The sequence below is a fragment of the Pseudophryne corroboree genome, chromosome 9 (assembly GCF_028390025.1).
Source record: "Pseudophryne corroboree isolate aPseCor3 chromosome 9, aPseCor3.hap2, whole genome shotgun sequence".
Classification (NCBI taxonomy): domain Eukaryota; kingdom Metazoa; phylum Chordata; class Amphibia; order Anura; family Myobatrachidae; genus Pseudophryne; species Pseudophryne corroboree.
Window position 1 is genome coordinate 146,496,316 of NC_086452.1, and position 72,089 is coordinate 146,568,404.

The window sequence follows — 72,089 nt, forward strand, 5'->3', positions numbered from 1 at the left end:
GGATTCTGATGGTGAGGTGGTTTGTTTAAGTCAGGCACCCGGGGAGACACCTGTTGTCCGTGGGAGGAATATGGCCGTTGACATGCCTGGTGAAAATACCAAAAAAATCAGCTCTTCGGTGTGGAAGTATTTCACCAGAAATGCGGACAACATTTGTCAAGCCGTGTGTTCCCTTTGTCAAGCTGTAATAAGTAGGGGTAAGGACGTTAACCACCTCGGAACATCCTCCCTTATACGTCACCTGCAGCGCATTCATAATAAGTCAGTGACAAGTTCAAAAACTTTGGCCGACAGCGGAAGCAGTCCACTGACCAGTAAATCCCTTCCTCTTGTAACCAAGCTCACGCAAACCACCCCACCAACTCCCTCAGTGTCAATTTCCTCCTTCCCCAGGAATGCCAATAGTCCTGCAGGCCATGTCACTGGCAATTCTGATGATTCCTCTCCTGCCTGGGATTCCTCCGATGCATCCTTGCGTGTAACGCCTACTGCTGCTGGCGCTGCTGTTGTTGCTGCTGGGAGTCGATGGTCATCCCAGAGGGGAAGTCGTAAGACCACTTTTACTACTTCCACCAAGCAATTGACTGTCCAACAGTCCTTTGCGAGGAAGATGAAATATCACAGCAGTCATCCTACTGCAAAGCGGATAACTGAGGCCTTGGCATCCTGGGTGGTGAGAAACGTGGTTCCGGTATCCATCATTACTGCAGAGCCAACTAGAGACTTGTTGGAGGTACTGTGTCCCCGGTACCAAATACCATCTAGGTTCCATTTCTCTAGGCAGGCGATACCGAAAATGTACACAGACCTCAGAAAAAGAGTCACCAGTGTCCTAAAAAATGCAGCTGTACCCAATGTCCACTTAACCACGGACATGTGGACAAGTGGAGCAGGGCAGGGTCAGGACTATATGACTGTGACAGCCCACTGGGTAGATGTATGGACTCCCGCCGCAAGAACAGCAGCGGCGGCACCAGTAGCAGCATCTCGCAAACGCCAACTCTTTCCTAGGCAGGCTACGCTTTGTATCACCGGTTTCCAGAATACGCACACAGCTGAAAACCTCTTACGGCAACTGAGGAAGATCATCGCGGAATGGCTTACCCCAATTGGACTCTCCTGTGGATTTGTGGCATCGGACAACGCCAGCAATATTGTGTGTGCATTAAATATGGGCAAATTCCAGCACGTCCCATGTTTTGCACATACCTTGAATTTGGTGGTGCAGAATTTTTTAAAAAACGACAGGGGCGTGCAAGAGATGCTGTCGGTGGCCAGAAGAATTGCGGGACACTTTCGGCATACAGGCACCACGTACAGAAGACTGGAGCACCACCAAAAACTACTGAACCTGCCCTGCCATCATCTGAAGCAAGAAGTGGTAACGAGGTGGAATTCAACCCTCTATATGCTTCAGAGGTTGGAGGAGCAGCAAAAGGCCATTCAAGCCTATACAATTGAGCACGATATAGGAGGTGGAATGCACCTGTCTCAAGCGCAGTGGAGAATGATTTCAACGTTGTGCAAGGTTCTGATGCCCTTTGAACTTGCCACACGTGAAGTCAGTTCAGACACTGCCAGCCTGAGTCAGGTCATTCCCCTCATCAGGCTTTTGCAGAAGAAGCTGGAGACATTGAAGGAGGAGCTAACACGGAGCGATTCCGCTAGGCATGTGGGACTTGTGGATGGAGCCCTTAATTCGCTTAACAAGGATTCACGGGTGGTCAATCTGTTGAAATCAGAGCACTACATTTTGGCCACCATGCTCGATCCTAGATTTAAAGCCTACCTTGGATCTCTCTTTCCGGCAGACACAAGTCTGCTGGGGTTGAAAGACCTGCTGGTGAGAAAATCGTCAAGTCAAGCGGAACGCGACCTGTCAACATCTCCTCCTTCACATTCTCCCGCAACTGGGGGTGCGAGGAAAAGGCTCAGAATTCCGAGCCCACCCGCTGGCGGTGATGCAGGGCAGTCTGGAGCGACTGCTGATGCTGACATCTGGTCCGGACTGAAGGACCTGACAACGATTACGGACATGTCGTCTACTGTCACTGCATATGATTCTCTCAACATTGAAAGAATGGTGGAGGATTATATGAGTGACCGCATCCAAGTAGGCACGTCACACAGTCCGTACTTATACTGGCAGGAAAAAGAGGCAATTTGGAGGCCCTTGCACAAACTGGCTTTATTCTACCTAAGTTGCCCTCCCACAAGTGTGTACTCCGAAAGAGTGTTTAGTGCCGCCGCTCACCTTGTCAGCAATCGGCGTACGAGGTTACATCCAGAAAATGTGGAGAAGATGATGTTCATTAAAATGAATTATAATCAATTCCTCCGCGGAGACATTGACCAGCAGCAATTGCCTCCACAAAGTACACAGGGAGCTGAGATGGTGGATTCCAGTGGGGACGAATTGATAATCTGTGAGGAGGGGGATGTACACGGTGATATATCGGAGGATGATGATGAGGTGGACATCTTGCCTCTGTAGAGCCAGTTTGTGCAAGGAGAGATTAATTGCTTCTTTTTTGGGGGGGGTCCAAACCAACCCGTCATATCAGTCACAGTCGTGTGGCAGACCCTGTCACTGAAATGATGGGTTGGTTAAAGTGTGCATGTCCTGTTTTGTTTATACAACATAAGGGTGGGTGGGAGGGCCCAAGGACAATTCCATCTTGCACCTCTTTTTTCTTTTATTTTTCTTTGCGTCATGTGCTGTTTGGGGAGGGTTTTTTGGAAGGGCCATCCTGCGTGACACTGCAGTGCCACTCCTAGATGGGCCCGGTGTTTGTGTCGGCCACTAGGGTCGCTTATCTTACTCACACAGTCAGCTACCTCATTGCGCCTCTTTTTTTCTTTGCGTCATGTGCTGTTTGGGGAGGGTTTTTTGGAAGGGACATCCTGCGTGACACTGCAGTGCCACTCCTAGATGGGCCCGGTGTTTGTGCCGGCCACTAGGGTCGCTTATCTTACTCACACAGTCAGCTACCTCATTGCGCCTCTTTTTTTCTTTGCGTCATGTGCTGTTTGGGGAGGGTTTTTTGGAAGGGACATCCTGCGTGACACTGGAGTGCCACTCCTAGATGGGCCCGGTGTTTGTGTCGGCCACTAGGGTCGCTTATCTTACTCACACAGCTACCTCATTGCGCCTCTTTTTTTCTTTGCGTCATGTGCTGTTTGGGGAGGGTTTTTTGGAAGGGACATCCTGCGTGACACTGCAGTGCCACTCCTAGATGGTCCCGGTGTTTGTGTCGGCCACTAGGGTCGCTTATCTTACTCACACAGCGACCTCGGTGCAAATTTTAGGACTAAAAATAATATTGTGAGGTGTGAGGTATTCAGAATAGACTGAAAATGAGTGGAAATTATGGTTTTTGAGGTTAATAATACTTTGGGATCAAAATGACCCCCAAATTCTATGATTTAAGCTGTTTTTTAGGGTTTTTTGAAAAAAACACCCGAATCCAAAACACACCCGAATCCGACAAAAAAAATTCGGTGAGGTTTTGCCAAAACGCGGTCGAACCCAAAACACGGCCGCGGAACCGAACCCAAAACCAAAACACAAAACCCGAAAAATTTCCGGTGCTCATCTCTAATTTATATCTGGTTACGGTTATCATTCAGGGTGCTGGGGGAAACAAATGCCTTTTTTTCTTGCTTAGAAATACCCCTCCCTTTCGAGCACCTGAATGATATCACTAAGCTAATTGAGCATCTACCAATATATATGTTTGTTGTGAGAGGCAGAGAGGTTCCTGCAATAGGAGGAGGTGCAGGCCCTGGCATGCCACATGGAGCATTATGGGGTTGCTCCAAGGTAGGTAGCTCTTAGCTTAGACATATTGTAGTAAGGAGCCATTATCATGTGGCTCCTTGCTGGTTACTCTTAGACCCAGATTGGGGTAATGGAGGTGTGAGGTGTGGTGCCTCTGTACTGGCTGAGCTGGATGGCCTTAGTGTGGCATACCTTTACATTCTATTAACACTTTTCACTTATTCATTTTTTAACACTATTTCTCTATTTTAATTGCATTTCATTTTTGTATCACTTTCTCTATAGCTTCGGCTTCCTAAATACTAATTTATTAACACTATAGTTTTTTCACTGGTATGCTACGCTAGGCTTTCTGGCTTATGCTGGTGTTTTGGGGTGCCACACCCTGCACCTAGATATAGCGCTAGGGACCCCAAATATACAGAGACGCCTTGATGTGGCTTTGGGGCTTATTTACACATTTGCGCAAATATGTGTAACGAAGATCTCTGAATTCTATTATTATGTGGAATTTATATCTGGTTACGGTTATCATTCAGGGTGCTGGGGGAACCAAATGCCTTTTTTTCTTGCTTAGAAATACCCCTCCCTTTTGAGCACCTGAATGATATTACTAAGCTAATTGAGCATCTACCAATATATATACACATATTAGCATACAACTCTTGCTGCAAATTGAAAAAAAATGCGGGATTGGGGGAAATCCTAGTGCAGTGATGGCTAACCTTGACACTCCAGCTGTTGTTGAACTACACATCCCAGCATGCCCTGCTACATTTTTGCTATTTGGCCATGCTAAAACTGATGCAGGGCATGCTGGGATGTGTAGTTCAACAACAGCTGGAGTGTCAAGGTTAGCCATCACTGTCCTAGTGGTTGGGGATTCTAGTTATCCTGATATAAATTGGATTAAGGATTCATGTGTTAAGGCTGGGGCAACGGGTTCTTAAATATGTTAAATGATCACTACTTGTCTCAATCAGTCGAGGACCCAACTAGAGGTAAAACTACTCTGGATCTAGTAATTACTAATAATGTGGACATTATATCAAACACTAAAGTTGGGGAGACTTTGGGTAACAGTGATCACTATATGATCACATGCGACATCAGTTTCAAGAAACATACTGTAGCTATAAGGGATCAACCAAAACATTTAACTGTAGGAAGGCTAACTTCAGTATGCTGAGATGTGCACTAAATGACATTGACTGGGAAGTTTTGTTTTATAGCAATTATACTTCAGAAATGTGGGATGCTTTAAAAGGGTTGCTAGATAGCAATATTCACAAATTTATTCCCATGGGCAGTAAATGCAGGAGTACCAAACTCAAATCGGTGTGGGTTAATAAGAAGGCCAAGGAAGAAATAGTTAAAAAGAAGCGTGCTTTCAAAGCATGTAAATCTAATGGAAAGGAGGAGCCTTTCTAGTACTACAAGGAAAGCAATAAAAGATGCAAAAAAGCAACAAGAGCAGCTAAAATTGAAAACGAAAAGCAAATCGCTATATAGAGTAAAATCAATCCTAAAAGTTTTTTAAATACATAAACAGTAAAAGGTTAAAAAAGGAGAACATAGGTCCAATAAAAGATGAATTTGGAGTATTGACAAATGATGATGAAATAAAGGCGGAAATACTGAACAAAGTTTTTTCATCAGTGTTCACCAGAAAACAACTGATAGTGGGAGTAGTGCATAATAATAGTGACAGCAATGATTTGTGGCTAGATACTTGTTTAAGTGATGAAGCAGTCTGGGAGAGACTAAGCAAAATTAAGATTGATAAATCACCTGGCCCTGATTGTTAGGTTCCTGGTGCTCAGAACAAAGGAGATGTTGCGTAGTGAGTCCAGAGCACCAGAACGTGACACTGAAATAAGATGTGGTGTGGAAATAGCCCCTAGCACCCTACCTCCATTGTTTCACCCGTGTGGTCAGTTCACGCCTAAGTGACTATGGTTTCTTGGGCCCACGGCAGCCGCGTTTGAAGGGCGGATTAGGTCTGCCCAACTCTGATGCCCCCAGGTCTTAGAGTGAGACAAGGAATGAACCGAGACAGGATAATAACAAGGGGACCTCTAACTAACAGAAGGCTAGGGGCTACTAACAACCCTAAAACTAAATATATGTGCGGCACGCCGCCAAAGGAAAAGAACAACAAAGGAAATGCTGTCCACACGCCGACACAATACTCTTGTGTACCGGCGGTGACAGCATAAGCAGAACCCTCTGCAAAACACCAGTAACAAAATATAACCAAAGAATACTGCGGCCTAGGCCGACGGACGCGGCAAAGCCGCTACTCACGGAACCGGTACAAATACTGGCAAACGGACAGGAACCCCCAATGCAGCTGACACAGACTCTCAGAACCGGAGGACAGGCAGAATCCCAAACGACAGACCGGTGGACACCAAGAAGCCAGACACTCGACCAGGCACAGACAAAGCCACAGGACTTCTGGACAGGGACGCTTCACGGCAGGACACGGGATCAGACACTGGAACCGACACTGGAACCGACACTGGAAGCAGCTAGACAGACACTGCTAGACAGGAGCTCAGGAACTGTCAGGGACTAGCTCAGAACTCAAGAACTCTGGAACTATCACCAGCGTCTGTGAATTGCACTGAGCCAGAATATAACAGAGAGTCCTAATTAATTATGTCGTGCAGCTGCCCTGCTGCACAACTGAGAGGTGCAATTAACAGACAGGTGAGGCTGAACACATGGGAACAAGTTGCAATTACACAGACTCACCACCGGCAGCAAACAAGAGTCTTCTTAAACCAGAGCAACGAGAAATCCTGGCCTGCAAGACAACTTTAAGCATAAAATACGGAAAACAGGAATGAACCACTACCTGTGGTTCATAACACTGATGGACTTCACCCAAGGGTTCTTATGGAGCTTAGGTCACAACTAGCAAGATCCCTATACTTGATTTTCAATAGTCAATTAGAGCATGGGGGGTCATTCTGAGTTGTTCACTCGCTAGCTGCTTTTATCACCATTGCACACGCTAGGCCGCCGCCCTCTGGGAGTGTATCTTAGCTTAGCAGAATTGCGAATGAAAGATTAGCAGAACTGCTACTAAATAATTATTTGTAGTTTCTGAGTAGCTCCAGACCTACTCACAGATTGCGATAAGCTCAGTCCATTTAGTTCCTGGTTTGACGTCACAAAAACGCCCTACGTTTGGCCAGCCACTCCCCCATTTCTCCATACACTCCTGCGTTTTTCCCTGACATGCTTGTGTTTTTTAGCATACTCCTGGAAAACGCTCAGTTATGTCAAAGTCGAAAAATATTACAGTACATATATTACGTACGAACTACGCACAGATGGCCTCCGTGCGCGTACTTGCTCCGCCATGCGTGCGCATATTCGCAATTTGCGTATGGTTGCTCCCGCGGACCTGCATATTAGCGCGTGGTATGAGTATTGACGGTAGAGTTTGTGAACGCATGGAAAAGCCATCAAAACACATTACATATTTAATCCAAATAGTGCACATTTTACACATAGCCTCCCTGCACTACAGCAGCAAGTTACAGCAGTTTAAATGGTAACAGAACAAAGGGATTCACCTTTACAGGATAGGAGGGGACAGAACAAGGCTATAAGGTGGTGTTTGTTATCCAGCTGTAGGGTATTTCAAGGGTAACATTCCGGTGTTGGTTTGAGGAAGATCGCATGTTCCTGCGGATAGTTATGTGCAGGAGCAGAATATAGATATAAACTGTATTTACTGTACATTATGTATGTGGCGGGAATCCAGAGGAGACCACCCACAAGAGCAGTTGGAACAGACATCGCCTACCTATTCAAACCGACCTATGAACTCTCCTGTACTGTAAATGACCATCCCTGTGTCCAATGGACAAAGAGATTACAGTATCCATTGTGTTATGTTTTGGATGACTTGTATAAAGAGAGCCTGCAGCAGGCCTGGTCAGACACAAGACTCACAAAGTTATCTATTAGATGACCGAGGACCGGACCGGGTAGCGCGGCGAATCCACTCACGTATGTACCATTAAATGTAGCCATTATTCTGTTGTATTGTATTGTTTATATTGTAACCCCCTTTCAGCAATAATACGCTGTGGTGTCGGAACCCAGTGGTTTAACTACAGACTGGTGTCGTGTCTTTCTTTCCCTGCTAAGGTTTAAAGTGTAATTTCATCGCACTGCATTGCTGCATAAGGTTTAAAGTGTATTCATTGGGTGTGTACGTGCTGTGTGTACTTTGTACCATCAGCGCGGCGTTTGTACGCAAAGTCCATACACGGTACGGGACTCTGTACGCTAACAGCGTAAAAGGTGCGTAGAGTGTGTATTAAGTTTAGCGGCTGCAGCGTCTCCATGGTAAAGTGTATTTAAAGTGTGTATAAGGTATAGCTTTTCATTCCTGTATATTTATCAGCATTATCAATACGGGGCTCCATCCGGTTTTCCACATACTCACAGCCTAACAGGTCACAGCAGACTTAATCTATCAGCAAAAGGGTGGACAGAAAGTATCCTACATATCCTTTTCCTGGTTGATGGATACACTGAAAACCCTACTTATTTGCTGATTAGATGGCGTCTGCTCTGTGTGGTTTGTAGAGATGCTGGTAGAATCCGTAAGGTAAACAGAAAAAAAACTATTTGAAAATCTGTGAATTTTTTTTGGCGCCAAAAGCGTTCACAGCACCCATACTCTTTGTATACCCTCACATTGTTGCCATAACATTCAGATTGCTAGATTCATTTAGACCTGTGTGAAACTGGAGATATTTGTTGCTATATAGTTAAAACTAAAATAAATATTTAAGGAAGTAAGCGTAAAGCACAAATGCAGTCTGGCCTAGTTGTAAAGGTTTATACAGAAAGAAACTGTGTTGTGTTTAGTGGGCAATAGTAGTTTTATTGCTCACATTTATAGAGTTGTATGATTTGTGCTATTGCGGACGTACGGTTTTGTACACGTGTCTCGGACAAAGTACGGAACTGCACACGCGGCGTAAGAGACACGCACGGTCGCGTGTTTACACAAATTGCATAAGAGTACGGGCGCTAAGTACAAATTACACAATAGTTCGTTTAGTTTAAAGGTGGGACAGTAGCCACGCTACAATAGCACAAAACTACCCGGTTTCTAAAAAAAGCTGCCAACCTGAATGAATCCAAATTTTCTGTACAGAAAAACAAAGTATATTTGAGTGAGCGAATGTAAGAGTGAACGTATTGAACTCCAAAATCGGGTCCCGTGGTACATCAAGTAAGAGGAGGCTTGGTGGCGTGAAGTGGCTGACTCACGTTAATATAGATTGAAATACGCAAATCGTGAGGTGATTTGCAAAGGAGCGTGATAGTGCATAAGTATTGCGAAGTATTGAAGTAAAAAGGTTTTTGTATTACGCTCTGGGCTGAGGGTCGCAGTTTGTACATCGACCCCTGGTTGTACGGCAGATAGGTAACAAGTACCTATACGCTGTGCGACTGGACCGCGCATTTGTGGGTGCGATAAATATAGCGCAACTGGATACCCCTTTTACGAGCTTTTGCGTAAAATCACGGTACCATTAGCGCTGTATAGAGCATACGCAAGTGTGATTTGTGTATAAGGTTACAGGGAGTTTTTGCTGGTCTCTCTCAGGAAAATCTCCAGCGGTGTATATTTACTGGAATAGGTAAGTCACTCCTAAACACTTCCAGTAAATAGAAACCAGATAGGGCCTCGCTGGGTACGCGGTGTTCACTATTGGAGTGAGTCGTGGTACTCAGTGGAGAAGGAGCGAGTGAAAGTGCTAGGTGTCTTTCACCATTTATCTGCAGTGTGCATTGGGGATTGCATTTATTGGCAAAAAGTCCGCGATGGGATCCAATTGCACAAGCAGTGGGCATTCAGTAGCCAGGGTTCAGGCTGAAGAAATGGGACCGAAAAGGTCAGATTTGCGACCGAGAGGGTTAGCAAGGTTTATTATGTGTGAAAAGTATGGTTCACACACGGAGGCTTTTTGCAATGAATGGGTATGTATGACTAACAAAGATAGGGAACCATTCCCTAGGGTGGGCAGCTTTGAACCAGAGGTATTACAGAACTTAAGGATAAGTATATGTCTGATAAAATCCAAGAAACAAAGGATTAGACATACAGATTGCTTAAATTTATGGTAACAGGAGGGGGATATGCAAAGGGAATTAGCTCGTGCAGCACGTTCCAAACCTAGCGGGAAAACAATGGCGACCGCACCACCACCACCATATATTGTGGGGGAGAAAGTGGCTACAGACAATGGTACATTGGTACAGGATAGGAGAGTAATTGATAAATGTACTAACGCTAACCCTTGCCAGTTGTATCCCATTTTAAGTTTTCCCCAGGACTGCGAGCAGGAAGATGAGCCCAGCATATATCGGCACTCTCTCTAGCAGCCACCATACAAGACACTCAGGTGGGCACGGCCCAACCATCAAGAGAAGTAGTCAGGCCCCCTAGCGGAGGGATAAGTGAGGTCGTGTCCACAGGTAAGTACGGTACCGTACATTATGCAGAAACAACAGCACCTCACATTGTAGAATCAAACAAGAATGATGTAATTGAATTAAATCCTGTCAGGGTGAATGCAGTCCCCAATGGGAAGACTGAAGCACAGGGAGTCACTCCCATCAGGAACATTGCCATGCATTGTTCTTGGTCCCGGGCAGAGTAAAGGTCAATTATGTCAGAATTTCCCAATCCCAGAAAAGATCTAGTCGCATGCCAAAGGTTCATTAAAGAGTTAGGTAATGCCAACGAACCCACGAACAAAGATTGGTGAATAGTGCTACGGGTATGTTTACCCTCAAATATTGACTCCGCAAAATTCATAACCGATTGTAAGTTAGATGCAGAAGTACCTCTCACTGATGAATACAATCAGGAGAATGTACGGCAAATCAATCTGCAATTAGGAGTATATTTCCCTACTGTTGTCAAATGGAATAAAATCTTTTCAATAAGACAAAAGGAAGGTGAAACGGGATCTGAATATTTCCATCGAGCACTGCAGGAAATGTCAAGATACACTGGGATCGAGGACATAATAGATAATGTGCATCACAGGGAGGTAGCTGTTACTGTATTAATGGACGGGTTAAAGGAGGCATTAAGAACAAGGGTACAGACCTCTCTACAAAACTGGAGAGGTATCTCGGTGGCTGCATTGAGAGAGTCCGCTGTCGAGCATGATAGGAACATCATTAAGCACAGGGAGTTACAGGGGGAAAGGCTGATGACAGTAAGTTTAGACGCACTTACAAAAAAGCCATATCAGCCGAAACCCCAGACCCCTGATGGTAAGTCACGTGTAGTAACATGCTATACTTGTCACAAGGTAGGACATTTTGCAAGGGACTGTAGGAATAAAGGTACACATAATGTATACTGACCCCCTAGACCAGGATATGAACCACACTACAATGCACATAATTGGGATCAGGGACCACCTAGGAGAAATTATGAGCCACATACAGGGGAAACAAGTAGGTACCCACCAAGGAGAGACTGGCAGGCCTCCGGAAATTCTCAGCTACCCCCCTCACATATTGTAGCTGCCAATGCGCTGCGGGAGGGTCTCACCACACAATAGGGGTTGGGCCACACCTGTAGTCTGCAGCCAGTGAAGTTGAATGCTAGCCTTGGTAGTGAACCTGAGGTCACGGTTGATGTAGCTGGTGTACCATTACCTTTTCTTGTAGATACAGGGGTGGCCAGGTCAGTGTTAAATTCGACAGTAGGCATAAAAACCACAGGTAAAACAATTTCGCCAATGGGAGTAACAGGAACTATGCAACAATACCCTTTGAGTAGACCTGCAGAGATTACGATAGGGCCCTTGCAAACCAAACATTCTTTCCTGTTGGCTGCATCGGCTCCAACTAATCTACTCGGGAGAGATTTATTATGTAAAATGTGGTGTGTCATATACTGTACTCCTGAGGGTGTCTTCTTGGATATACCTGGGAACCACGCTCAAGAAGTACAAGATATATTAGACACCCATCAAAGGCTAATGTCGCATTCTACTGTTATAGACAAGTGTCCATCAAAGGTAGAGGAAATGATCTCACAAATACTGGGTTCCCTTTGGACCAAAGATGGACAAGACACTGGATTGATGGCGAATGTAGCTCCAGTAGTAGTGCAAGTAAAAGATGGTAGGATAGCTCCAAAAATCCCTTAGTATCCTCTGAAGCCAGAGGTAGAATTAGGAGTGTACCCCGTCATAGAGCGTTTGCTACAACAGGGCATCCTAGTCAGGACGTCCAGCACTGCCAATAGTCCCATCTTCCCTGTGAAAAAGAGTGGGGGTAGGGGTTACAGGCTAGTGCAGGATCTAAGGGGGATAAACAAGATAGTTGAGAGCCAATTCCCCGTAGTGCCCAATCCAGCTGTCATCCTCATACAAATTCCCTCTACTGCAAAATTCTTCACTGTCATCGACCTCTGTTCTGCCTTCTTTTCTGTCCCTCTGCACCCTGACAGCCAATATCTTTTTGCTTTTACATACAGGGGAGTACAGTACACCTGGACTCACCTTCCCCAAGGTTTCATTGACAGCCCGAGTATTTTCTCCCAGGCCTTGCATGACTGTTTACAATCCTTTCAACCTGAGAGTGGATCAGTGCTAATACAGTATGTCGATGACTTATTGTTGTGTTCTGACTCACTCGAATTGTCCTTGAAAGACACGAAACAGCTTCCGTTTAACCTTTCCCAAACTGGACACAAGGTTTCAAAGGATAAGTTGCAGTTGTGCCAGACCAGGGTAAAATATTTGGGACATTGCTTGACTCAAGGACTTAGACACCTCACCGCTGATAGAATACAGGCGATTCGTGACATGACTCTGCCACAAACGCAGCAACAGATCCGCATTTTCCTTGGAATGTGTGGGTACTGTCGAAACTGGAATCCAGGGTTCTCTATACTGGCTTTACCTTTGCAAGAAATGGTCTCTTCGAACAAACCAGAACGGGTCTCACACACAGATAAGTCCAAACTGGCATTTGAGAGACTCAAACAGTGCCTATCACAGACACCTGCATTAGGTATGCCAGATTATGGGAAGCCCTTTGAATTATACGGTACAGAAAGTGCAGGGTGCATGGCAGGAGTGTTAACCCAGAGACACGGTGATGCCAGCAGGCCGGTAGCTTACTACAGTGCACAGTTGGACACCGTAGCGTGGTCTCTCCCCACATGCTTGCGAAGTGTTTCAGCAATAGCTTTGCTAGTAAGTAAAAGCGAGGACGTAGTGTTAGGACACAACCTGACCATCCATACACCTCATGCAGTATCAGCCTTACTGAACTCCGCCCAAACCAGACATGTCTCATCTGTTCGGTTTACAAAGTGGTAATTATCACTGATGGCCCCTGTAAACATCACCATTAAGAGATGCAGCTCACTAAATCCTGCAACTTACTTGCCAAGTGTGCCTGGACTGGCACAAAGGGTGAAGGATGAGAATGATGGTGAAGGAGGATTTAGTGCAGACACTGATAAGCATGATTGTATGGAATACCTGAATCAGACTTTCACTGCAAGGCCTGACATCAGTGACAACCCACTGGAAGGAGTCGACTTTACCTTCTACACTGACGGTAGTTGCCACAGACAGACGGACACAGGAGACCTGTGTACTGGATATGTAGTTGTAGACGACAGAGGTATAATAGAAGCTGAACCCCTGGGCCCACCGCACTCAGCACAAGTTGCTGAGTTGGTCGCCCTAACCAGAGCATGTGAATTGGCCAAGGGTAAGTCAGCTAATATATACACAGATTCTAGGTATGCCTTTGGAGTGGTGCATGATTTCGGGGCCCTATGGCGCCTCAGAAATTTCATGATGGCAGCTGGCACACCGGTAGTGCATGCATCCCACATAAAAAGACTTTTAACAGCGATACAGGAACCAGACAGAGTGGCTGTTATCAAGCGCAAAGCGCATACTTACAACCAAGACCCAATTTCACTTGGTAACAGCCGGGCAGACGAAGCTGCTAAATCAGCAGCCAGCACACCCATACAAACGAACATCACACCACTGATGACATTTAACACGATCAACACACAACAATTAATTGAAATGCAAGATTTGTGTTCTTTACAGGAAAAGGCAGTCTGGAGGTCAAAGGGATATGGCCAGGAATCCTCAGGACTGTGGACAGGTGGACAAGGTAAGCCGGTGGCCCCCAGAGCATGTCTTCCAAGCCTAGCTGAGGCTGCACACAGTCTGATTCATCTGGGTAAAGAGGGTATGTGTAAGCTGGTGAGAGCCTACTGGTGTGCGCCAGGATTCTCTTCTCATGCAGGTAAGAGAGCAATGACATGTTTTACTTGCTTGAGGAAGAATATTGGAAAGTCAATACCAACAGAGCCATCCCATATCCCTCCAACAGACGGACCTTTTCAGGTAATACAAATCGATTTCATACAGTTACCACCCTGTAGGAATTTAAAATATGTGTTAGTTTGTATCGATGTATTTTCCAACTGGGTAGAAGCGTTCTCTGCTGCCACAAATACTGCTACGTTCACTGCAAAGAAAATTGTGCAGAAATTTGTGTGTAGATATGGTTTCCCTAGAATAATTGAAAGTGATAGGGGTACCCATTTTACAGGTGAAGTCTTTCAGGTCATGTGCAAGCTGATTGGAATTAATAGCAAGCTGCATACTCCGTACCGTCCACAGGCGAGTGCAAAGGTGGAGAGAGTGAATAGCACTATTAAGAACAAGCTGAGCAAATGAATGGCTGAAACTGGATTGTCTTGGCCAGAAGCTTTGCCACTAGTATTGTACAGCATCAGAACTACTCCCAGGTCTCCCCTTAACCTATCACCCTTTGAAATCCTTTTTGGTCGACAACCTCATGTAATGATAGACCCCAAGGAAGATTTGAAATGTAATAATGAAGTGACTGTGAAATATTTGGTTGGGATGAGCCAGCAGCTGAGAAATCAACAAAGAAATTTAAAGCTGGTGATTCCTGACCTACCGAACAGTAATTGTCATGACATTGAACCTGGGGATTATGTGATGATTCAAAATTTCTTACGCTCAGGTTGCCTCATAGACAGGTGGGAAGGACCATATCTAGTCTTGTTAACCAGCACAACAGCATTGAAGGTCGCCGAAAGAGAGACTTGGATCCACTCGTCCCACTGCAAGAAGGTCGCTGACCCGGAGAGAACTCGTGACAAAGAGCAGAGTGAAGAGAATCTCGTATCACTGGAGTGTCTGTTCCGGGAAAGTTGAGAGGCAGGACTGTTGAAAGGCATCTGAGCACAGAGAGTAACAAGGGCTAGAACGGTTGTCGTACCACTTTTTTTCACCTCCCCCTGCATTTTTCCTTTCTTTTCTCTTTCTTATTTTCCTCCTTTCCCCTAACGAAATGGATCGATCACAAGAGACTGCGTTTCGGGTTCTGTTAGTAATTCTGGTTTTGATAAGGACAGTTTGTTTTGGTGAGGGTCCCAGAGAGGTCGAGCAGGGATCTGGAATGGGTTCTGATGGCAAGTATGAATTTGTAGGATCTCAGGATCAGCGCATCACTTTAGTAAAGGCTGGCATCAGTAAGCGCTCTGGTAGTCATGGAGCTCGGAGGCACTGTGAGGGGTTATTGTCTGATGAATATTGTATTTGTAGGAATTGTGAGAATATAGTTGAGGATAGGTGCATCCAGAGATGTCAGTCCAACCTTAATATCAACATGGACCATCATCCGTTGAGTGATTACCACTCACTAGTGGGTAAAGTCTTAAACCAGACCGAATGCTGGGTGTGCTCACAGTTACCTCAAGGTCAGAGCAAGTTAGGATTAGTACCGTACCCTTTAGCAATAGATGAGGTACTCGAATTACGGGGTGGGAGACCGGTGGACAAGAAATTCAATATTTCTAGGCCCCCTAGTTTGAAGCTCCACCAGTATTATGTAGACAGGTCCTTATTGTGTTTTAATATTTCCAATTACCGAAAACCGGGAAATTGGGAAGTGACGTGGAATAACCAGACAATGAACTTTTCACACAGAGCTGATAGGATACCCATAGACTAGACAAAGGGCGATCGGGCACTGGTAAAATTAGTACTGTGTTAATACTGTAGAACCAAAATTTGGACAATTAAACACTCCAAAATATGAAAAAAGAAGAAAAAACTGTGTTTTTTACTTCGATAAATAGCGTTGTCCTGCTTGGTGGTGCGCCCAGAGCCAGAGAGTACATATACTAAAGAAAAGGAGAGAAAGAAGGCTCTTGTGTGGGCGCACTCTTGAAAGGAAAGGAAAATTCCTATAACATGTAGAGAGAGATACTTAAAACATAACTTTTAATGTTGACATTTGTAATAAAAATACTCATATAAATGATCCATATCAAAGAAAGAAATGTGATAATTAGAATTATTAAAAATGTTCTGGTCTGTTTAATCACACTTGGTGATTGGAATGGTTGTAGACATTGATTCGTCTTACCCCCAATTCCCCTGACCAGCACAGAATATCTGTGTTGATGGAACCAAGGAGTGATCATAAGAGTTATTTGATAAGTAAGTCCCACTTGGGCTACTTTATTCAAAGTTGGTTGGTCTCCTGCATTCAAATGAGCTTGACTTTCTGACGTAAGCCACAAAAAATAGTAGTAAGCCTCAAAAGAAGAAAAAAAGGAAAAAGAAAGGGGAAAAGAGAATTAGTGGTGATACTGCTGTTGGCGTCGCAAACACATATGAAGGGAAATGGTCCCAAATCTACAACACCGGGTATTCGCAGGAAGTCTCCTCTCCTGGTACTGACCCGGCCCAACGCTGTTTGGCTTCCAAGATCAGACGAGATCGGGCATTGGCAGCGTGGTATGATAGTAGAGAATTTTTAAGATAGTACACCAATGAGAGTGCACCTATGTAGGAAACGGAAGAAAGAGGAAGAAAAGGAGAGACAGAAAAAAGGAGGAGAAAAAAGGAAATGAAAATAGTATATGGGAGAAAAAAGGAATGAATCAGTATAGCGTAATTGATGGATCTGCTTTCTGCGTTAGACACAGCTCAACAAATCCCACGTCTGTGGTATTGTGCTCCGTGATTGTGCTCCGTGAATCGCAGATGAGAGTCCATGAAACAATAGTGAAGTATGAGCAAGAGGTATGAGAGATATGCTGGGTTAAACTGTCAAAAAAATGTATATATCATCACGAAAGACTAGTGAGAAATTGAAGTGAAATGAAATTACTAATAATTAAACATTGATTTAGAAAATCACATCGGTATTCATCGTGCATACTAGGCTAAAAATAGAAATTCAAAAGAACATGCTGAGGCTCACGATGAGTAAGATAATTATCGGACAATATACTGGCCTCTGCTGGAAAAAAAAAAAAAAACTTAGCATACCAGTATGAATACTTTAACAGATATTGGTTTTGGAAAAATCAGGGAAGAAGAAAAGAGATGAAAAGAAGATTTGGGCTATATATGTTAAGTTATTAGACAGTAGTGCTGTAGCAAAGAGCTGTGTGTGTGCTACACAGGTCCAATGACATAGAATAACATACAACAAATTACTAAAAAGCGCATCAAGGATTGCGGTCTGTGCAGAATATACAAAGAACAGCAGTGGACTTCCAGTCACCAGCACTCTGATAAGAATATATATGTGTGCTACACAGATCTAAACATTTACTGTATAATCAAGCATATTCATAAATGCACATAATGTGTTGTTGTCTGTGCACGCTGTATACAGAGCAGCAGTGGGTCCAATCAGATGTGATGGAAATTAATGCGCATCAAGGGTTGCCGTCTGTGCCAAATATACACAGGACAGCAGCAGACTTGTGGTCATCAGCACTATCTGCCAAAAAATATCTATGTGTGCTACAGGACTATTCACATGCTGTCTAGTAAAACATATGTGATAAATACACAGAGTGTGTTGCTGTCTGTGCAGGATGTGCACAGAGCAGCAGTTGGCTTACGGTCACCAAAATTGGAGAAAGAAGGCAGGTTAGGGCATTGTCATGTGCCCAGGCAGGAGCTGAGAAATCACTCCGTGTGTGGTCCCCCTCTCGGAAAACGCGTTTCGCCCTGACGGGCTTGTTCTCTTCCGGGTTTAGGAGGGTGTGTGCAGCATGAGGTTTTATAGCAGCTAATGAATGTGTGCTGACCATTGGTTGGATGATATCCTGAACGCTGGGCTGAGGATAGCGGCCGCCGCTGTGGAGCGTCTGTCCGTTGCGATGGCGACGGGACGTGACGTGCATTGGGGGGTGGGGATTGTGCAATCACGAGATGCCATTCAATGACTGGCCGTGTGTGCACATGTGATGGCCCTGAAATATCGCGAGATCCCGGGCGCCATCTTTGTGGATGGCAGTTGCCTATTATGAGAGCAGGTAAACCCTTGGCGCCATCTTAGATAATGGCAAGACAGCAGCGCAGGGAAGGGAAAGCTGATTGGAACATAAATGAGAAACAGAATTAGGGGAGCATTATGATGAGTAGGAACCCTGGGTAGAAAGAAGGGTGACTGAAAATTAAAATGGCATAAAATGAAAATTAAAAAAATAAAAATACATTAAGGATTAAAGCAAATTGGCAGATCAGTAATGCAAAAATTATATATTGATACATAGGGAAATGATATGGGAGTAAATGGGGTAAATAAATAATACTATTAAACCTAAAGGGTAATTGGAGGATTAAAATATTATTAGTGAAAAAAGGTAAGAGGTGAGGGGAGGGGGGAAGAAAGGACTGGTACGCACTAAAAGTGTGTGCCAGTGAGGTGAAAAATAGATGACTCGGAAACAGTGTAGATATGAAATGTGAAAGGAGAGAGGGAGGTTGATTGAGGAAAGGGGGGTGCATACTGGTGAGAATGACCACCCATTGAAGGCCTGTGAGTGGGGTGTGGGTAAGGGGATAGACGGGTGAGGAAATGAGGTGGGGAAAAGAGAGGGAAGGTGAGAGTATTTGAAGAAGGAAAGAGTGGCAGGAGAAGGAAGGTCAATTGTGGAAAAATGATGAGAGTTGGAATTGTTTCTAATACTGGGAGGATTATTCACAAGAACACTGCATAATTGATGTTTTCATTCAGGCCAAAAGGCCTGAGACTGTTGTGCCGAAAGATCCATTCACTTTCCTTCTTGTACAGTTCCTTAGTAATGTCTCCACCCCGTATGCCCAAATGGACACGATCTAGACCGAAGACTTTAAGTTCATTGATGGATCCCTTGTGGTGATGGTGAAAATGCCTGGCAACAGAAGTAAGTTGTTTCATTCGGGCAAGGTCTTTCGCTGCGTTGCGTATATTGCCCATATGTTCCAGGACTCTTTCTTTGAGTTTTCGTGTAGTCATACCAACATATTTCAGATTACATCCGCAGGTTATACAGTAAATGACTGCTTGTGTATCACAATTAAAGAAGTGTTGTAATTTCACTGTTTGGCCATATCTGTCCTTAACCGTACTGCTTTTCAATATCTGAGGGCATGATTTACATTTGCCACAGGGAAAAGAGCCTGTGACCGAGGGTTTCTTGAGTGTAGTTGTTACGAAGTGGCTCCGAACTAGCTGATCTTTAATGTTTTTGGATCTACGCCAACTCATCTGTAGAGGTGAATTCAGAAAAGGGGATAAATCTGGATCCAACTGTAGTATGGAGAGATGTTTTGTTACCGCATTCTTGAGCATTCTCCACTCGGGGCAGAAAGTTCCTATAAATCTAATAACATCATCCTGTTCGGGGACCTCTTTCTTCTTCTTGAAAATCAGACTCTCTCTCTTTACCATTGTTGTAGCTGAGTATGCGCGTTTAAGTGATCGTCTACTATAGCCCCTAGTCAGGAGGCGATTAGTGAGTTCTCTGCTCTTGTTTTTGAAGGTGTGTTCTTCTGAGCAATTGCGCCGCAGCCTAATATACTCTACTTTGGGGATGTTTTCCACCGTAGGGGGAAAATGAGAGCTGGTCTGGAAAAGGAGACTGTTGGTTGCAGTCTCCTTCCGATATAGCTCAGTTTCAAGAAAACCTGTGGTGGATTTATAGATGTTCAGGTCCAGGAATGGGACTTTTTCAGCACTGATGGTGTAGGTCAGAGTGATGTTGAGGTCATTGGTATTAAGGATGGTTATGAAATCCATCAGAAGGTCCCTCTCTCCGTCCCAGATGATAAATATATCGTCGATATATCTTAGCCATAATATCACATGAATGGTGTATTTCTCATTGATGGTTTTAAAGACATAAAAGTGCTCCCACCATCCCAAAAACAGATTCGCATACGTAGGTGCACAGGCTGTGCCCATTGCTGTACCTCTCACTTGTAAGAAATTTTTTTCCTGAAAGACAAAATAATTCTTAGAGAGGACAAAGTCGAGTAATCTCAAAAGGAAATTTGAAAAATCTTTCTCGCCTCCTTGATCCAGATAATATTTGACAGCTATAAGGCCTTGATGATGGTTAATGCTAGTGTAGAGTGCCTCTACATCTAGAGTCACCAGAAGAAAATTAGTTTCAAAATGTATGTCATGGATCTTTCGTAATAGATCAGATGTATCTTGTAGATAGGAAGGCAAAGAAAGAACAAAATCCCGAAGATGCAGGTCCAAAAACCTACTTGGTTGTTCCAAAAGTCCGCCGTTGCCAGACATAATAGGTCTCCCTGGTGGGTTGAGGGCATTTTTATGTATCTTAGGCAAAAGATAGAATGTAGGTGTCTTTGGGTTCTGGACTGTGAGATATTGTGATTCCTGCTTTGTGATTGTACATTGGGCTGCGGCTTCTTGTATTAGGTTATTGTAGGCGTTCAAGAATCTGGCGGTGGGATTGCTAAGAAGTTTTTTATAGCATGCTGGATTATGTAGCTGTCTTTGAGCTTCAGTGATGTACATTTCTTGGGGCCAAAGGACAATGTTGCCACCTTTATCCGAAGGTTTTATAACGATGTCACGCCATGTGCCTAATTCCTGGAGTGCTTTTCTCTCCTTGAATTTAAAATTCTGTTTCTCATTTATGTTCCAATCAGCTTTCCCTTCCCTGCGCTGCTGTCTTGCCATTATCTAAGATGGCGCCAAGGGTTTACCTGCTCTCATAATAGGCAACTGCCATCCACAAAGATGGCGCCCGGGATCTCGCGATATTTCAGGGCCATCACATGTGCACACATGGCCAGTCATTGAATGGCGTCTCGTGATTGCACAATCCCCGCCCCCAATGCACGTCACGTCCCGTCGCCATCGCAACGGACAGACGCTCCACAGCGGCGGCCGCTATCCTCAGCCCAGCGTTCAGGATATCATCCAACCAATGGTCAGCACACATTCATTAGCTGCTATAAAACCTCATGCTGCACACACCCTCCTAAACCCGGAAGTGAACAAGCCCGTCAGGGCGAAACACGTTTTCCGAGAGGGGGACCACACACGGAGTGATTTCTCAGCTCCTGCCTGGGCACATGACAATGCCCTAACCTGCCTTCTTTCTCCAATGTTGGTGACCGTAAGCCAACTGCTGCTCTGTGCACATCCTGCACAGACAGCAACACACTCTGTGTATTTATCACATATGTTTTACTAGACAGCATGTGAATAGTCCTGTAGCACACATAGATATTTTTTGGCAGATAGTGCTGATGACCACAAGTCTGCTGCTGTCCTGTGTATATACCCTTGATGCGCATTAATTTCCATCACATCTGATTGGACCCACTGCTGCTCTGTATACAGCGTGCACAGACAACAACACATTATGTGCATTTATGAATATGCTTGATTATACAGTAAATGTTTAGATCTGTGTAGCACACATATATATTCTTATCAGAGTGCTGGTGACTGGAAGTCCACTGCTGTTCTGTGTATATTTTGCACAGACCGCAATCCTTGATGCGCTTTTTAGTAATTTGTTGTATGTTATTCTATGTCATTGGACCTGTGTAGCACACACACAGCTCTTTGCTACAGCACTACTGTCTAATAACTTAACATATATAGCCCAAATCTTCTTTTCATCTCTTTTCTTCTTCCCTGATTTTTCCAAAACCAATATCTGTTAAAGTATTCATACTGGTATGCTAAGTTTTGTTTTTTTTCCAGCAGAGGCCAGTATATTGTCCGATAATTATCTTACTCATCGTGAGCCTCAGCATGTTCTTTTGAATTTCTATTTTTAGCCTTGTATGCACGATGAATACCGATGTGATTTTCTAAATCAATGTTTAATTATTAGTAATTTCATTTCACTTCAATTTCTCACTAGTCTTTCATGATGATATATACATTTTTTTGACAGTTTAACCCAGCATATCTCTCATACCTCTTGCTCATACTTCACTATTGTTTCATGGACTCTCATCTGCGATTCACGGAGCACAATACCACAGACGTGGGATTTGTTGAGCTGTGTCTAACGCAGAAAGCAGATCCATCAATTACGCTATACTGATTCATTCCTTTTTTCTCCCATATGCTATTTTCATTTCCTTTTTTCTCTTCCTTTTTTCTGTCTCTCCTTTTCTTCCTCTTTCTTCCATTTCCTACATAGGTGCACTCTCATTGGTGTACTATCATAAAAATTCTCTACTATCATACCACGCTGCCAATGCCCGATCTCGTCTGATCTTGGAAGCCAAACAGCGTTGGGCCGGGTCAGTGCCAGGAGAGGAGACTTCCTGCGAATACCCGGTGTTGTAGAGTTGGGACCATTTCCCTTCATATGTGTTTGCGACGCCAACAGCAGTATCACCACTAATTCTCTTTTCACCTTTCCTTTTCCTTTTTTTCTTCTTTTGAGGCTTACTACTATTTTTTGTGGCTTACGTCAGAAAGTCAAGCTCATTTGAATGCAGGAGACCAACCAACTTTGAATAAAGTAGCCCAAGTGGGACTTACTTATCAAATAACTCTTATGATCACTCCTTGGTTCCATCAACACAGATATTCTGTGCTGGTCAGGGGAATTGGGGGTAAGACGAATCAATGTCTACAACCATTCCAATCACCAAGTGTGATTAAACAGACCAGAACATTTTTAATAATTCTAATTATCACATTTCTTTCTTTGATATGGATCATTTATATGGGTATTTTTATTACAAATGTCAACATTAAAAGTTATGTTTTAAGTATCTCTCTCTACATGTTATAGGAATTTTCCTTTCCTTTCAAGAGTGCGCCAACACAAGAGCCTTCTTTCTCTCATTTTCTTTAGTATATGTACTCTCTGGCTCTGGGCGCGCCACCAAGCAGGACAACGCTATTTATCGAAGTAAAAAACACAGTTTTTTCTTCTTTTTTCCTATTTTGGAGTGTTTAATTGTCCAAATTTTGGTTCTACAGTATTAACACAGTACTAATTTTACCAGTGCCTGATCGCCCTTTGTCTAGTCTAAGCATTAGTCTATGCTGTTTAAAACAGCAGTCTCTGATCGTTTGGCACGGTTAAAAATCATCGCCTAATTTTGTATATTAATATATTAGTATTGTTCCTTTTTTCACCCCATGATCCTTTTTTAGCAGCTAAGCACAATTACTATTCTGCCTAATCATTGGGATTGAGGAGCAATTTAAGTATATTAGCTATAATTTGCTTGAAACTCTATACTTAATCCTATTATGGCCACATTCTCTCTGAAGACTAAACTACTAAGACGCCAGAATTTGGAAAGTTTTGGGGACCCATTCTCTGAGACCTCTGTACAATCTACCTCAAATTCAGACTGGCGGACCACCTTCTCCAGGCTACAGAAAAGCCTGCAGAAGAGGACACGCCTATCATGGGATGTTACAACTTTAGAAAATTATATCAAACATAAGATTGTACCTCGGGGCCTAAGGCCTAAAATATTCCCATCTTTTCCTCTCGCAACTGATAATTTGAAAACCGAATGGGAGGCAGTGTTGCTCAAATGCTCTCATGAACTATTGCATCTTTTGGTCAAACACGACACTCTACTGATAGACCAGGTTGAGAAGAGATTGACGAACTTGGCAAAACGCTGGAAACGTGGGAAAAAGATCTATCCTTTCAAACGGCCTTCGAGAAACACAAGAAAAAAATAGTCCTATATGAACAAGCGATAGTTGATCGAAAACGCAGCAAATTCATTAGGGACCGACAAGATTTCTCACGTGGTGACATTTTCAGGTGGAATCTCACACCCCTAAATAAGAACAGAAAATGAAGGGTAGATCCCACCTTCTCCGAATTTGAATCCTCGAACAGTGGAGACTCGGCCAGCGAAACCTTTGAAGACAATTCCTACAATCGTGAAGAGGCAGAAGACTTTGCCCCACGTTTTTTAGGACAGGGACAGAGGCCAAGAGGTCGCACCAGAACCCGGGGAAAACAAGGAGAGGGTGAAAGAAGAGGCGACGGACGAAACCAAGATTGGGACATACCAAGGACTGCCCGATACCCGGTCCGACAAAGGAAGACAATACGGTAAACCCGACCAATCCGGCTAAACTTCAGGTCATTAATCTATCCACAACATCTCTATCCCCTGACCATATGGAAGTACTTGCTAAGGGACTTTCATTTTCCCCGGTCAGATCCTTTAATAGATTTGCCTGGGAAAAGGACTTGAGACTATTCGGGAGGAAGCTCCTCCTGAAAAAATTCTTTGCTAGACAAGAACCAAGACTTTCTGAGAACTCTGCAGATCAGGATTGGTCTGCGGAAGACCTCAATGCTATCCAGGAACTAGAACATCTTCGCAGAGAATCTAATATGGATGAAGCATCCACTCAGAGACCTAAGTGCAGACCCAAATCCTCTTTTTTCCCTCCCGATAGCAACTGCCCAGAGATCAAGGTCTTCTTGAATAGAGTGTCGAAAGAATTTGATGACATCTATGCACAAACCAAAAACGGACTTCATCAATTTCCAAATAATCTTAAATTCAAGGAGAGAAAAGCACTCCAGGAATTAGGCACATGGCGTGACATCGTTATAAAACCTTCGGATAAAGGTGGCAACATTGTCCTTTGGCCCCAAGAAATGTACATCACTGAAGCTCATAGACAGCTACATAATCCAGCATGCTATAAAAAAATTCTCAGCAATCCCACCGTCAGATTCTTGAACGCCTACAATAACCTAATACAAGAAGCCGCAGCCCAATGTACAATCACAAAGCAGGAATCACAATATCTCACAGTCCAGAACCCAAAGACACCTACATTCTATCTTTTGCCTAAGATACATAAAAATGCCCTCAACCCACCAGGGAGACCTATTATGTCTGGCAACGGCGGACTTTTGGAACAACCAAGTAGGTTTTTGGACCTGCATCTTCGGGATTTTGTTCTTTCTTTGCCTTCCTATCTACAAGATACATCTGATCTATTACGAAAGATCCATGACATACATTTTGAAACTAATTTTCTTCTGGTGACTCTAGATGTAGAGGCACTCTACACTAGCATTAACCATCATCAAGGCCTTATAGCTGTCAAATATTATCTGGATCAAGGAGGCGAGAAAGATTTTTCAAATTTCCTTTTGAGATTACTCGACTTTGTCCTCTCTAAGACTTATTTTGTCTTTCAGGAAAAAAAATTCTTACAAGTGAGAGGTACAGCAATGGGCGCAGCCTGTGCACCTACGTATGCGAATCTGTTTTTGGGATGGTGGGAGCACTTTTATGTCTTTAAAACCATCAATGAGAAATACACCATTCATGTGATATTATGGCTAAGATATATCGACGATATATTTATCATCTGGGACGGAGAGAGGGACCTTCTGATGGATTTCATAACCATCCTTAATACCAATGACCTCAACATCACTCTGACCTACACCATCAGTGCTGAAAAAGTCCCATTCCTGGACCTGAACATCTATAAATCCACCACAGGTTTTCTTGAAACTGAGCTATATCGGAAGGAGACTGCAACCAACAGTCTCCTTTTCCAGACCAGCTCTCATTTTCCCCCTACGGTGGAAAACATCCCCAAAGGAGAGTATCTTAGGCTGCGGCGCAATTGCTCAGAAGAACACACCTTCAAAAACAAGAGCAGAGAACTCACTAATCGCCTCCTGACTAGGGGCTATAGTAGACGATCACTTAAACGCGCATACTCAGCTACAGCGATGGTAAAGAGAGAGAGTCTGATTTTCAAGAAGAAGAAAGAGGTCCCCGAACAGGATGATGTTATTAGATTTATAGGAACTTTCTGCCCCGAGTGGAGAATGCTCAAGAATGCGGTAACAAAACATCTCTCCATACTACAGTTGGATCCAGATTTATCCCCTTTTCTGAATTCACCTCTACAGATGAGTTGGCGTAGATCCAAAAACATTAAAGATCAGCTAGTTCGGAGCCACTTCGTAACAACTACACTCAAGAAACCCTCGGTCACAGGCTCTTTTCCCTGTGGCAAATGTAAATCATGCCCTCAGATATTGAAAAGCAGTACGGTTAAGGACAGATATGGCCAAACAGTGAAATTACAACACTTCTTTAATTGTGATACACAAGCAGTCATTTACTGTATAACCTGCGGATGTAATCTGAAATATGTTGGTATGACTACACGAAAACTCAAAGAAAGAGTCCTGGAACATTTGGGCAATATACGCAACGCAGCGAAAGACCTTGCCCGAATGAAATAACTTACTTCTGTTGCCAGGCATTTTCACCATCACCACAAGGGATCCATCAATGAACTTAAAGTCTTCGGTCTAGATCGTGTCCATTTGGGCATACGAGGTGGAGACATTACTAAGGAACTGTACAAGAAGGAAAGTGAATGGATCTTTCGGCTCAACAGTCTCAGGCCTTTTGGCCTGAATGAAAACATCAATTATGCAGTGTTCTTGTGAATAATCCTCCCAGTATTAGAATCAATTCCAACTCTCATCATTTTTCCACAATTGACCTTCCTTCTCCTGCCACTCTTTCCTTCTTCAAATACTCTCACCTTCCCTCATTTCCTCACCCGCCTATCCCCTTACCCACACCCCACTCACAGGCCTTCAATGGGTGGTCATTCTCACCAGTATGCACCCCCCTTTCCTCAATCAACCTCCCTCTCTCCTTTCACATTTCATATCTACACTGTTTCCGAGTCATCCATTTTTCACCTCACTGGCACACACTTGTCCCCTTCACTTTTTAGTGCGTACCAGTCCTTTCTTCCCCCCTCCCCTCACCTTTTACCTTTTTTCACTAATAATATTTTAATCCTCCAATTACCCTTTAGGTTTAATAGTATTGTTTATTTACCCCACTTACTCCCATATCATTTCCCTATTTATCAATATATAATTTTTGCATTACTGATCTGCCAATTTGCTTTAATCCTTAATGTATTTTTATTTTTATTTTCATTTTATGCCATTTTAATTTTCAGTCACCCTTCTTTCTACCCAGGGTTCCTACTCATCATAATGCTCCCCTAATTCTGTTTCTCATTTATGTTCCAATCAGCTTTCCCTTCCCTGCGCTGCTGTCTTGCCATTATCTAAGATGGCGCCAAGGGTTTACCTGCTCTCATAATAGGCAACTGCCATCCACAAAGATGGCGCCCGGGATCTCACGATATTTCAGGGCCATCACATGTGCACACACGGCCAGTCATTGAATGGCGTCTCGTGATTGCACAATCCCCGCCCCCCAATGCACGTCACGTCCCGTCGCCATCGCAACGGACAGATGCTCCACAGCGGCGGCCGCTATCCTCAGCCCAGCGTTTAGGATATCATCCAACCAATGGTCAGCACACATTCATTAGCTGCTATAAAACCTCATGCTGCACACACCCTCCTAAACCCGGAAGTGAACAAGCCCGTCAGGGCGAAACGCGTTTTCCGAGAGGGTGACCACACACGGAGTGATTTCTCAGCTCCTGCCTGGGCACATGACAATGCCCTAACCTGCCTTCTTTCTCCAATTTTGGTGACCGTAAGCCAACTGCTGCTCTGTGCACATCCTGCACAGACAGCAACACACTCTGTGTATTTATCACATATGTTTTACTAGACAGCATGTGAATAGTCCTGTAGCACACATAGATATTTTTTGGCAGATAGTGCTGATGACCACAAGTCTGCTGCTGTCCTGTGTATATTTGGCACAGACGGCAACCCTTGATGCGCATTAATTTCCATCACATCTGATTGGACCCACTGCTGCTCTGTATACAGCGTGCACAGACAACAACACATTATGTGCATTTATGAATATGCTTGATTATACAGTAAATGTTTAGATCTGTGTAGCACACATATATATTCTTATCAGAGTGCTGGTGACTGGAAGTCCACTGCTGTTCTTTGTATATTCTGCACAGACCGCAATCCTTGATGCGCTTTTTAGTAATTTGTTGTATGTTATTCTATGTCATTGGACCTGTGTAGCACACACACAGCTCTTTGCTACAGCACTACTGTCTAATAACTTAACATATATAGCCCAAATCTTCTTTTCATCTCTTTTCTTCTTCCCTGATTTTTCCAAAACCAATATCTGTTAAAGTATTCATACTGGTATGCTAAGTTTTTTTTTTTTTTTCCAGCAGAGGCCAGTATATTGTCCGATAATTATCTTACTCATCGTGAGCCTCAGCATGTTCTTTTGAATTTCTATTTTTAGCCTAGTATGCACGATGAATACCGATGTGATTTTCTAAATCAATGTTTAATTATTAGTAATTTCATTTCACTTCAATTTCTCACTAGTCTTTCGTGATGATATATACATTTTTTTGACAGTTTAACCCAGCATATCTCTCATACCTCTTGCTCATACTTCACTATTGTTTCATGGACTATCATCTGCGATTCACGGAGCACAATACCACAGACGTGGGATTTGTTGAGCTGTGTCTAACGCAGAAAGCAGATCCATCAATTACGCTATACTGATTCATTCCTTTTTTCTCCCATATACTATTTTCATTTCCTTTTTTCTCTTCCTTTTTTCTGTCTCTCCTTTTCTTCCTCTTTCTTCCGTTTCCTACATAGGTGCACTCTCATTGGTGTACTATCATAAAAATTCTCTACTATCATACCACGCTGCCAATGCCCGATCTCGTCTGATCTTGGAAGCCAAACAGCGTTGGGCCGGGTCAGTACCAGGAGAGGAGACTTCCTGCGAATACCCGGTGTTGTAGAGTTGGGACCATTTCCCTTCATATGTGTTTGCGACGCCAACAGCAGTATCACCACTAATTCTCTTTTCCCCTTTCCTTTTCCTTTTTTTCTTCTTTTGAGGCTTACTACTATTTTTTGTGGCTTACGTCAGAAAGTCAAGCTTATTTGAATGCAGGAGACCAACCAACTTTGAATAAAGTAGCCCAAGTGGGACTTACGTATCAAATAACTCTTATGATCACTCCTTGGTTCCATCAACACAGATATTCTGTGCTGGTCAGGGGAATTGGGGGTAAGACGAATCAATGTCTACAACCATTCCAATCACCAAGTGTGATTAAACAGACCAGAACATTTTTAATAATTCTAATTATCACATTTCTTTCTTTGATATGGATCATTTATATGGGTATTTTTATTACAAATGTCAACATTAAAAGTTATGTTTTAAGTATCTCTCTCTACATGTTATAGGAATTTTCCTTTCCTTTCAAGAGTGCGCCCACACAAGAGCCTTCTTTCTCTCCTTTTCTTTAGGATACCCATAGACTCTGAACTTGTACGCCAAATAGCCAACAGTGGGAGGTATTTTCGGTATAAGTATACTTGTGGAAGCAAGACCATGTGGGTTGAAAAAGTATCGCCAGGGTATTGTGCTCATATCATCCAGCCCGATACTTGTACTGAGCAGATGGGAGAACTAGGGATTGGTTTCGTCACTTGGAAAGTTTGTAATATGGTGATGTTATATTTTGTCCCCTATGTTCTCCCAGATGATGCCTATTTCATATGTGGGAGGAAGGTGTACAAGTGGCTTGCCCCGAGCTCAGAGGGATTGTGTTATATTGGGAGAGTACTGCCAGAGGTCATGACCATAACCCATGATAAGATGAAAAACGTTCACTGCAGTGCTCAGGCTCCTTATACTCATACTCACTATGAACACATCATCAAGAGACACCTCATAGATAGGACAGAGCACGCAGCCTCTGATTTGATCCACGAATCCACCGGGATTCAATTCCTTCTCACATTAGACATCACCCGTACTGCCAGAGGATTTATAAATTATAGGTATATCCATGTGCTAGCGAACTTGATAGATTATATCACTGAGATGTATAACGACACCTTCAGCTATACGGGAAGGGAGTTACAAGCTTACAAGCAGGAACTGATTCAGCACAGGATGGTCCTTAATTATATCACAGACATGACAGGTGGGTACTGTGTTACTCTGGCAACTCAATATGGTGTGAAGTGCTGTACGTATATTACGAACAGCACTGACGACCCCACGGAGATCATCGATCAAAAGATGGACGATATCTTGCAGTTGAAGTGGGAGTTCAGGAGGAAGCACAACCTTACCTTAGCAACTATGAGTAATGAACTGACCGGCTCGGTCTCATGGTTGAACCCACGAAATTGGTTCTCAGGTTTAGGAGAATGGGCTCCAAATGTTATTATGAGTGTAGGGAAGCTTCTCCTTTGTATCCTGGGAGTTATCATAATTATTGGTTCGATATTTAGGTGTGTTCGAATTCTGACGCGGTGCAAGCACGGCACAAAGTTGATGAGTCTAAGGAGCGAGGGCGCTGTTATAGCAGCAGATTTAATTTATGACCCATCCATAGAGACAGTGTTATGATAAGGATTGCAAATGAATTTCATGGCCTGTTTCTTTCACCCGTTTTTCTTTTGTTTCCCCCTCTGCCCAGATACATCCATCCTGAAAAGACATCAGCCCTACCCAAAATGTTCATGTGAATGTATTTTAGATATGTGTCTTATCTTCATCTCTGCAACCTCCAGTTAACAGCACACATAGTCGACAGGTGATATCCACATATACTAGCACTCACATATGTTCCCCCTCCATGTATCATCAACTAAATGTGCACCCCATTTGTTGGAACAAGAAGCCGAAAAGAGCTCGGTAGTGTTTGTTGGCCCATTTACAGACCCTTAGTACGGGAAGAGAAGGATTTAATGTATACTTCGCAATACCTCGAAGCTTATTTAGAACATATACGGCACAATGATACATGCCCCTCAGACATGAATTCATACATACATGCTTTCTACTATCCCACTAGGTCATACATTTCCCACCTACAACTCTCCACCCGACCATCCAAAACTTCTGTAGATAATGTATAGATATTTTTCTGTTTAGTGATTAGATAGTGGCAGTTATTGGTGACTGCCAAAGGGTGGACTGTCAAAGTTGAATAACATTGCAGTACATACATTACATACAAACTACGCACAGATGGCTTCCGTGCGCAAACTTGCTCCGCCATGCGTGCGCATATTCGCAATTTGCGTATGGTCACTCCCGCGGACCTGCGTATTAGCATGTGGTATGAGTATTTACGGTAGAGTTTGTGAACGCATGGAAAAGCCATCAAAACACATTACATATTTAATCCAAATAGTACACATTTTACACATAGCCTCCCTGCACTACAGCAGCAAGATACAGCAGTTTAAATGGTAACAGAACAAAGGGATTCACCTTTACAGGATAGGAGGGGACAGAACAAGGTTATAAGGTGGGGTTTGGTATCCAGCTGTAGGGTATTTCAAGGGTAACATTCCGGTGTTGGTTTGAGGAAGATCGCATGTTCCTGCGGATAGTTATGTGCAGGAGCAGAATATAGATATAAACTGTATTTACTGTACATTATGTATGCGGCGGGAATTCAGAGGAGACCACCCACAAGAGCAGTTGGAACAGACATCGCCTACCTATTCAAACCGACCTATGACCTCTCCTGTACTGTAAATGACCATCCCTGTGTCCAATGGACAAAGAGATTACAGTATCCATTGTGTTATGTTTTGGATGAATTGTATAAAGAGAGCCTGCAGCAGGCCTGGTCAGACACAAGACTCACAAAGTTATCTATTAGATGACCGAGGACCGGACCGGGTAGCGCGGCGAATCCACTCACGTATGTACCATTGAATGTAGCCATTATTCTGTTGTATTGTATTGTTTATATTGTAACCACCTTTCAGCATTAATACGCTGTGGTGTCGGAACCCAGTGGTTTAACTTAGAGATGAGCGCCGGAAATTTTTCGGGTTTTGTGTTTTGGTTTTGGGTTCGGTTCCGCGGCCGTGTTTTGGGTTCGACCGCGTTTTGGCAAAACCTCACCGAATTTTTTTTGTCGGATTCGGGTGTGTTTTGGATTCGGGTGTTTTTTTCAAAAAACCCTAAAAAACAGCTTAAATCATAGAATTTGGGGGTCATTTTGATCCCAAAGTATTATTAACCTCAAAAACCATAATTTCCACTCATTTTCAGTCTATTCTGAATACCTCACACCTCACAATATTATTTTTAGTCCTAAAATTTGCACCGAGGTCGCTGTGTGAGTAAGATAAGCGACCCTAGTGGCCGACACAAACACCGGGCCCATCTAGGAGTGGCACTGCAGTGTCACGCAGGATGTCCCTTCCAAAAAACCCTCCCCAAACAGCACATGACGCAAAGAAAAAAAGAGGCGCAATGAGGTAGCTGTGTGAGTAAGATAAGCGACCCTAGTGGCCGACACAAACACCGGGCCCATCTAGGAGTGGCACTGCAGTGTCTCACGCAGGATGTCCCTTCCAAAAAACCCTCCCCAAACAGCACATGACGCAAAGAAAAAAAGAGGCGCAATGAGGTAGCTGACTGTGTGAGTAAGATAAGCGACCCTAGTGGCCGACACAAACACCGGGCCCATCTAGGAGTGGCACTGCAGTGTCACGCAGGATGTCCCTTCCAAAAAACCCTCCCCAAACAGCACATGACGCAAAGAAAAAAAGAGGCGCAATGAGGTAGCTGACTGTGTGAGTAAGATAAGCGACCCTAGTGGCCGACACAAACACCGGGCCCATCTAGGAGTGGCACTGCAGTGTCACGCAGGATGTCCCTTCCAAAAAACCCTCCCCAAACAGCACATGACGCAAAGAAAAAAAGAGGCGCAATGAGGTAGCTGACTATGTGAGTAAGATAAGCGACCCTAGTGGCCGACACAAACACCGGGCCCATCTAGGAGTGGCACTGCAGTGTCACGCAGGATGTCCCTTCCAAAAAACCCTCCCCAAACAGCACATGACGCAAAGAAAAAAAGAGGCGCAATGAGGTAGCTGACTGTGTGAGTAAGATAAGCGACCCTAGTGGCCGACACAAACACCGGGCCCATCTAGGAGTGGCACTGCAGTGTCACGCAGGATGTCCCTTCCAAAAAACCCTCCCCAAACAGCACATGACGCAAAGAAAAAAAGAGGCGCAATGAGGTAGCTGACTGTGTGAGTAAGATAAGCGACCCTAGTGGCCGACACAAACACCGGGCCCATCTAGGAGTGGCACTGCAGTGTCACGCAGGATGTCCCTTCCAAAAAACCCTCCCCAAACAGCACATGACGCAAAGAAAAAAAGAGGCGCAATGAGGTAGCTGACTGTGTGAGTAAGATAAGCGACCCTAGTGGCCGACACAAACACCGGGCCCATCTAGGAGTGGCACTGCAGTGTCACGCAGGATGTCCCTTCCAAAAAACCCTCCCCAAACAGCACATGACGCAAAGAAAAAAAGAGGCGCAATGAGGTAGCTGACTGTGTGAGTAAGATAAGCGACCCTAGTGGCCGACACAAACACCGGGCCCATCTAGGAGTGGCACTGCAGTGTCACGCAGGATGTCCCTTCCAAAAAACCCTCCCCAAACAGCACATGACGCAAAGAAAAAAAGAGGCGCAATGAGGTAGCTGACTGTGTGAGTAAGATAAGCGACCCTAGTGGCCGACACAAACACCGGGCCCATCTAGGAGTGGCACTGCAGTGTCACGCAGGATGGCCCTTCCAAAAAACCCTCCCCAAACAGCACATGACGCAAAGAAAAATAAAAGAAAAAAGAGGTGCAAGATGGAATTGTCCTTGGGCCCTCCCACCCACCCTTATGTTGTATAAACAAAACAGGACATGCACACTTTAACCAACCCATCATTTCAGTGACAGGGTCTGCCACACGACTGTGACTGATATGACGGGTTGGTTTGGACCCCCCCCAAAAAAGAAGCAATTAATCTCTCCTTGCACAAACTGGATCTACAGAGGCAAGATGTCCACCTCATCATCATCCTCCGATATATCACCGTGTACATCCCCCTCCTCACAGATTATCAATTCGTCCCCACTGGAATCCACCATCTCAGTTCCCTGTGTACTTTGTGGAGGCAATTGCTGCTGGTCAATGTCTCCGCGGAGGAATTGATTATAATTCATTTTAATGAACATCATCTTCTCCACATTTTCTGGATGTAACCTCGTACGCCGATTGCTGACAAGGTGAGCGGCGGCACTAAACACTCTTTCGGAGTACACACTTGTGGGAGGGCAACTTAGGTAGAATAAAGCCAGTTTGTGCAAGAGCCTCCAAATTGCCTCTTTTTCCTGCCAGTATAAGTACGGACTGTGTGACGTGCCTACTTGGATGCGGTCACTCATATAATCCTCCACCATTCTTTCAATGGGGAGAGAATCATATGCAGTGCCAGTAGACGACATGTCCGTATCCGTAATCGTTGTCAGGTCCTTCAGTCCGGACCAGATGTCAGCATCAGCAGTCGCTCCAGACTGCCCTGCATCACCGCCAGCGGGTGGGCTCGGAATTCTGAGCCTTTTCCTCGCACCCCCAGTTGCGGGAGAATGTGAAGGAGGAGATGTTGACAGGTCGCGTTCCGCTTGACTTGACAATTTTCTCACCAGCAGGTCTTTCAACCCCAGCAGACTTGTGTCTGCCGGAAAGAGAGATCCAAGGTAGGCTTTAAATCTAGGATCGAGCACGGTGGCCAAAATGTAGTGCTCTGATTTCAACAGATTGACCACCCGTGAATCCTTGTTAAGCGAATTAAGGGCTCCATCCACAAGTCCCACATGCCTAGCGGAATCGCTCCGTGTTAGCTCCTCCTTCAATGTCTCCAGCTTCTTCTGCAAAAGCCTGATGAGGGGAATGACCTGACTCAGGCTGGCAGTGTCTGAACTGACTTCACGTGTGGCAAGTTCAAAGGGCATCAGAACCTTGCACAACGTTGAAATCATTCTCCACTGCGCTTGAGACAGGTGCATTCCACCTCCTATATCGTGCTCAATTGTATAGGCTTGAATGGCCTTTTGCTGCTCCTCCAACCTCTGAAGCATATAGAGGGTTGAATTCCACCTCGTTACCACTTCTTGCTTCAGATGATGGCAGGGCAGGTTCAGTAGTTTTTGGTGGTGCTCCAGTCTTCTGTACGTGGTGCCTGTACGCCGAAAGTGTCCCGCAATTCTTCTGGCCACCGACAGCATCTCTTGCACGCCCCTGTCGTTTTTTAAAAAATTCTGCACCACCAAATTCAAGGTATGTGCAAAACATGGGACGTGCTGGAATTTGCCCATATTTAATGCACACACAATATTGCTGGCGTTGTCCGATGCCACAAATCCACAGGAGAGTCCAATTGGGGTAAGCCATTCCGCGATGATCTTCCTCAGTTGCCGTAAGAGGTTTTCAGCTGTGTGCGTATTCTGGAAACCGGTGATACAAAGCGTAGCCTGCCTAGGAAAGAGTTGGCGTTTGCGAGATGCTGCTACTGGTGCCGCTGCTGCTGTTCTTGCGGCGGGAGTCCATACATCTACCCAGTGGGCTGTCACAGTCATATAGTCCTGACCCTGCCCTGCTCCACTTGTCCACATGTCCGTGGTTAAGTGGACATTGGGTACAACTGCATTTTTTAGGACACTGGTGAGTCTTTTTCTGACGTCCGTGTACATTCTCGGTATCGCCTGCCTAGAGAAGTGGAACCTAGATGGTATTTGGTAACGGGGGCACACTGCCTCAATAAATTGTCTAGTTCCCTGTGAACTAACGGCGGATACCGGACGCACGTCTAACACCAACATAGTTGTCAAGGCCTCAGTTATCCGCTTTGCAGCAGGATGACTGCTGTGATATTTCATCTTCCTCGCAAAGGACTGTTGAACAGTCAATTGCTTACTGGAAGTAGTACAAGTGGGCTTACGACTTCCCCTCTGGGATGACCATCGACTCCCAGCAGCAACAACAGCAGCGCCAGCAGCAGTAGGCGTTACACGCAAGGATGCATCGGAGGAATCCCAGGCAGGAGAGGAATCATCAGAATTGCCAGTGACATGGCCTGCAGGACTATTGGCATTCCTGGGGAAGGAGGAAATTGACACTGAGGGAGTTGGTGGGGTGGTTTGCATGAGCTTGGTTACAAGAGGAAGGGATTTACTGGTCAGTGGACTGCTTCCGCTGTCGGCCAAAGTTTTTGAACTTGTCACTGACTTATTATGAATGCGCTGCAGGTGACGTATAAGGGAGGATGTTCCGAGGTGGTTAACGTCCTTACCCCTACTTATTACAGCTTGACAAAGGGAACACACGGCTTGACAAATGTTGTCCGCATTTCTGGTGAAATACTTCCACACCGAAGAGCTGATTTTTTTGGTATTTTCACCAGGCATGTCAACGGCCATATTCCTCCCATGGACAACAGGTGTCTCCCCGGGTGCCTGACTTAAACAAACCACCTCACCATCAGAATCCTCCTGGTCAATTTCCTCCCCAGCGCCAGCAACACCCATATCCTCCTCATCCTGGTGTACTTCAACACTGACATCTTCAATCTGACTATCAGGAACTGGACTGCGGGTGCTCCTTCCAGCACTTGCAGGGGGCGTGCGAATGGTGGAAGGCGCATGCTCTTCACGTCCAGTGTTGGGAAGGTCAGGCATCGCAACCGACACAATTGGACTCTCCTTGTGGATTTGGGATTTCGAAGAACGCACAGTTCTTTGCGGTGCTTTTTCCAGCTTGAGTCTTTTCATTTTTCTAGCGAGAGGCTGAGTGCTTCCATCCTCATGTGAAGCTGAACCACTAGCCATGAACATAGGCCAGGGCCTCAGCCGTTCCTTGCCACTCCGTGTGGTAAATGGCATATTGGCAAGTTTACGCTTCTCCTCCGACAATTTTATTTTAGGTTTTGGAGTCCTTTTTTTACTGATATTTGGTGTTTTGGATTTGACATGCTCTGTACTATGACATTGGGCATCGGCCTTGGCAGACGACGTTGCTGGCATTTCATCGTCTCGGCCATGACTAGTGGCCGCAGCTTCAGCACGAGGTGGAAGTGGATCTTGATCTTTCCCTAATTTTGGAACCTCAACATTTTTGTTCTCCATATTTTAATAGGCACAACTAAAAGGCACCTCAGGTAAACAATGGAGATGGATGGATACTAGTATACAATTATGGATGGACTGCCGACACAGAGGTAGCTACAGCCGTGGACTACCGTACTATACTGTGTCTGCTGCTAATATAGACTGGTTGATAATGAGATGTTGTATGTATGTATAAAGAAGAAAGGAAAAAAAAACCACGGGTAGGTGGTATACAATTATGGACGGACTGCCGAGTGCCGACACAGAGGTAGCTACAGCCGTGGACTACCGTACTATACTGTGTCTGCTGCTAATATAGACTGGTTGATAATGAGATGTAGTATGTATGTATAAAGAAGAAAGGAAAAAAAACCACGGGTAGGTGGTATACAATTATGGACGGACTGCCGAGTGCCGACACAGAGGTAGCTACAGCCGTGGACTACCGTACTGTACTGTGTCTGCTGCTAATATAGACTGGATGATAATGAGATGTAGTATGTATAAAGAAGAAAAAAAAACCACGGGTAGGTGGTATACAATTATGGATGGACTGCCGAGTGCCGACACAGAGGTAGCTACAGCCATGGACTACCGTACTGTACTGTGTCTGCTGCTAATATAGACTGGTTGATAATGAGATGTAGTATGTATGTATGTATAAAGAAGAAAGAAAAAAAAACCACGGGTAGGTGGTATACAATTATGGACGGACTGCCGAGTGCCGACACAGAGGTAGCTACAGCCGTGTACTACCGTACTGTACTGTGTCTGCTGCTAATATAGACTGGATGATAATGAGATGTAGTATGTATAAAGAAGAAAGAAAAAAAAACCACGGGTAGGTGGTAAACAATTATGGACGGACTGCCGAGTGCCGACACAGAGGTAGCTACAGCCGTGGACTACCGTACTGTACTGTGTCTGCTGCTAATATAGACTGGATGATAATGAGATGTAGTATGTATAAAGAAGAAAGAAAAAAAACCACGGGTAGGTGGTATACAATTACGGATGGACTGCCGAGTGCCGACACAGAGGTAGCTACAGCCGTGGACTACCGTACTGTACTGTGTCTGCTGCTAATATAGACTGGATGATAATGAGATGTAGTATGTATAAAGAAGAAAGAAAAAAAAACCACGGGTAGGTGGTATACAATTATGGACGGACTGCCGAGTGCCGACACAGAGGTAGCTACAGCCGTGGACTACCGTACTGTACTGTGTCTGCTGCTAATATAGACTGGTTGATAATGAGATGTAGTATGTATAAAGAAGAAAGAAAAAAAAAACACGGGTAGGTGGTATACAATTATGGATGGACTGCCGAGTGCCGACACAGAGGTAGCTACAGCCGTGGACTACCGTACTGTACTGTGTCTGCTGCTAATATAGACTGGATGATAATGAGATGTAGTATGTATAAAGAAGAAAAAAAAAACCACGGGTAGGTGGTATACAATTATGGATGGACTGCCGAGTGCCGACACAGAGGTAGCTACAGCCGTGGACTACCGTACTGTACTGTGTCTGCTGCTAATATAGACTGGATGATAATGAGATGTAGTATGTATAAAGAAGAAAAAAAAAACACGGGTAGGTGGTATACAATTATGAATGGACTGCCGAGTGCCGACACAGAGGTAGCTACAGCCGTGGACTACCGTACTGTACTGTGTCTGCTGCTAATATAGACTGGATGATAATGAGATGTAGTATGTATAAAGAAGAAAGAAAAAAAAACCACGGGTAGGTGGTATACAATTATGGACGGACTGCCGAGTGCCGACACAGAGGTAGCTACAGCCGTGGACTACCGTACTGTACTGTGTCTGCTGCTAATATAGACTGGTTGATAATGAGATGTAGTATGTATAAAGAAGAAAGAAAAAAAAATCACGGGTAGGTGGTATACAATTATGGATGGACTGCCGAGTGCCGACACAGAGGTAGCTACAGCCGTGGACTACCGTACTGTACTGTGTCTGCTGCTAATATAGACTGGATGATAATGAGATGTAGTATGTATAAAGAAGAAAAAAAAAACACGGGTAGGTGGTATACAATTATGGATGGACTGCCGAGTGCCGACACAGAGGTAGCTACAGCCGTGGACTACCGTACTGTACTGTGTCTGCTGCTAATATAGACTGGATGATAATGAGATGTAGTATGTATAAAGAAGAAAGAAAAAAAAAACCACGGGTAGGTGGTATACAATTATGGATGGACTGCCGAGTGCCGACACAGAGGTAGCTACAGCCGTGAACTACCGTACTGTGTCTGCTGCGACTGGATGATAAATAATGATATAAAAAATATATATATATCACTACTGCAGCCGGACAGGTATATATTATATAATGACGGACCTGCTGGACACTGTCTGTCAGCAGAATTAGTTTTTTATAGAATAAAAAAACACCACACAAGTCACACGACGAGTGTTTAACTTTTTCAGGCAATCACAATATAGTATACTATACTGGTGGTCAGTGTGGTCAGGTCACTGGTCAGTCACACTGGCAGTGGCACTCCTGCAGCAAAAGTGTGCACTGTTTAATTTTAATAATATGTACTCCTGGCTCCTGCTATAACCTATAACTGCTCCCCAGTCTCCCCCACAATTAAGCTGTGTGAGCACAGTCAGATATTATACATAGATGATGCAGCACACTGGGCTGAGCACAGATATGGTATGTGACTGAGTCACTGTGTATCGTTTTTTTCAGGCAGAGAACGGATTATATTAAATAAAACTGCACTGGTGGTCACTGGTCAGTGGTCAGTCACTAGTAAACTCTGCACTCTCTAGTACTCCTAAGCTCCAGTAAATCAAGTGTCTCTGTCTCAATCTCACTCTCTCTCTTCTAATCTAAATGGAGAGGACGCCAGCCACGTCCTCTCCCTATCAATCTCAATGCACGTGTGAAAATGGCGGCGACGCGCGGCTCCTTATATAGAATCCGAGTCTCGCGATAGAATCCGAGCCTCGCGAGAATCCGACAGCGTCATGATGACGTTCGGGCGCGCTCGGGTTAACCGAGCAAGGCGGGAAGATCCGAGTCGCTCGGATCCGTGTAAAAAAAGCTGAAGTTCGGGCGGGTTCGGATTCCGAGGAACCGAACCCGCTCATCTCTAGTTTAACTACAGACTGGTGTCGTGTCTTTCTATCCCTGCTAAGGTTTAAAGTGTAATTTCATCGCACTGCATTGCTGCATAAGGTTTAAAGTGTATTCATTGGGTGTGTACACGCTGTGTGTACTTTGTACCGTCAGCGCGGCGTTTGTACGCAAAGTCCATACACGGTATGGGACTCTGTACGCTAACAGCGTCAAAGGTGCGTAGAGTGTGTATTAAGTTTAGCGGCCGCAGCGGCTCCATGGTAAAGTGTATTTAAAGTGTGTATAAGGTATAGCTTTTCATTCCTGTATATAAATCAGCATTATCAGTTACCACCCAGAAATGCCCCTTTCCTGTCAATCATTCACCGATCAGTAGTGCGACTGAAAATCGTCGCTTGAACACCAGCAAATCTACTAAGTTTTGTGTAAAATAACTTACAGCATGTGCTCTGCTTACCATGCGCATGCGCAGTTAGCAACAAATCGCAGCATAGCGAAAATCGGCAATGAGCGAACAACTCGAAATGACCCCCATGGTAACAATGGATTGGCGTATAGCTAAGGTAGTGCCATTATTTAAAAAGGATGTAAAAATCATCCGGGTAACTACAGACCGGTTAGTTTGACATCTATAGTGGGGAAAATATTGGAAAGAATTTTAAGGGATAGCATACAGGAGTATCTGCAGACCGCTAAGATTATTAGCAAGAACCAGCATAGGTTTGTGAGGGACAGATCATGTCAAACTAACTTAGTTAGCTTCTATGAGGAAGTGAGCGGCAATCTTGACCAGGGAAAAGCAGTGGATGTGGTCTACTTAGATTTTGCAAAAGCCTTTGATACAGTGCCTCACAGGAGACTGATCATCAAATTAAAGGAGCTTTGCCTAGGAAAAACTATTTGTACATGGATAAGTAACTGGCTGGATAACAGGGTACAGCGAGTAGTGGTCAATGGGATGTCCTCAAGCTGGGCACCAGTTGTCAGCGGAATACCACAAGGGTCCGTACCTGGGCCACTACTGTTCAACATATTTATCAATGACCTAGAAATAGGCCTGGAAAGCACAGTGTCAATCTTTGCAGATGATACTAAACTGTGTAGGGTAATTCTTTCAGAAATAGATGTGTAGTCTCTACTGAATGACTTATCTAAACTTGAAATCTGGGCGTCTAAATGGAGAATGAGGTTCAATATAGAAAAATGCAAAGTTATGCATTTCAGGACTAAAAACAAACTTGCATCCTACATATTAAATGGGGAAAGTCTAGGGGTAACAGTATTGGAAAAAGATTTTGGGGTACTCATTGATAATAAGCTTAATAACTGTATACATTGTCAAAGCGCAGTAAAGAAGGCAAGTAAGGTGCTAGTATGCGTAAAACGGGGAATTGAGACAAGGATTGAGAGTGTAATCATGGCGCTGTACAAATTATTGGTACGTCCGCACCTGGAATATTGTGTTCAGTTTTGGGCACCACAGTATAAAAAAGATATCGGTGAACTTGAAAGGGTTCAAAGGCAAGCTACTAAATTGATTAAAGGGCTAGAGGGACTGGATTACGAGTAAAGGCTTACTAGGTTGAATATGTATACACTGGAAAAGAGGCGTCTAAGAGGATACATTATTAATATCTTTAAATATGTAAAGGGACATTACAAAGAGTTATTAGAGGAATTGTTTATTAAAAGAACTCTGTATAGGAAACAAGGGCACTCACTGAGGCTAGAGGAGAGAAAATTCCATACGCAACGTAGGAATGGGTTCTTCACTGTTCGGGCAATAAGGATTTGGAATTCCCTGCCAGTGAATGTGGTAATGGCGGACTCTCTAAATGCATTTCAAAATGGATTGGATAAATTTCTGATTGAAAAAGATATCCAAGGTTATAACATTTAAAATACTGACATTGATAATGCTGGAGGAACATGATTTATAGTTGTTAACTAGACATAAAACATTACTTCAGCAGGTACATTATAATGAACTCAGGTTAATACAGAATACAGCTTGAATACGATGGGCATTTTGCCTCTATTCAACCTCATTTACTATGTTACTATGTTACTATGTAAACTGGCAGATGTTAAAAGAAAAGGTTTAGGCCAGCAAAAAGCAAAATACAGTATAATGAAATTTTAGAATTATTAAAAAAGGCCTTTTACAGGTAACAAGTAATGGGTTACGAACTTAGAGCTGTTCTGCAACAATGAAAAAGAGACTTGTCTGGGCCATTAAGGAATATGGTAAGAGGTTTGTAAGATGGTATGTTACAGATAATGTTTTCAATAATTAATTTGGCTCACAGTGCATGCCATAAATATAAAACAAAAAAAAAAATATATATATATATATACAGTAGTATAATACTATAAAAATCAGATAATCATTGTGAATAAGTCTACATTCTAAGGGTGACGGTGTGAGATCCCTTTAATCCAAGGATAAGATTCCAGCACGTTCAAACCGCTATATGTAGACTTACCATACCATCTCTTTAAATCGTGATGCTCATAGATTACACCGGTTCGGTGGCTGATTAAAACCAGGTGAAATGCAGGCTTGAAGTTAGCTAGCTAAAGGACCTGTATAATTCATTAGTGTCACAGTTTAAAGCGGCATTTACCTATGCATGAAAAAGTGAATCTGTTATTTCTCATCGATTCTCTATTGTGGAAAACTTGTATTATGTGTGAGAACTGTCCAGCAAAACGTTTATTAATGCTAGTGGAAAACTGGCACACATACTCATCAATGAAGATTGCCCATTCGATATACTGAAGAGCTGGTATGCTGTTTCTGTATATAGTTTTAGTAGTCTCAGTTCCCTTTAAATATCTGTGTTTGTGATCTTCAGCTTTCATTATTTAGAGTTGAAGTCTGTGGCCGCCGAGTATCAGTGAATGATTGTAGTTCTGGGAAAGGGGACTGTTATAGGGCAAAACTCTTAGCAGGTGCTTCTGAAAGCTCAAGGTCATGGTAGGCACTCATGACAACTTGACAACCTTATAACTTATGAAAAACTAAATAAAGTCACTACACCAGAATTTATAGCCTCCATGCAGACTTTACGTAAGGATGGTTTAGACTTGGGCATTCTAACAAATCAGTAATATACAAGATTGAAGACTAGATGGAAGTCTGACAGAGTAGGGAGAGACATTCAATATGATGAGAGTGACCTGTGAAATATCTTCAATACAAGAGTGCAAGTGGTGATCAGGGAGGAGGTGTGGCAACAATAATTAGCAAAGGGAAAGGAAAAGGAAGGCATATGTGAGGAAATTAGGTTTTAAATGTAACTAGGAGATGGGAGGTTGAGAGATTTTGTAGATGTGTTAGAATTTGATTTTAATAAGAATAAAGAGACGGTAATGATGAGAGATAGGTATATAAAAGCTGAGTTAAGGATATGCTGAAGATGGGTAAGGCAAAAGTGTGGGATGCCAGCAAGGAGCAGATTACATTAGTCTAGATTTAGGATTGCCACCTCTGTTCTGGTAAAATACAGGACAGGGGTTATCAGGGGCAGATTGGGATCAAAAACCAGCCCGGGAAATTTATGGAAGCAGCCCTAATAGGGGTGGGGTCTGTCAAGTGCGCAGGATTACTGTTCAGAAGGGCCAATTACATGCAGGTATAGAAACTGCGCACCGCAGGATCGCAGCAAAATTTTAGGGGTGTGGCTTCATGTGGAAGGGGCATGGCCACATAATAGTGCCAATTCACATTACACCACACAGTAGTGCCGCTTATACACATTGCACCAGGTAGAACATCATATACACACTGCACCAGGTGGAGCATATTATACATATTCTGCCAGATAGACCACGTTCCACACTTTGCACCAAGTAGAACACGGTATACACTTTGCGCCAGGCAGAGCACATTATACACATTGCACCAGGTAAAGCACATTATACACTTTGCACCAGGTAGAGCACATTATACACATTGCACCAGGTAAAGCACATTATGCATATTACACCAGGCAGAGCACGTTATACATATTTCACCACGTAGAGCTCCTTATATACATCATGCCAGGAAGAGGCTCCTTTTAAACATTACTCCAGGTCTCTCGGAGTGGCTGCATGTGACGTCACAGCCACATCAAAAACGGGCCGGACATGCTGCTTTGTACGGACCACACCGAACAAACACCCCCCAACGGATGCCACTGTCAATCACCATGCGATTGCATCCTTCCAGGAAGTGATTGCATAGTGAAGGGTCACGCACATACAATATGGCCAGTGCATGTGTGCGGACCCTATAGACGTGAGCGATGCATGCAAATGTAGTGGATGCATCCATCAATGAACAGCCCCCAGAGTGTAGACGTGATGTATACTCTCAGACAGAGATGTATGTCCCCTTCAGTGTGAGAGTGGGAGTCTTTCACTTGTGGATGCGATGCCAGAATACAGGTAGACTAGGGAACCAGGGTTTAGTGATAACCACCCAGAAGTGCCCAGGATAGTGTGTGCTCCCATGGTGAGCTCCCCTCTGTCCCTTCCCCACCAACCTCCCCTCACCTCATTGCCTGGATACTTCCGCACCCGGCTCCCTGCTCATTAACTGCATATACACCAGCAGGGGCTGCCAGGGCTGTCCCACACTAAAGTGCACCAGTCAGTGTAACCTGCACAGAGCAGGGGAGACATCTCTCTGCAAGTATCCAGTGTGCGGGAGCTGGGGGAGGTGGCGCTACATCCTTGCGGCACAGTGTGACCGGCAGCACATCACTGCGGCTCCGGTTTAATGAACTTCTGCGCATACGCAGAAGCTCCAATAGCGTCAGCCGCAGTTTTATGTATCAGCCCGTCACGGAGAGAGAACAGCCATTCAGAGGAGCAAGGGACCCGGCCGACTGGCAAACTGTCCCGGTGAACTACAATTTGGAAAAAAAGGAGAAAAAGACAAAAAACTCTTTTTTGGGAGCACTCATTTGTTGTATTAGAAATAATATGTATAATAATAATAAATATTAAAACGTAACTTTTAATCAATCCTTGAATAAAGAAACTTTTGGACAAGAAGTTGGGACTCGTGTCTGTTATAATTAGTGTGTAAAAGAAATCTTATTTAATCTTTTTAACAAATGAGGTACAAGATAAATGAAAAGGTGAAAATATCAAAGAGATAGTAGAGGATACCAAATGGTTTCTTAAGGTCCCGTGTATCCAAGAAATCACTGTGCATGCCTAAATTATGGATATCAATGATAAAATTCATTCACGTGCACAAGCCGTTACGTGGTGTATTATATCAAGTGCCCTTGTGGACTCCTATACATTGGAAAGACTATCCGACAATTCAAAGAAAGAATTGCCCTCCACCGGTCCAGTATACGGGCAGCCACAGAAGGACGTGGGAGTGACCAGCCAGTGGCCCGACATTTCAAGGAATTTAACCATAGCATATCTTCCATCCGATACAAAATTATTGATGGATTCCTGAATCTTTAAGAGGTGGTAACCGGGTCGTACCATACTACAAAAAGAGGCTTGTTGGATCCATACGTTACAGACTGTGAAACCTTTGGGACTTAATGAACTACTATCATATACATGTTTTCTCTAATTTCAAGTTATCCTCTAATTATGTATTTATAGGTGTCTTTTAGGTGGCCAGTTAGGTGATTTTTTCTTTATATCATTCATATGGCCTTTATTGGCAGCCCATATTACTTAGTAATATAATTATTAATATTTATTGATGTTCTTTTTGAAAATAGTACATGGCCTTCATTGTTAGCTTAGCTTAGATCACTGATTATTATGACTACCAGCCCCCTTTTAGGTAGCATTAGTGTCCCCTTTAAAACATCACGAGTGTTGTCCATCAGAGTTATATTTAATTATTACTATTGCAGTTTACGATGACAAGGTTCCCGCTATGCTGTGGGTTCTCTTGCCTCCTGTCCCACTGTAGATGGTTGCACTGCATTATCCTTTAATTGATGGACATCTCATGCATTTTTTCTATAGCCATCTCTGTTCCCATGGTGATGGGTCACTCTGCACATCACTCCACGCCCACCTCTGACGCTGGGTCGCCGGCGCGGGTGAGTGCCAATGACGTCATCGGGGCTCTGCGGGCCCCGTGGACGGACTGCACACGCGGTGTTTGGTAATGTATAAATGTCTTCATGTTGTTTGTATACGATTGTCTTGATAAAAGGGGTAACACCCTAAAACGTTGACATAAAACTGTGTCTTTGGTGTACTTAAGAAAGTCTCTATGAGTGCCAGCTTGCCACTTTGCTATATACTGTCTCCAGAGAGCAGGGCACCGGAGCATATATAACCTTAAAACAGTGTTGGAGCGCCAGACATCTCTGCTGTGTATATATATATATATTTATATATATATATACATATACAATGTATATCTATCTATATATATATATATATATATATATATACATACATATTTGTATTTATATATGGAGGTGGGGGTGATATACATATATATATATATATATATATATATGTGGGTGTATGTATATATATAAATATATATATATATATATAAATGTGTGTGTGCGTCTATGTATGTATATATGTATGTATGTATGTATGTATGTATGTATGTATGTATGTATATATATTGTGGCAGAGACAGCAGTTTTCCATGTGAAAGTAGTGTGGAGGATCCAGACCAGGTTTTAGAAGCGGTAGCAGACTACCAGGTGTGTGATCAGCAGCTCCTGGGACTTTCTCATATAAGGGTTTCCAGGACAGAGTCACCTTGCTCTCGATGGTGGAATAGCTACCCGAGCGATAGGCTGGGTTGTGTGGGTTAGACTAGGGACCACTGGTGCCTATCAAGAGTCTGCTATGCTGTGAGTACCTGTATGCTACTGCCTGTAATACTGACTGTATGGAATCAACTGGCTACAGTATGTGGTGACCTGCTGTGCAAAAAAAACACAAAAGTGTTCATCTAAGTCCCCGTATGTGTGATCCTTGTCACACAAAAAAAAAAAAAAAAAATATATATATATATATATATATATAGCTGCATTATAAGGGCACCTCTATGGCTGCTGAGGAAGTCCCAGTGAAGCAGGGGGTCTGTCTGCAGTCTGTTCTATAGCTGCTGTCCCTTACTTGGCAGACCAGGATCGGCCATTGGTCCATCACGCACCAGCAGGATGGAGAGTCGGGAGGCAGCACCCGAGAATGGTCTTCCAGATGGTGCTGGCATCCATGAAGAAGTTAGAGGCGATGTGGAGCTCCATTCCTGGGGAAGGAAGCTGACAGGGGCCCAACGGGAGGCTCTAAAACACAGTGTAGAGGTGGTGGTGGGGCAGTCCCGTGGCTGGAGGGACAACCTTTTTGGGCCTCACATAGATCGCGACAGGAGCGCAGGAACTGAGGATAAATGTGCCCACTATCTTTGCCAGGCAGGTCATTCCCCCAAACTTATTTTTTTTTTTACAGGCAGACACAGCGTGCCACCCCCTCAGGTCCCGGCAGCCATAGGCAGCTGCCTAAAGCTGCCCAATGGAGGCGCCGGCCCTGCATCCACCCTCCTGTCAATTCAGCCGTCTGCCACTTCCGCACACTGCCTTAGTCACTCCAGCCTCCTGCCACTCCAGACTTTTATCCATGGTTATTCCACCCTATTGTCTCCTGTCTTTCCAGCCTCTGGTCTTTCCATCCACATGAGCACTTTCACCCCAGCCTCCTGCCCAAGCTTATATTTTGTTTCACACTCTCACATTAAAGGGTCGCACCTACTGCAGCCTGAAGGGAAAGGTGGGGATACAATGAAGGACTGTGGCAGTACTTCTGGATAGTCATCCTGCCATCCACGCTCAGCCTCAGCTTGCATGCTGCTGTTGGGGGGCCGTGCATAAAGGACAGGAGTATGAGCACTGCATAGGCGGAAACCACTATCACTCTGGGACTTGGAGACAGATCTGAGGCACACAGACTCACCAGTCACCACCAGGCACCACTGTGAGACCAGAAAGTGACACCATTCCTAAATACAGGACAAGCTGCATCTAGTATTGAATTAGTATGGGGTACAGCATGTCCCTGTCAATGAAGCATTCATGGTGAGGAAGGGCCTGAGTTTGGAAATACTGTGAGAGTTAAATGGCAGGATTGAGGAATGGACTGAATGTGAGTGGAGAAAGAAATTGCAGAGTCAAGGCTGATACTAAGATATTTTACTTGGGGAATAGAGGATATGGAGATGTTATTAATAGCATGCAGAGGCAGCTCGCCCCCCCCCCCCCCCCCAAACATAGAGAGGCGCCAATCATTTACAGGAGGAGCGATGTGCGGTCAGGTGAAAGACCGCGCATAACATCCTCCGCTAGAGATGGCTACTGACTCACTGTCTCAACACAGTGACTCGAATCATCAGGAAGTATGAATGATTCGAGTCACTCACTGTTTAATGAGTGGAGACAGCTGCAGCAGCCTCTCTCAGCCAGAGGGAGTAAACTCAGTGTGTCCTTCAGTCAGTGTGTTCTGCTGTGTGTCTTTAGCTGTGATTGGACAGAGGCTATACCAGGTGACACCCAGTGGGAGGGGGGAGGGAGCAGTCACGACTCACCAGTCAGTGAGTGCTGTGCTGCTGTGCCTGAGTCATGTCATGAATCATGATTCATCCTGAGTCTGCCAGTGAGTTGAGACAGTTGTACACTGTGACTCAGTGGATGGATCTGATTCATGCAGCATAAGCCTGCAGGAGGTGGAGCCCCTGTGGTACAGGGCTCTCAGCTCAGTGTTCTCAACTCACTGTTCCTGCTCAATGTGATCGTGGGTGGCAAACTCCCTGGAGGCTAGATAGTGGATAATATAATAAATCCAAGCCCACCTAAAATCATCCAACTAGCAATGTATGCAAAGTAAAAAAAAATGTTTTTATTTGGTTTAGTTACAGACTGAATGATGTGTTTTTATGGCTTTTAAGCTTTCTCTCAACCAGAAGTAATGTGCATATTCTATAACTAGTATGCAATAAGTGGTTATTAATAATATATCAACATAACACTGAATCTATGTTAATATATTATTAACAATCAGTGCATAAGCAACTGCATCCCCCAGATGCACTGCACAATCACTGCAGCTGAATAACTCCCTCCATGAGTCCAGCACTGATCTGCCAGCACTGGCAACTCACTGATTCATGTGCAGTCTCTGCAATACATTCCAATATAAATGAGTCATGACTCATGTGCCGAGACACTGACTCGAGACACTTCACTGAACTGAGTCATGTGTCTCAACTCAGTTCAGTGAATCATTTTGCCCATGACTATCCTCCGCTCCGTGCAGTGAACGTCCAATCAGGCCCAGCGCTACCCGCCCCGCAAGGTCTGCAAAGCAGGGAGGCGCTGTCCCTGCTCTGCTACCTTGCTGATATGCAGTGTTGCTGCCGGAGCTGCGCCTGTCACACTGACAGGCAGAGCACTGGCAGCATGAGCAGAAGCTCTTCACACTCTGCTCTCCCACCCACTGCACGCTCCTCCCCGCTGCACTAGTCAAAACAGGCAGCAGTGTCGCCCCTCCAGTCCTCCCTCGGTTGATTCTATTTCGGAGTGGGAGAAGGGACCTTCTGACGTATCTAGGGGAGGAGACAAGTCACCAGGGGGAGGAGCTACGGGCGAACAGGGTACCCGAAGAGTACCCTCGCGGGCTCGCTTCGCTCGCCACGCTTCGGGCTCGGTGGCTCGCTTCGCTCGCCACCTGATTACAAAACGTAATAGTTGGTGGCGTGGATAGTAGAGGAACTATCCCGCTGGCGTAGCTCCTCCCCCTTGTGTCGTAACTCCTCCCCCAGACGGAAAAGGTCCCTTAGCCCACTTGATTCTAGCATCTACCGTCCTCCCTCCCCTCCCCACTGAAGACACAGCAGTCTTCAGCATCACTCACCCCTCCCCTGCTATCAGCGGTGGATTCACGTATGGGACACCAATGCACAGACAGGAAGTTATGTGATGTACACCTGCCTGTGCACTGAGTGGAGGAGTGCACAGGCAGGTAATAATGTGTGCTGGGGAGGGGGGTGTCATAATAATGTGTGCTGGGGAGGGGGGGTCATAATAATGTGTGCTGGGGAGGGGGGACATAGTAATGTGTGCTGGGGAGGGGGGGTCATAATGATGTGTGATGGGGAGGGGGGTTTCATAATAATGTGAGCTGGGGAGGGGGGGTCATAATGATGTGTGCTGGGGAGGGGGGTGTCATAATGATGTCTGCTGGGGAGAGGGGTTTCATAATAATGTGAGCTGGGGAGGGGGGTCATAATGATGTGTGCTGGGGAGGGGGTGTCATAATGATGTGTGCTGGGGAAAGGGGGTGTCATAATAGTGTGTGCTGGGGAGGGGGGTCATAATGATGTGTGTGGGGAGGCGAGTCATAATAATGTGTGCTGGGGAGGGGGGGTGTTTTAATAATGCATGCTGGGGAGAGGGGATCATAATGATGTGTGCTGGGTAGGGAGATCATAATTAGTGATGAGCGGGTTCGGTTCCTCGGAATCCGAACCCCCCCCGTACTTCAGCCTTTTTACACGGGTCCGAGGCAGACTCGGATCTTCCCGCCTTGCTCGGCTAACCCGAGCGCGCCCGAACGTCATCATCCCGCTGTCGGATTCTCGCGAGGCTCGTATTCTATCGCGAGACTCGGATTCTATATAAGGAGCCGCGCGTCGCCGCCATTTTCACACGTGCATTGAGATTGATAGGGAGAGGACGTGGCTGGCGTCCTCTCCGTTTAGATAGAGAGTGAGACACTTGATTTACTAGTAATTTAATTTTAGTAATTTTGGGGAGCATTAGGAGTACTCAGAGAGTGCAGAGTTTTGCTGATAGTTATACTAGTGACCACCAGTTTTATTTATTATTTAAAATCCGTTCTCTGCCTGAAAAAAAAGATACACAGTCACATACCATATCTGTGCTCAGCCTCAGTGTGCTGCATGATAATATCATCTATGTATATCTGACTGTGCTGAGTGCTCACTGCTCACACAGCTTAATTGTGGGGGAGACTGGGGAGCAGTTATAGCAGGAGTACATGACAGTGCACACTTTTGCTGCCAGTGTGACTGACCAGTGACCACCAGTATATTGTCTGCCTGAAACAGTTAAACACTCGTGTGGTGTTTTTTTTTTTTATTCTATAAACGCATTCTGCTGACAGACAGTGTCCAGCAGGTCCGTCATTCATTATATTATAATATATACCTGCAGTAGTGATATATATATATTTTTATATCATTATCATCCAGTCTATACTAGCAGACGCAGTACGGTAGTCCACGGCTGTAGCTACCTCTGTGTCGGCAGTGCTCGTCCATAATTGTATACCTACCTGTGGTGGGATTTTTTTTTCTATCTTCTTCATACTAGTAGTTTAGGAGTCTGCTGCTGACAGTGTCCAGCAGGTCCGTCATTATATAATATATACCTGTCCTGCAGTAGTGATATATATATATTTTTTTTTTATATCATTATCATCCAGTCTATACTAGCAGACGCAGTACGGTAGTCCACGGCTGTAGCTACCTCTGTGTCGGCAGTGCTCGTCCATAATTGTATACCTACCTGTGGTGGGTTTTTTTTTCTATCTTCTTCATACTAGTAGTTTAGGAGTCTGCTGCTGACAGTGTCCATCAGGTCCGTCATTATATAATATATACCTGTCCTGCAGTAGTGATATATATATATATATTTTTTTTTTATATCATTATCATCCAGTCTATACTAGCAGACGCAGTACGGTAGTCCACGGCTGTAGCTACCTCTGTGTCGGCAGTGCTCGTCCATAATTGTATACCTACCTGTGGTGGGTTTTTTTTTTCTATCTTCTTCATACTATTAGTTTAGGAGTCTGCTGCTGACTGTGTCCAGCAGGTCCGTCATTATATAATATATACCTGTCCTGCAGTAGTGATATATATATATGTTTTATATCATTATCATCCAGTCTATACTAGCAGACGCAGTACGGTAGTCCACGGCTGTAGCTACCTCTGTGTTGGCAGTGCTCGTCCATAATTGTATACCTACCTGTGGTGAGTTTTTTTTTCTATCTTCTTCATACTAGTAGTTTAGGAGTCTGCTGCTGACAGTGTCCAGCAGGTCCGTCATTATATAATATATACCTGTCCTGCAGTAGTGATATATATATATTTTTTATATCATTATCATCCAGTCTATACTAGCAGACGCAGTACGGTAGTCCACGGCTGTAGCTACCTCTGTGTCGGCAGTGCTCGTCCATAATTGTATACCTACCTGTGGTGGGGTTTTTTTTTTCTATCTTCTTCATACTAGTAGTTTAGGAGTCTGCTGCTGACAGTGTCCAGCAGGTCCGTCATTATATAATATATACCTGTCCTGCAGTAGTGATATATATATATTTTTTATATCATTATCATCCAGTCTATACTAGCAGACGCAGTACGGTAGTCCACGGCTGTAGCTACCTCTGTGTCGGCAGTGCTCGTCCATAATTGTATACCTATCTGTGGTGGGTTTTTTTTTCTATCTTCTTCATACTAGTAGTTTAGGAGTCTGCTGCTGACAGTGTCCAGCAGGTCCGTCATTATATAATATATACCTGTCATGCAGTAGTGATATATATATTTTTTTTATATCATTATCATCCAGTCTATACTAGCAGACGCAGTACGGTAGTCCACGGCTGTAGCTACCTCTGTGTCGGCAGTGCTCGTCCATAATTGTATACCTACCTGTGGTGGTTTTTTTTTTTTCTATCTTCTTCATACTAGTAGTTTAGGAGTCTGCTGCTGACAGTGTCCAGCAGGTCCGTCATTATATAATATATACCTGTCCTGCAGTAGTGATATATATATATATTTTTTATATCATTATTATCCAGTCTATACTAGCAGACGCAGTACGGTAGTCCACGGCTGTAGCTACCTCTGTGTCGGCAGTGCTCGTCCATAATTGTATACCTACCTGTGGTGGGGTTTTTTTTTCTATCTTCTTCATACTAGTAGTTTAGGAGTCTGCTGCTGACAGTGTCCAGCAGGTCCGTCATTATATAATATATACCTGTCCTGCAGTAGTGATATATATATATTTTTTATATCATTATCATCCAGTCTATACTAGCAGACGCAGTACGGTAGTCCACGGCTGTAGCTACCTCTGTGTCGGCAGTGCTCGTCCATAATTGTATACCTACCTGTGGTGGGGTTTTTTTTTCTATCTTCTTCATACTAGTAGTTTAGGAGTCTGCTGCTGACAGTGTCCAGCAGGTCCGTCATTATATAATATATACCTGTCCTGCAGTAGTGATATATATATATTTTTTATATCATTATCATCCAGTCTATACTAGCAGACGCAGTACGGTAGTCCACGGCTGTAGCTACCTCTGTGTCGGCAGTGCTCGTCCATAATTGTATACCTACCTGTGGTGGGTTTTTTTTTTCTATCTTCTTCATACTAGTAGTTTAGGAGTCTGCTGCTGACAGTGTCCAGCAGGTCCGTCATTATATAATATATACCTGTCCTGCAGTAGTGATATATATATATTTTTATATCATTATCATCTCTATACTAGCAGACGCAGTGCGGTAGTCCACGGCTGTAGCTACCTCTTTGTCGGCAGTGCTCATCCATAATTGTATACCAACCTGTGGTGGGTTTTTTTTTCTATCTTCTTCATACTAGTAGTTTAGGAGTCTGCTGCTGACAGTGTCCAGCAGGTCCGTCATTATATAATATATACCTGTCCTGCAGTAGTGATATATATATATTTTTTATATCATTATCATCCAGTCTATACTAGCAGACGCAGTACGGTAGTCCACGGCTGTAGCTACCTCTGTGTCGGCAGTGCTCGTCCATAATTGTATACCTACCTGTGGTGGGGTTTTTTTTTCTGTCTTCTTCATACTAGTAGTTTAGGAGTCTGCTGCTGACAGTGTCCAGCAGGTCCGTCATTATATAATATATACCTGTCCTGCAGTAGTGATATATATATATTTTTATATCATTATCATCCAGTCTATACTAGCAGACGCAGTACGGTAGTCCACGGCTGTAGCTACCTCTTTGTCGGTAGTGCTCATCCATAATTGTATACCTACCTGTGGTGGGTTTTTTTTTTCTATCTTCTTCATACTAGTAGTTTAGGAGTCTGCTGCTGACAGTGTCCAGCAGGTCCGTCATTATATAATATATACCTGTCCTGCAGTAGTGATATATATATATATATTTTTATATCATTATCATCCAGTCTATACTAGCAGACGCAGTACGGTAGTCCATGGCTGTAGCTACCTCTGTGTCGGCAGTGCTCGTCCATAATTGTATACCTACCTGTGGTGGTTTTTTTTTTCTATCTTCTTCATACTAGTAGTTTAGGAGTCTGCTGCTGACAGTGTCCAGCAGGTCCGTCATTATATAATATATACCTGTCCTGCAGTAGTGATATATATATATATTTATATCATTATCATCCAGTCTATACTAGCAGACGCAGTACGGTAGTCCACGGCTGTAGCTACCTCTTTGTCGGCAGTGCTCATCCATAATTGTATACCTACCTGTGGTGGGTTTTTTTTTCTATCTTCTTCATACTAGTAGTTTAGGAGTCTGCTGCTGACAGTGTCCAGCAGGTCCGTCATTATATAATATATACCTGTCCTGCAGTAGTGATATATATATATTTTTTATATCATTATCATCCAGTCTATACTAGCAGACGCAGTACGGTAGTCCACGGCTGTAGCTACCTCTGTGTCGGCAGTGCTCGTCCATAATTGTATACCTACCTGTGGTGGTTTTTTTTTTCTATCTTCTTCATACTAGTAGTTTAGGAGTCTGCTGCTGACAGTGTCCAGCAGGTCCGTCATTATATAATATATACCTGTCCTGCAGTAGTGATATATATATATTTTTTATATCATTATCATCCAGTCTATACTAGCAGACGCAGTACGGTAGTCCACGGCTGTAGCTACCTCTGTGTCGGCAGTGCTCGTCCATAATTGTATACCTACCTGTGGTGGGGTTTTTTTTTCTATCTTCTTCATACTAGTAGTTTAGGAGTCTGCTGCTGACAGTGTCCAGCAGGTCCGTCATTATATAATATATACCTGTCCTGCAGTAGTGATATATATATATTTTTTATATCATTATCATCCAGTCTATACTAGCAGACGCAGTACGGTAGTCCACGGCTGTAGCTACCTCTGTGTCGGCAGTGCTCGTCCATAATTGTATACCTACCTGTGGTGGGGTTTTTTTTTCTATATTCTTCATACTAGTAGTTTAGGAGTCTGCTGCTGACAGTGTCCAGCAGGTCCGTCATTATATAATATATACCTGTCCTGCAGTAGTGATATATATATATTTTTTATATCATTATCATCCAGTCTATACTAGCAGACGCAGTACGGTAGTCCACGGCTGTAGCTACCTCTGTGTCGGCAGTGCTCGTCCATAATTGTATACCTACCTGTGGTGGGGTTTTTTTTTTCTATCTTCTTCATACTAGTAGTTTAGGAGTCTGCTGCTGACAGTGTCCAGCAGGTCCGTCATTATATAATATATACCTGTCCTGCAGTAGTGATATATATATATATTTTTATATCATTATCATCTCTATACTAGCAGACGCAGTACGGTAGTCCATGGCTGTAGCTACCTCTTTGTCGGCAGTGCTCAGCCATAATTGTATACCTACCTGTGGTGGGTTTTTTTTTCTATCTTCTTCATACTAGTAGTTTAGGAGTCTGCTGCTGACAGTGTCCAGCAGGTCCGTCATTATATAATATATACCTGTCCTGCAGTAGTGATATATATATATTTTTTATATCATTATCATCCAGTCTATACTAGCAGACGCAGTACGGTAGTCCACGGCTGTAGCTACCTCTGTGTCGGCAGTGCTCGTCCATAATTGTATACCTACCTGTGGTGGGGTTTTTTTTTCTATCTTCTTCATACTAGTAGTTTAGGAGTCTGCTGCTGACAGTGTCCAGCAGGTCCGTCATTATATAATATATACCTGTCCTGCAGTAGTGATATATATATATTTTTTATATCATTATCATCCAGTCTATACTAGCAGACGCAGTACGGTAGTCCACGGCTGTAGCTACCTCTGTGTCGGCAGTGCTCGTCCATAATTGTATACCTACCTGTGGTGGGGTTTTTTTTTCTATATTCTTCATACTAGTAGTTTAGGAGTCTGCTGCTGACAGTGTCCAGCAGGTCCGTCATTATATAATATATACCTGTCCTGCAGTAGTGATATATATATATTTTTTATATCATTATCATCCAGTCTATACTAGCAGACGCAGTACGGTAGTCCACGGCTGTAGCTACCTCTGTGTCGGCAGTGCTCGTCCATAATTGTATACCTACCTGTGGTGGGGTTTTTTTTTTCTATCTTCTTCATACTAGTAGTTTAGGAGTCTGCTGCTGACAGTGTCCAGCAGGTCCGTCATTATATAATATATACCTGTCCTGCAGTAGTGATATATATATATATTTTTATATCATTATCATCTCTATACTAGCAGACGCAGTACGGTAGTCCATGGCTGTAGCTACCTCTTTGTCGGCAGTGCTCAGCCATAATTGTATACCTACCTGTGGTGGGTTTTTTTTTCTATCTTCTTCATACTAGTAGTTTAGGAGTCTGCTGCTGACAGTGTCCAGCAGGTCCGTCATTATATAATATATACCTGTCCTGCAGTAGTGATATATATATATTTTTTATATCATTATCATCCAGTCTATACTAGCAGACGCAGTACGGTAGTCCACGGCTGTAGCTACCTCTGTGTCGGCAGTGCTCGTCCATAATTGTATACCTACCTGTGGTGGGTTTTTTTTTTTCTATCTTCTTCATACTAGTAGTTTAGGAGTCTGCTGCTGACAGTGTCCAGCAGGTCCGTCATTATATAATATATACCTGTCCTGCAGTAGTGATCTATATATATATTTTTATATCATTATCATCCAGTCTATACTAGCAGACGCAGTACGGTAGTCCACGGCTGTAGCTACCTCTTTGTCGGCAGTGCTCATCCATAATTGTATACCTACCTGTGGTGGTTTTTTTTTTCTATCTTCTTCATACTAGTAGTTTAGGAGTCTGCTGCTGACAGTGTCCAGCAAGTCCGTCATTATATAATATAGACCTGTCCTGCAGTAGTGATATATATATATATTTTTTATATCATTATCATCCAGTCTATACTAGCAGACGCAGTACGGTAGTCCACGGCTGTAGCTACCTCTGTGTCGGCAGTGCTCGTCCATAATTGTATACCTACCTGTGGTGGGTTTTTTTTTTCTATCTTCTTCATACTAGTAGTTTAGGAGTCTGCTGCTGACAGTGTCCAGCAGGTCCGTCATTATATAATATATACCTGTCCTGCAGTAGTGATATATATATATTTTTATATCATTATCATCCAGTCTATACTAGCAGACGCAGTACGGTAGTCCACGGCTGTAGCTACCTCTGTGTCGGCAGTGCTCGTCCATAATTGTATACCTACCTGTGGTGGGGTTTTTTTTTCTATCTTCTTCATACTAGTAGTTTAGGAGTCTGCTGCTGACAGTGTCCAGCAGGTCCGTCATTATATAATATATACCTGTCCTGCAGTAGTGATATATATATATTTTTATATCATTATCATCCAGTCTATACTAACAGACGCAGTACGGTAGTCCACGGCTGTAGCTACCTCTTTGTCGGCAGTGCTCATCCATAATTGTATACCTACCTGTGGTGGGTTTTTTTCTATCTTCTTCATACTAGTAGTTTAGGAGTCTGCTGCTGACAGTGTCCAGCAGGTCCGTCATTATATAATATATACCTGTCCTGCAGTAGTGATATATATATATTTTTTATATCATTATCATCCAGTCTATACTAGCAGACGCAGTACGGTAGTCCACGGCTGTAGCTACCTCTTTGTCGGCAGTGCTCATCCATAATTGTATACCTACCTGTGGTGGGTTTTTTTTTTCTATCTTCTTCATACTAGTAGTTTAGGAGTCTGCTGCTGACAGTGTCCAGCAGGTCCGTCATTATATAATATATACCTGTCCTGCAGTAGTGATATATATATATTTTTTATATCATTATCATCCAGTCTATACTAGCAGACGCAGTACGGTAGTCCACGGCTGTAGCTACCTCTGTGTCGGCAGTGCTCGTCCATAATTGTATACCTACCTGTGGTGGGGTTTTTTTTTCTATCTTCTTCATACTAGTAGTTTAGGAGTCTGCTGCTGACAGTGTCCAGCAAGTCCGTCATTATATAATATATACCTGTCCTGCAGTAGTGATATATATATATTTTTTATATCATTATCATCCAGTCTATACTAGCAGACGCAGTACGGTAGTCCACGGCTGTAGCTACCTCTGTGTCGGCAGTGCTCGTCCATAATTGTATACCTACCTGTGGTGGGGTTTTTTTTTCTATATTCTTCATACTAGTAGTTTAGGAGTCTGCTGCTGACAGTGTCCAGCAGGTCCGTCATTATATAATATATACCTGTCCTGCAGTAGTGATATATATATATTTTTTATATCATTATCATCCAGTCTATACTAGCAGACGCAGTACGGTAGTCCACGGCTGTAGATACCTCTGTGTCGGCAGTGCTCGTCCATAATTGTATACCTACCTGTGGTGGGGTTTTTTTTTTCTATCTTCTTCATACTAGTAGTTTAGGAGTCTGCTGCTGACAGTGTCCAGCAGGTCCGTCATTATATAATATATACCTGTCCTGCAGTAGTGATATATATATATATTTTTTATATCATTATCATCCAGTCTATACTAGCAGACGCAGTACGGTAGTCCACGGCTGTAGCTACCTCTGTGTCGGCAGTGCTCGTCCATAATTGTATACCTACCAGTGGTGGGGTTTTTTTTTCTATCTTCTTCATACTAGTAGTTTAGGAGTCTGCTGCTGACAGTGTCCAGCAGGTCCGTCATTATATAATATATACCTGTCCTGCAGTAGTGATATATATATATTTTTATATCATTATCATCTCTATACTAGCAGACGCAGTACGGTAGTCCACGGCTGTAGCTACCTCTTTGTCGGCAGTGCTCAGCCATAATTGTATACCTACCTGTGGTGGGTTTTTTTTTCTATCTTCTTCATACTAGTAGTTTAGGAGTCTGCTGCTGACAGTGTCCAGCAGGTCCGTCATTATATAATATATACCTGTCCTGCAGTAGTGATATATATATATTTTTTATATCATTATCATCCAGTCTATACTAGCAGACGCAGTACGGTAGTCCACGGCTGTAGCTACCTCTGTGTCGGCAGTGCTCGTCCATAATTGTATACCTATCTGTGGTGGGTTTTTTTTTTCTATCTTCTTCATACTAGTAGTTTAGGAGTCTGCTGCTGACAGTGTCCAGCAGGTCCGTCATTATATAATATATACCTGTCCTGCAGTAGTGATATATATATATTTTTTTATATCATTATCATCCAGTCTATACTAGCAGACGCAGTACGGTAGTCCACGGCTGTAGCTACCTCTTTGTCGGCAGTGCTCATCCATAATTGTATACCTACCTGTGGTGGTTTTTTTTTTCTATCTTCTTCATACTAGTAGTTTAGGAGTCTGCTGCTGACAGTGTCCAGCAGGTCCGTCATTATATAATATAGACCTGTCCTGCAGTAGTGATATATATATATTTTTATATCATTATCATCCAGTCTATACTAGCAGACGCAGTACGGTAGTCCACGGCTGTAGCTACCTCTGTGTCGGCAGTGCTCGTCCATAATTGTATACCTACATGTGGTGGGTTTTTTTTTCTATCTTCTTCATACTAGTAGTTTAGGAGTCTGCTGCTGACAGTGTCCAGCAGGTCCGTCATTATATAATATATACCTGTCCTGCAGTAGTGATATATATATATATTTTTATATCATTATCATCCAGTCTATACTAGCAGACGCAGTACGGTAGTCCACGGCTGTAGCTACCTCTTTGTCGGCAGTGCTCATCCATAATTGTATACCTACCTGTGGTGGTTTTTTTTTTCTATCTTCTTCATACTAGTAGTTTAGGAGTCTGCTGCTGACAGTGTCCAGCAGGTCCGTCATTATATAATATAGACCTGTCCTGCAGTAGTGATATATATATATTTTTTATATCATTATCATCCAGTCTATACTAGCAGACGCAGTACGGTAGTCCACGGCTGTAGCTACCTCTGTGTCGGCAGTGCTCGTCCATAATTGTATACCTACCTGTGGTGGGTTTTTTTTTTCTATCTTCTTCATACTAGTAGTTTAGGAGTCTGCTGCTGACAGTGTCCAGCAGGTCCGTCATTATATAATATATACCTGTCCTGCAGTAGTGATATATATATATTTTTATATCATTATCATCCAGTCTATACTAGCAGACGCAGTACGGTAGTCCACGGCTGTAGCTACCTCTGTGTCGGCAGTGCTCATCCATAATTGTATACCTACCTGTGGTGGATTTTTTTTTTCTATCTTCTTCATACTAGTAGTTTAGGAGTCTGCTGCTGACAGTGTCCAGCAGGTCCATCATTATATAATATATACCTGTCCTGCAGTAGTGATATATATATATTTTTATATCATTATCATCCAGTCTATACTAGCAGACGCAGTACGGTAGTCCACGGCTGTAGCTACCTCTTTGTCGGCAGTGCTCATCCATAATTGTATACCTACCTGTGGTGGGTTTTTTTTTCTATCTTCTTCATACTAGTAGTTTAGGAGTCTGCTGCTGACAGTGTCCAGCAGGTCCGTCATTACATAATATATACCTGTCCTGCAGTAGTGATATATATATATTTTTTATATCATTATCATCCAGTCTATACTAGCAGACGCAGTACGGTAGTCCACGGCTGTAGCTACCTCTGTGTCGGCAGTGCTCGTCCATAATTGTATACCTACCTGTGGTGGTTTTTTTTTTTCTATCTTCTTCATACTAGTAGTTTAGGAGTCTGCTGCTGACAGTGTCCAGCAGGTCCGTCATTATATAATATATACCTGTCCTGCAGTAGTGATATATATATTTTTTATATCATTATCATCCAGTCTATACTAGCAGACGCAGTACGGTAGTCCACGGCTGTAGCTACCTCTGTGTCGGCAGTGCTCGTCCATAATTGTATACCTACCTGTGGTGGGGTTTTTTTTTCTATCTTCTTCATACTAGTAGTTTAGGAGTCTGCTGCTGACAGTGTCCAGCAGGTCCGTCATTATATAATATATACCTGTCCTGCAGTAGTGATATATATATATTTTTTATATCATTATCATCCAGTCTATACTAGCAGACGCAGTACGGTAGTCCACGGCTGTAGCTACCTCTGTGTCGGCAGTGCTCGTCCATAATTGTATACCTACCTGTGGTGGGGTTTTTTTTTCTATCTTCTTCATACTAGTAGTTTAGGAGTCTGCTGCTGACAGTGTCCAGCAGGTCCGTCATTATATAATATATACCTGTCCTGCAGTAGTGATATATATATTTTTTATATCATTATCATCCAGTCTATACTAGCAGACGCAGTACGGTAGTCCACGGCTGTAGCTACCTCTGTGTCGGCAGTGCTCGTCCATAATTGTATACCTACCTGTGGTGGGGTTTTTTTTTTCTATCTTCTTCATACTAGTAGTTTAGGAGTCTGCTGCTGACAGTGTCCAGCAGGTCCGTCATTATATAATATATACCTGTCCTGCAGTAGTGATATATATATATTTTTTATATCATTATCATCCAGTCTATACTAGCAGACGCAGTACGGTAGTCCACGGCTGTAGCTACCTCTGTGTCGGCAGTGCTCGTCCATAATTGTATACCTACCAGTGGTGGGGTTTTTTTTTCTATCTTCTTCATACTAGTAGTTTAGGAGTCTGCTGCTGACAGTGTCCAGCAGGTCCGTCATTATATAATATATACCTGTCCTGCAGTAGTGATATATATATATTTTTATATCATTATCATCTCTATACTAGCAGACGCAGTGCGGTAGTCCACGGCTGTAGCTACCTCTTTGTCGGCAGTGCTCAGCCATAATTGTATACCTACCTGTGGTGGTTTTTTTTTCTATCTTCTTCATACTAGTAGTTTAGGAGTCTGCTGCTGACAGTGTCCAGCAGGTCCGTCATTATATAATATATACCTGTCCTGCAGTAGTGATATATATATATTTTTTATATCATTATCATCCAGTCTATACTAGCAGACGCATTACGGTAGTCCACGGCTGTAGCTACCTCTGTGTCGGCAGTGCTCATCCATAATTGTATACCTACCTGTGGTGGGTTTTTTTTTTCTATCTTCTTCATACTAGTAGTTTAGGAGTCTGCTGCTGACAGTGTCCAGCAGGTCCGTCATTATATAATATATACCTGTCCTGCAGTAGTGATATATATATATATTTTTATATCATTATCATCCAGTCTATACTAGCAGACGCAGTACGGTAGTCCACGGCTGTAGCTACCTCTTTGTCGGCAGTGCTCATCCATAATTGTATACCTACCTGTGGTGGTTTTTTTTTTCTATCTTCTTCATACTAGTAGTTTAGGAGTCTGCTGCTGACAGTGTCCAGCAGGTCCGTCATTATATAATATAGACCTGTCCTGCAGTAGTGATATATATATATTTTTTATATCATTATCATCCAGTCTATACTAGCAGACGCAGTACGGTAGTCCACGGCTGTAGCTACCTCTGTGTCGGCAGTGCTCGTCCATAATTGTATACCTACCTGTGGTGGGTTTTTTTTTTCTATCTTCTTCATACTAGTAGTTTAGGAGTCTGCTGCTGACAGTGTCCAGCAGGTCCGTCATTATATAATATATACCTGTCCTGCAGTAGTGATATATATATATTTTTATATCATTATCATTCAGTCTATACTAGCAGACGCAGTACGGTAGTCCACGGCTGTAGCTACCTCTGTGTCGGCAGTGCTCGTCCATAATTGTATACCTACCTGTGGTGGGTTTTTTTTTCTATCTTCTTCATACTAGTAGTTTAGGAGTCTGCTGCTGACAGTGTCCAGCAGGTCCGTCATTATATAATATATACCTGTCCTGCAGTAGTGATATATATATATTTTTATATCATTATCATCCAGTCTATACTAGCAGACGCAGTACGGTAGTCCACGGCTGTAGCTACCTCTTTGTCGGCAGTGCTCATCCATAATTGTATACCTACCTGTGGTGGTTTTTTTTTTCTATCTTCTTCATACTAGTAGTTTAGGAGTCTGCTGCTGACAGTGTCCAGCAGGTCCGTCATTATATAATATATACCTGTCCTGCAGTAGTGATATATATATATTTTTTATATCATTATCATCCAGTCTATACTAGCAGACGCAGTACGGTAGTCCACGGCTGTAGCTACCTCTGTGTCGGCAGTGCTCGTCCATAATTGTATACCTACCTGTGGTGGGTTTTTTTTCCTTTTCTTCTTCATACTAGTAGTTTAGGAGTCTGCTGCTGACAGTGTCCAGCAGGTCCGTCATTATATAATATATACCTGTCCTGCAGTAGTGATATATATATATTTTTTATATCGTTATCATCCAGTCTATACTAGCAGACGCAGTACGGTAGTCCACGGCTGTAGCTACCTCTGTGTCGGCAGTGCTCGTCCATAATTGTATATCTACCTGTGGTGGGGTTTTTTTTTCTATCTTCTTCATACTAGTAGTTTAGGAGTCTGCTGCTGACAGTGTCCAGCAGGTCCGTCATTATATAATATATACCTGTCCTGCGGTAGTGATATATATATATTTTTATATCATTATCATCCAGTCTATACTAGCAGACGCAGTACGGTAGTCCACGGCTGTAGCTACCTCTGTGTCGGCAGTGCTCATCCATAATTGTATACCTACCTGTGGTGGGTTTTTTTTTCTATCTTCTTCATACTAGTAGTTTAGGAGTCTGCTGCTGACAGTGTCCAGCAGGTCCGTCATTATATAATATATACCTGTCCTGCAGTAGTGATATATATATATTTTTTATATCATTATCATCCAGTCTATACTAGCAGACGCAGTACGGTAGTCCACGGCTGTAGCTACCTCTGTGTCGGCAGTGCTCATCCATAATTGTATACCTACCTGTGGTGGGTTTTTTTTTCTATCTTCTTCATACTAGTAGTTTAGGAGTCTGCTGCTGACAGTGTCCAGCAGGTCCGTCATTATATAATATATACCTGTCCTGCAGTAGTGATATATATATATTTTTTATATCATTATCATCCAGTCTATACTAGCAGACGCAGTACGGTAGTCCACGGCTGTAGCTACCTCTGTGTCGGCAGTGCTCGTCCATAATTGTATACCTACCTGTGGTGGGTTTTTTTTTTCTATATTCTTCATACTAGTAGTTTAGGAGTCTGCTGCTGACAGTGTCCAGCAGGTCCGTCATTATATAATATATACCTGTCCTGCAGTAGTGATATATATATATATATATTTTTTATATCATTATCATCCAGTCTATACTAGCAGACGCAGTACGGTAGTCCACGGCTGTAGCTACCTCTGTGTCGGCAGTGCTCGTCCATAATTGTATACCTACCTGTGGTGGGGTTTTTTTTTTCTATCTTCTTCATACTAGTAGTTTAGGAGTCTGCTGCTGACAGTGTCCAGCAGGTCCGTCATTATATAATATATACCTGTCCTGCAGTAGTGATATATATATATTTTTATATCATTATCATCTCTATACTAGCAGACGCAGTACGGTAGTCCACGGCTGTAGCTACCTCTTTGTCGGCAGTGCTCAGCCATAATTGTATACCTACCTGTGGTGGGTTTTTTTTTCTATCTTCTTCATACTAGTAGTTTAGGAGTCTGCTGCTGACAGTGTCCAGCAGGTCCGTCATTATATAATATATACCTGTCCTGCAGTAGTGATATATATATATTTTTTATATCATTATCATCCAGTCTATACTAGCAGACGCAGAACGGTAGTCCACGGCTGTAGCTACCTCTTTGTCGGCAGTGCTCATCCATAATTGTATACCTACCTGTGGTGGTTTTTTTTTTCTATCTTCTTCATACTAGTAGTTTAGGAGTCTGCTGCTGACAGTGTCCAGCAGGTCCGTCATTATATAATATAGACCTGTCCTGCAGTAGTGATATATATATATTTTTTATATCATTATCATCCAGTCCTTACTAGCAGACGCAGTACGGTAGTCCACGGCTGTAGCTACCTCTGTGTCGGCAGTGCTCGTCCATAATTGTATACCTACCTGTGGTGGGGTTTTTTTTTCTATCTTCTTCATACTAGTAGTTTAGGAGTCTGCTGCTGACAGTGTCCAGCAGGTCCGTCATTATATAATATATACCTGTCCTGCGGTAGTGATATATATATATATTTTATATCATTATCATCCAGTCTATACTAGCAGACGCAGTACGGTAGTCCACGGCTGTAGCTACCTCTGTGTCGGCAGTGCTCATCCATAATTGTATACCTACCTGTGGTGGGTTTTTTTTTCTATCTTCTTCATACTAGTAGTTTAGGAGTCTGCTGCTGACAGTGTCCAGCAGGTCCGTCATTATATAATATATACCTGTCCTGCAGTAGTGATATATATATATTTTTTATATCATTATCATCCAGTCTATACTAGCAGACGCAGTACGATAGTCCACGGCTGTAGCTACCTCTGTGTCGGCAGTGCTCGTCCATAATTGTATACCTACCAGTGGTGGTTTTTTTTTTTTCTATCTTCTTCATACTAGTAGTTTAGGAGTCTGCTGCTGACAGTGTTCAGCAGGTCCGTCATTATATAATATATACCTGTCCTGCAGTAGTGATATATATATATATTTTTATATCATTATCATCTCTATACTAGCAGACGCAGTACGGTAGTCCACGGCTGTAGCTACCTCTTTGTCGGCAGTGCTCAGCCATAATTGTATACCTACCTGTGGTGGGTTTTTTTTTCTATCTTCTTCATACTAGTAGTTTAGGAGTCTGCTGCTGACAGTGTCCAGCAGGTCCGTCATTATATAATATATACCTGTCCTGCAGTAGTGATATATATATATTTTTTATATCATTATCATCCAGTCTATACTAGCAGACGCAGTACGGTAGTCCACGGCTGTAGCTACCTCTGTGTCGGCAGTGCTCGTCCATAATTGTATACCTACCTGTGGTGGTTTTTTTTTTTCTATCTTCTTCATACTAGTAGTTTAGGAGTCTGCTGCTGACAGTGTCCAGCAGGTCCGTCATTATATAATATATACCTGTCCTGCGGTAGTGATATATATATATTTTTTATATCATTATCATCCAGTCTATACTAGCAGACGCAGTACGGTAGTCCACGGCTGTAGCTACCTCTGTGTCGGCAGTGCTCATCCATAATTGTATACCTACCTGTGGTGGGTTTTTTTTTCTATCTTCTTCATACTAGTAGTTTAGGAGTCTGCTGCTGACAGTGTCCAGCAGGTCCGTCATTATATAATATATACCTGTCCTGCAGTAGTGATATATATATATTTTTTATATCATTATCATCCAGTCTATACTAGCAGACGCAGTACGGTAGTCCACGGCTGTAGCTACCTCTGTGTCGGCAGTGCTCGTCCATAATTGTATACCTACCTGTGGTGGGGTTTTTTTTTCTATCTTCTTCATACTAGTAGTTTAGGAGTCTGCTGCTGACAGTGTCCAGCAGGTCCGTCATTATATAATATATACCTGTCCTGCAGTAGTGATATATATATATATTTTTATATCATTATCATCAAGTCTATACTAGCAGACGCAGTACGGTAGTCCACGGCTGTAGCTACCTCTTTGTCGGCAGTGCTCATCCATAATTGTATACCTACCTGTGGTGTTTTTTTTTTTCTATCTTCTTCATACTAGTAGTTTAGGAGTCTGCTGCTGACAGTGTCCAGCAGGTCCGTCATTATATAATATAGACCTGTCCTGCAGTAGTGATATATATATATTTTTTATATCATTATCATCCAGTCCTTACTAGCAGACGCAGTACGGTAGTCCACGGCTGTAGCTACCTCTGTGTCGGCAGTGCTCGTCCATAATTGTATACCTACCTGTGGTGGGTTTTTTTTTTCTATCTTCTTCATACTAGTAGTTTAGGAGTCTGCTGCTGACAGTGTCCAGCAGGTCCATCATTATATAATATATACCTGTCCTGCAGTAGTGATATATATATATTTTTATATCATTATCATCCAGTCTATACTAGCAGACGCAGTACGGTAGTCCACGGCTGTAGCTACCTCTGTGTCGGCAGTGCTCGTCCATAATTGTATACCTACCTGTGGTGGGTTTTTTTTTTCTATCTTCTTCATACTAGTAGTTTAGGAGTCTGCTGCTGACAGTGTCCAGCAGGTCCGTCATTATATAATATATACCTGTCCTGCGGTAGTGATATATATATATTTTTATATCATTATCATCCAGTCTATACTAGCAGACGCAGTACGGTAGTCCACGGCTGTAGCTACCTCTTTGTCGGCAGTGCTCATCCATAATTGTATACCTACCTGTGGTGGTTTTTTTTTTCTATCTTCTTCATACTAGTAGTTTAGGAGTCTGCTGCTGACAGTGTCCAGCAGGTCCGTCATTATATAATATATACCTGTCCTGCAGTAGTGATATATATATATTTTTTATATCATTATCATCCAGTCTATACTAGCAGACGCAGTACGGTAGTCCACGGCTGTAGCTACCTCTGTGTCGGCAGTGCTCGTCCATAATTGTATACCTACCTGTGGTGGTTTTTTTTTTTCTATCTTCTTCATACTAGTAGTTTAGGAGTCTGCTGCTGACAGTGTCCAGCAGGTCCGTCATTATATAATATATACCTGTCCTGCAGTAGTGATATATATATATTTTTTATATCATTATCATCCAGTCTATACTAGCAGACGCAGTACGGTAGTCCACGGCTGTAGCTACCTCTGTGTCGGCAGTGCTCGTCCATAATTGTATACCTACCTGTGGTGGGGTTTTTTTTTTCTATCTTCTTCATACTAGTAGTTTAGGAGTCTGCTGCTGACAGTGTCCAGCAGGTCCGTCATTATATAATATATACCTGTCCTGCGGTAGTGATATATATATATTTTTTATATCATTATCATCCAGTCTATACTAGCAGACGCAGTACGGTAGTCCACGGCTGTAGCTACCTCTGTGTCGGCAGTGCTCGTCCATAATTGTATACCTACCTGTGTTGGGGTTTTTTTTTCTATATTCTTCATACTAGTAGTTTAGGAGTCTGCTGCTGACAGTGTCCAGCAGGTCCGTCATTATATAATATATACCTGTCCTGCAGTAGTGATATATATATATTTTTTATATCATTATCATCCAGTCTATACTAGCAGACGCAGTACGGTAGTCCACGGCTGTAGCTACCTCTGTGTCGGCAGTGCTCGTCCATAATTGTATACCTACCTGTGGTGGGTTTTTTTTTCTATCTTCTTCATACTAGTAGTTTAGGAGTCTGCTGCTGACAGTGTCCAGCAGGTCCGTCATTATATAATATATACCTGTCCTGCAGTAGTGATATATATATATTTTTATATCATTATCATCCAGTCTATACTAGCAGACGCAGTACGGTAGTCCACGGCTGTAGCTACCTCTGTGTCGGCAGTGCTCGTCCATAATTGTATACCTACCTGTGGTGGGTTTTTTTTTCTATCTTCTTCATACTAGTAGTTTAGGAGTCTGCTGCTGACAGTGTCCAGCAGGTCCGTCATTATATAATATATACCTGTCCTGCAGTAGTGATATATATATATTTTTATATCATTATCATCCAGTCTATACTAGCAGACGCAGTACGGTAGTCCACGGCTGTAGCTACCTCTTTGTCGGCAGTGCTCATCCATAATTGTATACCTACCTGTGGTGGTTTTTTTTTTCTATCTTCTTCATACTAGTAGTTTAGGAGTCTGCTGCTGACAGTGTCCAGCAGGTCCGTCATTATATAATATATACCTGTCCTGCAGTAGTGATATATATATATTTTTTATATCATTATCATCCAGTCTATACTAGCAGACGCAGTACGGTAGTCCACGGCTGTAGCTACCTCTGTGTCGGCAGTGCTCGTCCATAATTGTATACCTACCTGTGGTGGGTTTTTTTTCCCTATCTTCTTCATACTAGTAGTTTAGGAGTCTGCTGCTGACAGTGTCCAGCAGGTCCGTCATTATATAATATATACCTGTCCTGCAGTAGTGATATATATATATTTTTTATATCGTTATCATCCAGTCTATACTAGCAGACGCAGTACGGTAGTCCACGGCTGTAGCTACCTCTGTGTCGGCAGTGCTCGTCCATAATTGTATATCTACCTGTGGTGGGGTTTTTTTTTCTATCTTCTTCATACTAGTAGTTTAGGAGTCTGCTGCTGACAGTGTCCAGCAGGTCCGTCATTATATAATATATACCTGTCCTGCGGTAGTGATATATATATTTTTTTTATATCATTATCATCCAGTCTATACTAGCAGACGCAGTACGGTAGTCCACGGCTGTAGCTACCTCTGTGTCGGCAGTGCTCATCCATAATTATATACCTACCTGTGGTGGGTTTTTTTTTCTATCTTCTTCATACTAGTAGTTTAGGAGTCTGCTGCTGACAGTGTCCAGCAGGTCCGTCATTATATAATATATACCTGTCCTGCAGTAGTGATATATATATATTTTTTATATCATTATCATCCAGTCTATACTAGCAGACGCAGTACGGTAGTCCACGGCTGTAGCTACCTCTGTGTCGGCAGTGCTCATCCATAATTGTATACCTACCTGTGGTGGTTTTTTTTTTTCTATCTTCTTCATACTAGTAGTTTAGGAGTCTGCTGCTGACAGTGTCCAGCAGGTCCGTCATTATATAATATATACCTGTCCTGCAGTAGTGATATATATATATTTTTTATATCATTATCATCCAGTCTATACTAGCAGACGCAGTACGGTAGTCCACGGCTGTAGCTACCTCTGTGTCGGCAGTGCTCGTCCATAATTGTATACCTACCTGTGGTGGTTTTTTTTTTTCTATCTTCTTCATACTAGTAGTTTAGGAGTCTGCTGCTGACAGTGTCCAGCAGGTCCGTCATTATATAATATATACCTGTCCTGCAGTAGTGATATATATATATTTTTTATATCATTATCATCCAGTCTATACTAGCAGACGCAGTACGGTAGTCCACGGCTGTAGCTACCTCTGTGTCGGCAGTGCTCGTCCATAATTGTATACCTACCTGTGGTGGGGTTTTTTTTTCTATCTTCTTCATACTAGTAGTTTAGGAGTCTGCTGCTGACAGTGTCCAGCAGGTCCGTCATTATATAATATATACCTGTCCTGCGGTAGTGATATATATATATTTTTTATATCATTATCATCCAGTCTATACTAGCAGACGCAGTACGGTAGTCCACGGCTGTAGCTACCTCTGTGTCGGCAGTGCTCGTCCATAATTGTATACCTACCTGTGTTGGGGTTTTTTTTTCTATATTCTTCATACTAGTAGTTTAGGAGTCTGCTGCTGACAGTGTCCAGCAGGTCCGTCATTATATAATATATACCTGTCCTGCAGTAGTGATATATATATATTTTTTATATCATTATCATCCAGTCTATACTAGCAGACGCAGTACGGTAGTCCACGGCTGTAGCTACCTCTGTGTCGGCAGTGCTCGTCCATAATTGTATACCTACCTGTGGTGGGTTTTTTTTTCTATCTTCTTCATACTAGTAGTTTAGGAGTCTGCTGCTGACAGTGTCCAGCAGGTCCGTCATTATATAATATATACCTGTCCTGCAGTAGTGATATATATATATTTTTATATCATTATCATCCAGTCTATACTAGCAGATGCAGTACGGTAGTCCACGGCTGTAGCTACCTCTGTGTCGGCAGTGCTCGTCCATAATTGTATACCTACCTGTGGTGGGTTTTTTTTTCTATCTTCTTCATACTAGTAGTTTAGGAGTCTGCTGCTGACAGTGTCCAGCAGGTCCGTCATTATATAATATATACCTGTCCTGCAGTAGTGATATATATATATTTTTATATCATTATCATCCAGTCTATACTAGCAGACGCAGTACGGTAGTCCACGGCTGTAGCTACCTCTTTGTCGGCAGTGCTCATCCATAATTGTATACCTACCTGTGGTGGTTTTTTTTTTCTATCTTCTTCATACTAGTAGTTTAGGAGTCTGCTGCTGACAGTGTCCAGCAGGTCCGTCATTATATAATATATACCTGTCCTGCAGTAGTGATATATATATATTTTTTATATCATTATCATCCAGTCTATACTAGCAGACGCAGTACGGTAGTCCACGGCTGTAGCTACCTCTGTGTCGGCAGTGCTCGTCCATAATTGTATACCTACCTGTGGTGGGTTTTTTTTCCCTATCTTCTTCATACTAGTAGTTTAGGAGTCTGCTGCTGACAGTGTCCTGCAGGTCCGTCATTATATAATATATACCTGTCCTGCAGTAGTGATATATATATATATTTTTATATCGTTATCATCCAGTCTATACTAACAGACGCAGTACGGTAGTCCACGGCTGTAGCTACCTCTGTGTCGGCAGTGCTCGTCCATAATTGTATATCTACCTGTGGTGGGGTTTTTTTTTCTATCTTCTTCATACTAGTAGTTTAGGAGTCTGCTGCTGACAGTGTCCAGCAGGTCCGTCATTATATAATATATACCTGTCCTGCGGTAGTGATATATATATATTTTTTATATCATTATCA

At 43.2% G+C, this 72,089-nt stretch overlaps 3 pseudogenes; 2 read left to right on the plus strand and 1 right to left on the minus strand.

Moving 5' to 3' along the window:
* Nucleotides 1–16,560: 16,560 nt before the first annotated feature.
* LOC134963243 (5S ribosomal RNA) lies at nucleotides 16,561–16,679 on the minus strand (annotated as a pseudogene).
* Nucleotides 16,680–22,385: 5,706 nt separating this feature from the next.
* Nucleotides 22,386–22,504, plus strand: LOC134963477 (5S ribosomal RNA; annotated as a pseudogene).
* Nucleotides 22,505–28,814: 6,310 nt separating this feature from the next.
* LOC134962124 (5S ribosomal RNA) lies at nucleotides 28,815–28,933 on the plus strand (annotated as a pseudogene).
* Nucleotides 28,934–72,089: the final 43,156 nt, after the last annotated feature.